Below are 70759 nucleotides of genomic sequence, written 5' to 3'. Positions count from 1 at the left end.
TGACAGGTCTGTGTCCGCTCAGCTAAAGTGATTCTAAAGGGTTAAAGTGGAGCTCCACCCAAAAGGGGAGGTTCTGGCTTAAGGCTTTGTCCCCTGCAGACTGTTAAGGATTGGCACCTTTAGGGAGCGGGTACTTTGAAGTTGACAGGTGCCCACTTCCATTTCTGGTGCGATCGCCTAGGGCAATCAGAAGATGTTGTCTCACCCCGACCCTCTCCCCCTCCCTCTCCGTAGTCTTATGGGACACGTAACAGGTCGCAGAAGACTACGGGATCATTCACAAAGCCCAGCACTACTCATGCATGTACAGTGGGCATCCGGCTGTGAAGCCGCAAGCTGTCACAGCCGTGTGCCCACACTGGAGAAGATGGCCGGTGAAACCAGGCATGGTGAGGACACCGCTGGACCGAGGGACAGGTAAGTCTGTATTTTAAAAGTCAGCAGCTGCAGTTTTTGTAGCTGCTGACTTTTTTTTTTTTTTTTATTCAACTGGAACTCCACTGTTTAAGGTTTTGTTTTTTATTAACTACCAAACATGTTATTCTTACCTGCTCTGTGCATTGGTTTTAAAAAGAGCAGCTGATACCCTAAAGAAGCATAGACAGTCATTTACACCTTGCATTGTCAGGGAAGCCCCACAGCAATGGAGGATTTTTTTTTTTCCTTGAAGTTTAGCTTTAAGCCCTAGGGGGTTGTGGGTGCTAGGTCTTACATTTTATGTCACAAAAAGCCCTCTGAAATATCCAAGCTTAAGCAATATTGGAGCAGCAGAGACACGGCTTCTCCACACTATAGGCAGAGCTTGGTGCCTTAATGCTAGGCCTGAGCACTGTTGTGGGTGTCCCATATCTAATGCCGATTCATTTTTATATCACTATATTTTCAAGATTAACATTCCTGGAAACTATCAGACTTTTCATGTTTAGCTTATTACTGTATGGCCAGCATGAGCCTAGGCGAATACATTCATTCAGAAAGTCAGTAGTTGCAAGCGAGCTTCAGGTGGATTCAGAGGATCCTTTAGGAGGCTTGTTAAAAAAAAAAAGGCAATATTCAGTATTAGTTTGCTATACAAATACCATCATGCTTTAAAGAGAACCTATCCCTGTGCCCATCCAGGGCAAAACAACAGGTTCCCCCTCACACTCTAAAATGGTGTGTTCTTACATGAGCGGGCTAATTGCTGAAAAAATTATTTAATTTGAATAGTGATTGTATTCTGTCACTTTGTTAAATTATTAGCACTACCAGGCCAATGTTTGAGTTAGTTTTGGGACTAATCTGCTTCAGAAAATATAGGAAGCAGCTAACTGTTCTGATAAAGGCTCGGAAGTCCTGAGCTGTTTAAAGCAGATGTAAACTCTGCATAGGATCTCTGCATGCCAGGATGACAGAACGCCTGTGCTTGTGCAGGGGTGACGCCATCCCATCCTGTCATCAGCACCTGGTAGATGTCGGCGAGGGATGTTAGACTGTTGAATGAAAGGCAAGTACTTTGGACTTTAGTTCCGCTTTTCTTTTATTTGCAATAAACAGCATGGATGGAGGAATTCCATGCCAGCCATTGTTTTCAGAGAGCCAGCATCCACTGCTATCTGAAAAGCTGAACCATGACTAAATCTGATTCTTCACAGTGTACAGAGCAGCCCCTATCCTCCTCTTCTCAGGTTCCCTGGTGGCGCACCAGCCCCCCCCCCCCCCCCCCCGAGTTCCCTCACTGAGAGCTGCTTGCTCTTGGGGCACTCGTGCATGCTCACTCCCGAGCCACCTCTGTGTCTGAGATCTGGCCACTCCATCCTCACTGGCTATGATCGACAGCAGCAGAAGCCACCGCCTCCTGCTGCTGTCTCAGCCAATTTTGGAGGGAGAGACCTGGGAGAGCTCTCGTGCAAGCACACTGAAGGTTTTTTTTTAATGGGTAAGTTTTATTGAGTTTTAAAAGGGTATCATACAAAGACACAACAGCACAGCTTTGCTCATATGCGAATCATATGAAGCATTGAGTTACACCAAAAAAAAAGAATCATGGTAGTATATTTGAGCGCAATGCATACAGCACAAAAAATTGAGCCTTTAGAACCACCTATAAGTGGTAGTGAACCCTTACTTTAAATTCGTACCTACAGGTAAGCCTATAATAAGGATTACCTGACGATCTTCTAAACATGCGTTCAGAAGAAAATCACATCGGCTACAGCCAATAATGCCATGGCTGCATGCACAGTAGCTCTGTATTCTGTGCACATTGAGTGTCCTGTGACTGCAGTATGTTGTGCTGTGATCATGACTCTCATGTACATGCATGGGAGTGACATAATCGTGACCCAGCCATTCAAATGTCTGGAGAGTGTGAATCTGGAAGGAAGACCGGGTGAAAATGGAATTGGTGACAGTGTGCCTGTCCCTTTTCTTGCTGTTAAACAATTCAGGTAAAATTCCTCTTCATTGGTTGGTGTCTAGCTCTTCTCAATATGTTGCAGCCAAGTGGTCATAAATACTGCATTTCCTTGCATCCTATTGAGTTGTTCTTTATGCTGCTTTCTTAGGCTATATTTGCAGGGGTGTTTTCCCAGGCTGTGAATCCCAGTGGCAAGAATCTACTTACAGCCACATTCTGTCCTGACAATAACTATCACTTGGATTGGAAGTGAGGGGATCTTTCCCCAACGGCTACATATCAATACAAAACCTGGGAGAATTTTTAATTCTTCACCTTTAATATGACTGTTGTCACCTAATATAAATAAAACTATATAAAAGAGCTACTTAACTAAAAAGACTTTTAATGCTTTTTACTCATCGTGGTGCTGATCTTCTCTGCTGCCTAAAGAGTCTTCTGTATTGGTTACACTTCAGGGTGTGTTGGATGCATGATCCCTTGCTGCATTATGTGTTGCTCTCTGTTTCCCCCATGTTATTATTGTAGTGACATTGAGATCAGTGTATGGGGCAACTGGGCATTCATATTCCAGGCTGTAAATTTTAGGCTATGCTGGACATGTAGGTTTCAACAGCAATGGGGTACATGGGAACATCATGTCACTATACTGGTGGAGGGATAACTATTAAAGAAGAACTGAACTTAAAAAAAAATATTTGCTGTGTTTTGAGTAACATTTAGAATTGTGTTCATTGTGCTTAAATGTGTATATTTTTATTTTGAATTCCTTGCAAAAATAGCAATGCTTTTCTGTGCATACAACCTCATAGCTGTATAAATGCAGTGTGAGATCTAAGGCTCTGCTTCATCTGGCTCCTAGTCTTCGAAGATTTAAGGTGAGACCAGTTCTGTGTTGCTCACTGGTGTCTTTTCTGGAGATTCTGACATAAGAAAGCAAAGCCTTGTCTTTACCAAACTGGCTGCCTCCTCACAGAGATGCAGTGAAGTGGCATGGTACGTCAGTAATAGGGAAAAGACCAGATGCAGCAAAACCACAGGCAATACTGGTTGATAGCACTTTGCCATCTGTCTTCCTTTTTTTGGATACAACTTCCAAAGTTCAGTTCCTCTTTAACCACCTCCCACTGGCCATATGCATATGTGGACTCTCTGCGAGTGTGTCTTAAGGCCAAGCGACCACGTATATGCAGCCCTGTGTACACAACTTACTGCACTAAGAGCTCACTTTCTGCATGCTCCCAGCACAGTAACCGGCAGGGATCGGTAACCTCCCGATGCATACCTGCAATCAGGAGCTTTCCAGCCATGTGACCACAAATCACAGCGGTCACATGACCCAAATACCCACCTCCTGGCTTTTAGGATTCCTAAAGGGCTGGGAGGCGGTCGGCAGGAAGGGGTTAACCATTCTCCATAGTAATTAATGTACTTATAAGGAATCTGTCATAAGATAAATATGGGAGATGCTTTTGTGGTCTTCAAGTGCTAGTTGCTTGGCTATTTAATAAAAGTAGTAATGCACATATAGCTTTTAATGCAAGTTTTTTTTTTTTTTGACAGACTTAAAAAATTTGCCTTTTTTTGTATGCCAACAGGAAAAGTATTTCATGAGGCTAAAGAATGTCAGTAAAGGTCCGATTACAAGGTCTTCCACCACTGGCAGACTCCATTCACGTTCGAAGGTTCTTTAATGGACTGAAGATTCCATCTGGAGGTGTTACTATTATTGGTGGGGTGGAAGGCGAGGCATTTGTTAAATTTAAAAACTTTCAAGATGCTTGCTATGCCCTCAAAAGGTCAGGGAGACCTATACTGAATTCATGTATTCAAGTTTTTCTGGATAGCAAGGCAGAGCAGGCCACTAAAAAACGCCACCATAGATACGTGGGAAAGCCTGGGTATGTACGTATTTCATTGCATCCATTTGATGCTTCATTTTCTGATGTGAAAAGGTTTTTCAAGCATTTTTCTGTCAAAAGTGTCATTTTTTTAACTAAAAACAAAGTAAGGAATGGCCAGGCTCTTGTTAAGTTTGCTAAACGTAGCCATGCATGTAAAGCTCACTCTTGCACTTTATCTAATGGTGAAGGTGCCAGTAAACAACACAAGCATGAAAAGTGTTTTTCTGTCATATCCGTTAAGAAATCTGATGAAGCAGAATGGATCAGATTTGGTGGCAAAGTTGAATGCAATGGAAAAGATTCAACACGTTTGTCTTGCTGCAGATCAGAACCACCCTATGATGCATGGTATATCAATGAGTTTTATGCACACCTAATGAATGTTAGTCGCCATGCAGAGAAACAGCACATAAAGAGGTTTTTGTATGATCTTGTTGATGATTCTCAGATAACTTTTGTGTATGACAAGAATGGCTGTAGGACACGAGACTGTTTTGTAATGTTTGTAACAGACAATGATTACATAAGAGCCCTCAGTTTAGACAAATCAATCCTTAAAGGGCGCTCTGTACGAGTGTCGCCTGTCCCCAAGGCAAAAATGACAGAATTTGTTGAAAGCAAAAAAATGGACATTACAGAAGATTCAGTTTCAGAGGAAGATTCTGTTTCCGAAGAGGACTTCACTGTTCCAAGTAGTTTGGGATCCAAGCTGACGTGCGTCTATTTAAGAAACTTTGCAGCTGATGTGACCAAGCAAGATATATTGACCTTTTTTGCAGGATTTGCTTTAAATGAAAAAGACATCTATCTGTTATATGACGACAATGGGGATGGACTTGGTGAAGCACTGGTTAAATTCTCAAGTGAAGAGGAAGCAACTAGTGCTGAAACACTAAATCATAAACACTTCCAAAGCACTGAAATCCTGCTGAGGTGCATCTCTGAAAAGCAACTAAAAGTATTCGGTGTTAATAATTTTGGATCTCCCTCTTTTGACCGTCTGGAATTTTCTACCAGCAAGGAGGAATGCCAACTAGAGTTGCAGGTGTGTGTCAGCCTTGCAGATGACACTCCTGATGTTGCATGTGATTCCTCATAGGACTTGTGGCTCACCATGTTAATGACTGTATTCAGACTATGTAAATTCATGGGACTACACTGCGACAATCTATTTTTCCTGGATATGTGATGAGGACATGCTTGCTGAGACTGAAACATCCATGAAAATGACAGCAATTCGGTATCATACAATGGCAAAAAACAAAGTATTAGTAACTTTTATTTGTACAGCACATATGCTTATATGTTTATTTTGTACTTTATTTCTGATCAAACAAAGTAAGGTTAAGCAGGGCTCTGTAATTGAGTGCCTAGCTCACTATGTGGATTTTCTTTTTCTAAATGTTTGTGTATATTGTGCCTTTTAGTATCGTTAGATTGCTGAGTGTCCAGTAAAAGTCAATTGCAAACTTGGGGGACTGTTAACTGTAACAAAGTTAACAGGAAAACCATGAGTTGACCAGGCACAAGTTACAAAAACAATTTAGGAAAAAAAAAAAATTTGCTCAATAGGGTAGACAAATACCAAGCCCTGCTGCAAACTTGGGAAATGGGATTCAATTAAAGAACAACTCTTTGCTTTAGATATCCAATCAAGAGCATAGTATTGCTGCAGGTGGCAACAATTTCCAGGCTGAGGAATTCTTCAGCATCTGCATGGCAGATGATAGTATTCCAAGTTAAGTTAATTATGGTTGTGCAATAAGTAAATACACAGTATATTAATCATCTTTATTTTCTGTTTAAAAGACTGAGCTGGCTTTAATTATCATATTCACTTTTATTTGACTTTTGTACTTACAGGAGTTGTTCTAAAGCCTGATCCCAGCTACGTTTTTGAGCAGAGTGGGGAACTGCTGGCACCTCTGTCAGGTTTTGGTTGCTGTCTGTATTACGTGAATAGATATCACCTCACTTCTTGTCACTGTGGGCAGTAAGGAACACAATGCTTTTTTGCAGATTTTAAATTTCTATGCCAAGGTTTTAATGCTTTTTTTTTTTTTTTTTTCCTCCATTCTGTCTGGATGACACACACTTCCATTCCTTTGATGTTGCCAGGACCGAAATTGATGGAAAAGCATAAAGGTGTCCCCACTCTATCCAAAACCAAAAAAGAAAAACAATTGATTTGGGTTTAAATTTGATGGGTACGGTTTTGTATGTTGGAGTGTCCTTTAATATTGTCCACAGAAATAAACATGTCTAATTTTTGGATGGGTATTGACTGTACATTTTAACCTTATCAAAGCATGCAAATAACTGTAAATCAAAAATTCAGACATAATCTTTGAAAGTGATCATCATTCTTCCCATTTACTCAAATCTGGAAGATAACTTTGCATTAAGGTAAACCCTTCAAACCCTAAATACTTACCTGAATCCTACGTCGATCTGGTGCTGTGCCTGCCTACAGGTCTTCTCTCCCATCTGTGCTCTCACAAGCTTGGCTGAGCGCAGCAGAAGCCTTTGGCTCCTGCTGATGTCAATCAAATCCTTTGAGGAGGGGGCGGGGGTCTGTCTGTCGCACACGTGCCACTTTAAGAAGCGGCTTCCTGTGGTGTCACATGGAGAAGAGATAAAGCCGAAAGCATCTGCAGGGGATCCTAGAAGAGGAGGTTCAGGGCTATCCTGTGCAAAACCCTTGCACAGAGCAGGTAAGTATAACCTCTTTTTTTTATTTTAATGGAAAAAATGTTGAACTTTACAACTTATTTTAAGTTAAAAAAAAAAAAACCCTACTGCTATGGCTTGTTGAGGGGACACTTGGAGGAGCGGAGCGCACAAGCAGGGGACCAAAATAGAAGAGGTAAGGGACCCCTTTGTGCAATATCCTTGCACAGAGCAGGTAAGTATAACATCATTTTAATTTTAGGGGGAAAAAAGACTTTAACCAGTTGCTGACTGCTCTATAGCAGTTTTACTATTAATGATAGTTTTATATATACGTGACTCTACACTCCTGGGTAGTGGGTGCGCGTGCGCGCCACTTTTGTTGTGATTAGTCACCGGCAGAAGTCGATCAGTGGGTGCCGGCCAATGGATAACCATCCATTGCCCGGCATGTAATGATAGACGAGCAGACACACTGGACAGAGCTCTGCATATGTAAACAATGCAGAGCTGTGTCCTGTCAGCGGGCATGTTCTGGATTTAACCCTTTGATTGCCCTGATGTTTAACCCCTTCCCAGCCAGTGTCATTAGTACAGTGTATATTTGTAGTACTGATCACTGTATTAGTGTCACTGGTTCCCACAGTGTCAGTTATTATCTGCCGCAATATCGCAGTCCCGCTATAAGTCGCTGATCACCGCCATTACCAGTATTAAAAATTAAAGAAAAATTCCAGGATATATCCCATAGTGTGTAGACTCTATAACTTTTGAGCAAACTAATCAATATACGCTTATCAGATACAGTAGAGCTATAATGCCACCTACAGGAGGATTGGACACTGGCAAAAAAATTGTAGTCTGGCCCAGGATTACCCCTTTTCTACTCAGCAAGTTTTAGGAGGGTGGATGTATTTTTTCAGCTCTGCTGACAATTCTAACCTACCTTTTCTAGCCTTTTTATTGTGTTCATTTGTTATAATTTCTTAAGATTCTTCTGTGACTTCAGTCAAAATTTCATCTCCACTTGACCTGGTCTCTACATAGCAGGTCTCTGTATGAGCCTTTCCTCAGTTGGACTTTGAAGTGCCATACCTGGGCCCCACTGGACTGGATGTTGCAAGCCTAGTCTGTAATGTGCTCTTCGGGCACTGGGTTATGCGTTGTGATGCTTTCCATACATTTGCATACTGGTTAAAGTTAGCCACTGAGTGCTTTTTAGGTCCAGAGCTGTGGCATTGCCTTAGTCCTTGATCGTCTCTGAAGACTTACTTTAAGTGCTGAAGCACCAAGTGCTACCTTACTAATGCACTGTTGGGTGCCTATTAAATTTCCCACCACTGCTTAACACAGAAGGACTGAGCTTTGAAATCCTCCACTGGATTGAGGCTTATGTGTACTTTCCATGCTTTTTTTCCCATCTTTCAGCATAGAAGAAGCACCATCCTGCTGTTTTTTGTTCCTTCTGCTAGCCTACAATGAGCTGGTCAGCTCTGGCAAAGTGTGAGGACTTGCCTCACATTTTGGGCCAAGTTGCCTTAGTGCCAAGCAGGGTGCAGCTTGTCTAAAAATACAAAGAGGGGCATCCACACAAATTGGGGTATGCTCAGATCATTCTCACCTAGTACTTTGGGGGCATCTACTCTCCTTCCTCTCAGGGTACCAATATCCATTATCTGGATTCCAGTAACCCTAAAGTTATAGGGTATACATCATTGAAGTCTTTTAGTTCAGCTTCATTAGTGTGCCAGAGTCCCCTCTCCTATTGTCAGGGGCCTCTACTGCAATTAGGCAGAACCAAGTGGCTTAGTTTCTTCTGCATGCTGCCTGCAGAGGCTCTAAGCACACTCCCCTGCAGAATCTACCCTTTGAATCTGTGTCAGAGATGGTCACAGCACCTGTTGATGCAGCCTGTTCTAAGGACATGGAAAATGTCAAGAGTCCCAATAGTCAAGAGACTGTTTTTGTGGCCCTGCATTTGGAGAACCAGCTTGCTGCCTCCAGCCTTGAGTCTTTCAGAGCTGTAAAGACCTATCTACTACACCTGCTATTTGAGGTATTGCTGTGTATGAACCGGAAGCGCCCTGAAGGGTCCTTGGCCCCACCTGTGAGTGTGTGGAAACTGTTACCCTTTGAGAGGGAATTTTCTCTAACTGTGGTCTATATCTACTGTGAATCCACCAGTGACCCCCATAACAGGAAAGCAACTAAATGTGTAAAGAGCATATGCTTACCTTTCAGGATTCTGCTGACCAGCAGTTGGAATAATTCCAAAAATCCCAGTTTTCTCTGGTAGGTTTTTTCTTTCCTAGTTGTAACCATGGCAGAATGGATTAGATCCTCTAAAAAGGATCTCTCCACTTCCATGGTACATTTTAATTCCGTGGAACATGTGTGGAGCCTTACAATTCAGTTGATGGATTGTTACATGTGCCTAAATGAGTGTCTCGCATGGGTTTGGTGTCTATACAGATGTGCAGAGCACTCTGGTTAAATTACTGGAATGCTGATTCCACTTCCAATGAGCATCTGACTTGGTCTTTGGGAGACTTTGTTTGCAGCTACACTTGATACCATTTTCAAGGATTTCAAAGAAGACCAGAGCATACTCCTTCCTCAACACAGGAGGTCCAGGGGGATCAGGATAACTCTACTGTTGAGGCACGTGAAGCCCTCAGTGCCCCTTTGGCCAGCGGGACCTTTTTGACCTACTAGGTCCACAGTAACCAGCTTTGTCCGTCCCTCACCTAGATAGGTATAGAAATCTCCGGTGTTGCTCATGCTAACCAGATACTTAGAGCATTGACTTATGTTTGGGCTAGGCTCTTTCCTGTTGTCTACATTGTGGGCTACTCAGATGACTTCCAGTGAGCAGGATAGGTTTTCCATAATAATCCTTCAGAATAATTCTTGTGAGATGGCTTTGCCCACTGCATGAAACACAAGCCTGAGACTGAAAGAGTTCCCAGAGCCAGTAGTAGTAACAATTGTGATTTCCTGGAAACGTGATCACCTCCTTCTGTGGGGTGTGTATTTTTGTTTTTGTGTTTTTTTGTTTTTGTTTTTTTCCTTCCTGAGTTTAGCTGCGAGCGGTCAGACCCTCACCAGCCAAATAGAAGTGAGTAGGCCAGTGAGTCCTACATTTATAAGGCAGAGAGAGGGGTCCACGGAGAAGGTATCTGGTGCTGGGTCATGTTGGTCTCTATACCCTTCTCTCCCGTACAATGACCTGCCATGTGTCTTCCATTCTCCCTGATGCTGTTTGAGTTGGGGGTCCTGGTTCTCAGCCTGCCTGCACTCCTCGCTGTCTCTCCCGACATCATTCCCATATGTGTATCCCGGCTTGAGAATCTGGGTCAAGGTGGACTAATACAGAGGATAATAGCTACCCCACTACCAGTCCTGCTGTGCTCTCATAGAAGCTCACTTTTGTGGTATACTTAAATGACCAGTTAAGGGAACAGTCGGCACTGTATCTTTGTATGCCCAGGCAGTGCAATGGTTTGGATAGATGCAAACTGTCAAGAATTGGTACAGACTCATTGACATTTTGAGGTTTGCTGTAGGGCTACCAGTTCATGACATCGCCATTCAGTCTGTCCTCTACACCTCCAGTATTAGCTAAGGTGTTAATTCTAGTACTGACCCTGGTTATGCTTTTATGACATACCTATTGTGGAATATTTGGGTGACTTCCTGTTGAGGGAACAGTCAATGAGGTCTCTGTTGGACAATGTGACATTGTTCATCCAGGTGTCACAGCAATTTGGATGAATTCCGGACCTTTAGGAGACATGGGAACAGACTACCCTTTTGGAGTTGGTGAGGTCTTGTGCTAGGCACTGTTCAGGCCAGTGTGGCAACCAACCTGTAAGAAATTCCTGGCAGATGCTCCTAAAGCTCTTCTGATCCTCAAAACCTTTTGTCCCAGGTGTGTTTTGCAATCCTGATTCACAGTCACTGGCTTTAACAGCACAGCTGTTGAAGCTCAGACTCAAAGGGGCAGGATCATCTTGGAGTCTGATTCCTAAGATGCGCAAGGAAGTCTACTTTTCCCAGAAAGTCCATTAGCTATGGAAGGAATATTAAACTTGGTGTGAGTCTCCAAGGATTCCACTCCACCTGTTTCACTGTGGGATGAAACCTACTTCCTGCAGCTGGGTTTGGACTAGCATTTGGCTCCCAGCGAAGGTGACCTATTTCTGCCCTTCTTGTTCTTTTTGCAGACTGTTCACTTTTCCTTCTTTAAGACCTTTTAGTAGAGGGGGCCCGCCATGTTGATCCTCTCGTCCATTCCCTTCAGACTAAGTGGGATTGGAATCCTGGTTCTCTCTGTACTTCAGAAACTATTTGTATACATTAAGAGACCTTCCTCTCACCCCCAAAGTAGTGTACCTCACAGCCATCTCCTCCACAAGGTACGTATCTGAACTGGCAGCCTTGTCCTGCAGTGAACCTTTTCTGATTTTAGAATCAGGTGTTGTTGAGGCCCAGGACTTCTTTCTTGCCTAAGGTAGTCTCTGCCTTTCCCCTCAACCAGGACAGCATTCTTCCATTCCTCTATCCAGCTCCAGTTCACCAAAAAGTAATTTCCTATTGTTTAAATATTGTACAGGTTATGCAAATCTACCTCTCAGCCACTGCTTCCTTCAGTAAGACTAATGCCTTTTTTCTTCCCAAATATATTTTCAATTTCCACAGGAATTAAGCAGAATTTCTGCCTCTACCGGAACTCTTCTGCTATTGAGGGAGCCATTTTTGCTTCTATTTACATTTGCAGGTTCATAGTGCTGTGCATAAAGAGACTAAGGACTTCAGGACCTAGGAAAGGAATTTTTCAGAATCCATCATCTGTCATTCAGATGGATACATGGGGCTATCAACCTTACTCGAAACACCTTGATAAAATACTATAGTATTAAAGTGTGTTTATGGTCAAAGTCTAAACTTCTATTAATTTCCACACTGGGTTTCCATTATGTCTAGCCTACTCCTATTATTCAGAACAATTTTCAAGTTTTGTAAGCATACTTTTTTGAAGAATCTCACATGTTTTACTTCCTTCAATGCAGTGATGTATATATTCACCATGCCCTGTGAATATGCATTGCTATGAGTCACATTTCACTGAGCTGCTGAAGAGGAATTTTATCAGGTAGTCAGTACAGGAAAAACCCACATCGCTACTTCCAGGAAACAATGTAATATGGGATATGTAGTTCTTAGAAATTGAAAGTGAATCACTGTAAACAGTAGGAGTTCAGGAAGCTGATATAAGATATGCTCAGTGGATAGGCAGCTCTCCGAAGCAACCACACAAAAAAATATATTTTTTTTTTCCCAAGTAAACTTTTATATTGGTTTGTCACAATTCTGATGCTAAAAAGTAAACTGTATGCTGTGAATGTAGATCTAGTTTGACCTCCTCTCCCATCACGATCAGGCAGAGTACAAGTCCTAGATAACATTCTACTTATCATCCTTGTAGTAACCATCCTGCAGGATGATTAGGGGAAAACCTGAAGTAATACCTGCTCACTCCTTTTCTTAGAATTCTTCAGAACAATGATCTTCCTAAGTTTTGTATGTTTTATGCTCTTATTGACTGACGTTATCCTGTGAATTACTGAAGTTACTGGCTCATGGGAACCCTTTTAAACTCTGTCACTTGTGTTTCCTGCAGGTGGGCAGAACCATCTTGTATGAACTATTCTAGAGGTAACAACTCGGGTTATTGTGGATCCTAATAGACAACATCCCCACCAATGGAAATGTGACCTGTAGGCAAGGGTAGCCATTGCAGTTCCTTGTTAGAGGACCACAGCAAGTTTACCTTCAGGTCAAGCATCAACAGAAATAGAGTTGCCCCTATTTCTTCTCTTGCAGGAGTGTCAAGAGTTAAAGGACCTGCACAACGATTTTCCAGCTAATGGACAACAGATCGATGTGCCGTCAGCCTGAGCGATTGTTACTGCTTCAGGTTAATTACGCAATTACCCCTTCACACTGCCACCATCTCCTTTTTTGCACAGAGAGGAAACTCGGCAATAACCGCTATAACACTATAATATTTGAAATAATCATCTGCATAACACAGGCCGGTTATACAGAGGGTTAAACAAACAGTAGTGTCTCTTTGGAGGCAGGAATTCGTAAATTGCAATACCGAGCTATAGAAACAGGTCAACACTTTCAGAGAGAGATTTATTACTAAAAGGTCAAACGGGTGCAATAAAAATATTTACAGACTAAAGACATAACTAGGATATATATATAAATATACAGAGAACCACAGCACAGTAAAGAGATATCAGAGAGGTAAAAGGGTTAAAGTACTTGCCAAAGTCCTGGATTAGTAGATCCAAGTTTCAGAGCAAAAGGGTCTCCCCAGGGGGTATGGATGTTAAAATGGGAGACCTCTTCAACTTCTTTTAGGCCTGACAGCCTGTTTTAAAGTCCCCAGCAGGGGGTGTCTCTGACACCACAGACCAATACCTCGTGGAGGTCTGGGTGTCGACCTAAACTAGAGCCAAAATCTTGTGTAGTTCATGTTTGGGCTCATAACTGTGGCTAGGCACAAGTGACATCCCACCCGCGGGTAGATTATTATGCAGACAAGTTTAAGGATTGAGTAGATATGAATTCTGAAAGTGTATGCTAAACGGTTCACGAGATCTATTTTTCTGCTTTCCTGTGTATGTGAGAAGTCGAGTGACCCATCAAACTGTTCAGCTCCTCCTAGCCAATCTGACGGTATGTCTGGTTTTTATGTAAGTCTCTCATATTCCAAGATATGAGACATAGGGGAAAAACTGATTTGGAGGAGTGTTATCTGATTCTGTCACCTACGCTGAGTTAGGCTCATTAGGTCAGAATCCCTTTCAACTCCTGAGAGAGCTTGCCTTATCTCTCAGCAGATGTTACAATTGGTGGGTTCTGTGGACAGAGAGACTCCAACTCTCTTGGGGGCGCCTGTGACATTCCTAACTCACACACATACTGGCCATATGTCGCTGGGCCTCTCAGGAAGGGAGGGGGAAGGAGAATAAGGGAGAAATGGATACTCTTAATAAAGGGTAGCCTGCGTCCTTCACTGTGTGTTGCGCAATGTTTGCGACAATCCCCAGGTTTTTTTTTCTTTTGAGCCTGATGGTAGTTTGTTGCCCATCTCTCAGTTGGACTGTTTTTTGACTTCTCTTTCCCTTTGTCACTCCATTAAGAGAAGGACTTTCTATAAAATCCTTTTCTTGGAGTTTGTTTAGGAATGCAGGTCCCATCCCTCGCTGTGTATGTTCATGCTGTTGGTACTGCTTGCTAAAGACCAAGACATGCTGGGTAGAGAAGGGGTTATCCTGGGCTGGCCTCCAAGTCTGTGTTTTGCTTTTGTTCAATCCTCCTGTATGTGGCAGCATAACTTGACTGTATCTGAATTGCTCTGTCCCTCACTGAATGTCAGGAAAAACGATGTAACAGTAGATACAAAGTGTGTGTTTTTTTTGGCTGAATTTAATTTTTTTTTTTTTTCTTCTTATGGGCTGAAGGTTCACTGCCATAGCATAGTGCAGTGAGCTGTCAGCCAGTACAAAAAAGGAGCAAGCCAGTCAGGTAAGAAGGGTGTTATTTTATCCTAGTAGACTTCTAGAGGTTTTTGTTTTACTGAAGGAAAAGCAAGGGTGCATTTCAGGGCCATTTTAACATGCAACACACATGCATTATAGCACACATTACTATGTAGCATTAAGCCAGCACATCTATCTATATGTATGTGTATTTACACACCATGATGGAATGGATGACTTTTTTTTTTGTAACAACAAAATGCACCATAATGCATGGTATGTACATTGTGCTGTATCATACATCTGGAATTCTTTCGCAGTGAATGGTAATACACCACACATAAAGCAGGTATGTTGTGGCCATGCACATTCCCCATAATTATTTGATTCCCTGCAGATTTTTTTTAAATAAGTATATGATCCCCTACCAACCAACAATAATTCTGGCTCCCACAGCCTGGCTAGGTGCTCATGTGGTACACAGATTAGTCCTGTCAATTTAAGAAGGTGCTCCTAACGACAGCTCGTTATGTGTATAAAAGACTCCTCTCCACAGAATCTTTCTTCTATTCAATCCTCACCATCATTGGGCAAGACCAAAGAGCTGTCAAAGGACATCAGGGACAAAATTGTACACCTGTACAAGGCTGGAATTGACTAAAAGACTATCAGCAAGAAGCTTGGTGCGAAGGAGACAACTGTTGGAGCGATTATTTGCAAATGGAAGAATTACAAAATAACTATCAATTGCCCTTGGTCTGGAGTTCCATGCATGATTTTGCCTCATGAGGTAAGGATAATTATGAGAAAAGTGAGGGTTCAGCCCAGAACTACATGAGGAGCTTGTGAATGATCTTAAGGCAGTTGGGACCAAATAAACAAACCACTGGTACCACAATACCCCGCCATGGATTGAAATGCCCGCAAGGTCCCCCTCCTCAAGAAGGCACATGTACAGGCCTGTCTGAAGTTTGCCATTGAACATCTAAATGATTAAGAGAAGGATTGGGAAAATGTGTTGTGGTCAGATCAGACCAAAATTGAGCTCTTTAACATTAACTCAACTTGCCGTGTTTGGAGGAAGAAAAATGCTGAGTATGACCCTAAGAACATCATCCCTACACTCAAGCATGGATGTGTAAACATTATGCTTTGGGGCTGTTTCTCTGCTAAAGGTACAGGCTGACTTTGCTGCATTGAGGGGCCATTGGATGGGGCCATGTATTGTAAAATCTTAGATGAGAACCTTCTTCCCTCGGCCAGAACACTGAAGATGAGTCATGGATGGGTCTTCCAGCATGATAATGACCAAAAATATACTGCCAAGGTAACAAAGGAGTGGCTCAAGAAGAAGCACATTAAGGTCATGGAGTGGCCTAGTCAGTCTCCAGACCTTAATCCTATAGAAAATGTTTGGATGGAGCTCAAACTTTGAGTTGCCAAGCAACAGCCAAGAACCTACTTTGTTCATTTTTACTTGCAGGTAATCTTGTAATAAAGCTTAAATAAAAAATAGAACACACCAGGATTCCCAAAGCTCAGGGTCAGAAATTACCAAATAAAGATAGTGACCCAGTTATAAATAGAGCTGACTCATAGATATATGTATGTGGTGTCCTCGGGACCCTAATGGGAAAATAAAGGAAAAAACAGACCAGGCGGTAAAGGACCCAGAGGCCCAAGGAGGTCCAAATGAGGACAAACTGCAGCCTTGAAAATGATAGACAAAAATAATTTAATTTGCAGTTAAAGTACAAATATCACAAAGACATGTATGGCATGGTAAGCCAAAATATACAAAAATTACACAAGAAATTACCTCACCACCACTCGGGGAAAGAAAGTCAAGCGCAAAATGGCAAGATCAACCTGGACAGCACTAGGCATGCAAAAAGTCCCATAAGGATGTACTGAATAGTAGACCTGTGATGAATAGAATAGTCTCAACATTTGAACAAGACAAGCAGATGGTGATATAGATAGCTCAAGAAGGTATGGTGAGTACCAAGGACAGGATTCGTGTATAAATCACATAACCATGTAAACATACATGTAAAGTGCATAATAATAGATCTAGATAAACATGATCCTTGATGCAACCATCAAAAATAATTGGTATAATCCCTAGTATTGGTAAAAAACAAAGTCATTCCTCAGATATCAAGTGATGGATGAAATTATTACAGATCTCTCATCAAGAATATGGGGTTAGGCTTATAATGCAAAATTATGTAGAATACATCTCAATATTACATGTGACATAGTGGGCGAAACATGTCAACGTCACCTCCTGGACACGCTGGCACATGCGCAGTCCCGCGGAGCTGCTCAGTCAGATTGCAGGACCTGACACACATTTTCTTTGTGAATCCACAGCTTTCCTTGCAGCATGCACGGCCACCATTTTTAGCCACTATATTGCACCACTATATGCGGTATGTCATATATCAATCTTTGCCTATCATGGTATGTTTTGGACTGTCAACAGGAGTCTGACCCAGCAGTGGCTGATAAGCTTTCCCTACATTGGGAGGATCCTCACTTGCTAACACACAGGGTTCAACTTCATTGACTTCAGCAACTATCCCTGCATGGACTATAGGTCTGTGGATGATTATCAGCTGCTACAGGTTTGACACAAGCTTTCCACTTTATTATACCTGTATCTTCTGTGGGCCTTTACTGAACTGGGTCTCTACCTGACAATCCGCTGTGCTTCATTATTTAAGGCATTTATATATTATGCATATCACCGGCTCCACCAAACAATTATGCTATCTGCATGATACATGTTTACATGACAATCATTGACTGGCCAAAAGATTTTTGGGATATTGGGCATATCATGTCATATTTCCATTTTTCCTGCCATCATCTAACCACTCTTGATATATTTTAGAGATGTATGCTACATAATTTTACATTACAAGCCTATCATCACGGCACGTTTGGGGCTGGTAACCGGTATCTAACCCAGCAGTGGCTGATAGCTTTCCCTATATTGGGAGGATCTTCACCTGTTAACACAGGATTCAACTCTACTGACCTCAGAAACTATCCCTGCATGGGCTACAGGTCGGTGGATGACTATTAGCTGTTACAGGTTTGACACAAGCTTTTCACTCTACCATATCTGCATTTTTTGTGGACTTTTACTGAACTGGGTCTTCACCTGACAACCCCGTGTGCTTCAAGTATTCAAGACATCTATATATTATGGGCTCCACCAAGCTATTATGTCATCTGTATGATACATGACAATCATTGACTGTCTAAATGACCTTTGGGATATTGGGCATATTATGTCATATATTGCCAATTTTCCTTCCATCATTAAACCACTCTTGCAATATTGAGGAGATGTATTCTGCATAATTTTGCATTATAAGCCTAACCCCATATTCTTGATGAGAGATCTAATAATTTCATACATCACTTGATATCTGAGGAATGACTTTCAGCTTTTTACCCTGACACTAGGGATTATACCAATTATTTTTGATAGTTGCATCAAGGATCATGTTTATCTAGATCTATTATGCACTTTTTGTGTATGTTTACATGGTTATGTGATTTATACATGAATCCTGTCCTTGGTACTCCTCATACCTTCTTGAGCTATCTATATCACCATCTGCTTGTCATTTTCATTGTCTTGTTCAAATGTTGAGACTATTCTATTCATCACAGGTCTACTATTCATTACATCCTGATGGGACTTTTTGCATGCCTAGTGCTGTCCAGGTTGATCTTGCCATTTTGCTCTGGACTTTCTTTCCCCCTGGGTGGTGGTGAGATAATTTTTTGTCTAATTTGTGTATATTTTAGCTTACCATGCCATACATGTCTTTGTGATATTTGTACTTTAACTGCAAATTAAATTATTTTTGTCTATCATTTTCAAGGATGCAGTTTGTACTCATTTGGACCCCCTTTGGCCTCTGGGTCCTTTACCCCTGGTCTGTTTTTTTTCTTTATTTTCCCTTGTAATAAAGCTTACCTGTAGGTAAAATGAATAGCTCCTAAATGTGCACCCTTTACAAAATATTTGGGTTTTTTAGTATTAGTCGCTCTGAAGGAATGGCATATACGTGTTGTTCCTTCAGGGCAGTGTGCCATGGCCTGTGACTCCTGTGCGTGGGAGTGATGTCAGCGGTGATGCATACTAGCACATTATGCCTTTGCCTTGCAGGGAGTTTGTTTTTTGCTTTTTTTATGTAGTTTACTACTGCTTTAAGGATTTAGAGAAGATCTGTAAAGAGTGGACCATAATCTCACCTGAGATGTGTGCAAACCTGGTAACTAACTACAAGAAACGTCTTACCTCTGTGCTTACCAACAAGGGTTTCTCCACCAAGTACTAAGTCACAAAATCTGCAGGGGATCAAAACATTTTTCCCCACTGTACTCTACATGACACATTAAACTACCTAAAACAAGAAAAATTTTTTAAAATACTATATAGAATGTATGAATAAAATATTCACTTTCAAACTATTCTGTAGCTCAGTTTACAAACAGAGTCCATAATATTTATTCTTAACCACTTGCCCTCCTGAGGATTTATCCCCCCTTCATGACGAGGCCATTTTTTTGCGTTACGGCGCTGCGTTACTTTGACAATTATGCGGTCATGCAATGCTGCACCCAAATGAAGTTTATGTAATTTTTTTTCCCCACAAATTGAGCTTTCTTTTGGTAGTATTTGATCGCATGTGCGGTTTTTTTTTTTCGTTTTGTTTTTTTGCCCTATAAGCAAAAAAAGACCGACAATTTTGAGAAAAAAAACAATATTTTGGAGTTTTTGCTATTAATCACTAGCCTACAGGGCACTTATACCCCTTTCCTGCCCAGGCCAGCTTTCAGCACTGTCACACTTTGAATGACAATTGTGCAGTCATGCAACACTACCCATATGACATTTTTATCATTTTTTGGAGACAGAGCTTTCTTTTGGTGGTATTCACCTCTGGGTTTTTTATTTTTTGCTAAATAAACCAAAAACAACTGAAAATTTTGAAAACTTTTTCTTTAGTTTTTGTTATAAAATTTTGTAAATAAGTGATTTTTCTCCTTCACTGATGTGCGCTAATGAGGCTGCAGTGATGGGCACTGATAGGCTGCACTGATGAGGAGGCACTAGTATGTGCCACTGATGGGCATCGACAGGCATCACTCATATATGGCACTGATAGGTGGCACTGACTGGCACTATTAGGCACAGATGGGCACTGTTAGGTGGCACTGATGGGTGACAAAGAAAGGAAGCTTAGATGGGCACTGATATGTGGCATTGATGTGCACTGGTAGGCACTGATATGTGGCATTGATGGGCACTGGCAGGTGGCATTGATGAGCACTGACAGCTGGCACTTCTGGGGCCACGCTGATGATCAGTGCCCATGTCCCCTCCTAGGAATGCTGATTACCGGCTCTCCTCTCGAGCTGTCAACATGACAGCTCGTGAGGAGAGAAATGCGGATAACCGGCATTTCCCTATTACATGTGATCAGCTGTGATTGGATACAGCTGATCACATGACTGACGATTGCCGCGCTTCTGGACCCGCGCACGCGAGGACATCCTCCCAGAATGAGAGAGCCACCTTGTGCCCATCATTACCTTATATGGCAGGCGGGAGGCGGTTCAACATGTCCATTAAAAATCAAATTTTGTCATAAATTTAGGCCAAAATGTATTCTCCATGTCTTTGCTAAAAAAAAAAAAGTCCCAATACGTGTAAATTTAATTGGTTTACGTGAAAGTTATAGCGTTTACAAATAGCGGTATAGATAATGGGATTTTTTTTTTTCTACTAGTAATAGTGGCGATCAGCGACTTCTAGCGGGACTGTGGCAGACACTCTGACACTGGGGTAGAACTAACTTGATGTCACTGACACCAACGCAGTAATCAGTGCTAAGAAAAAAAAAAAGCAGTGACACTACTAATAGCACTGGGCAGGAAGGGGTTAACGTGAGGTGTGATCAAAGGGTTAACTGTGTGCAGGGAGTGTTTTACTAGGGGGCGGGTTTTCTTCACTGTAAGCACCCTGATCGGGATGGCTGTACTGTGCACAGCCATCCAGAGCAGCGTGTTTGAGCTTACAGGGAGGAAGATTGTAAACAAAACGAATCTTCCTCCCTGTCCGAGATGCTCGGTAATCACTGGGTGCCAGCAGGTAATTACTCGGCTGGGACCCAGTGATTGACATCTAAGAACGGGGGCATGGGTAGGGCATTTCACTGAAGATTTGTATCAATTGATTGTGGGCCAAGGCAATTTATATGCACAACAATACATGGCCGCCCACCCAAATTCAGCTCTTTCCAGACAATTCGCATGGAAACCAATCACGGTTTCTATATTTAAAACTCTGTTGAGCCTAACCCTCAACATGGGCATTACAGAAAAGAATGAATTGCGGTCATGTTGATCCACAGACCCGATTCATTGTATGCCCGCGTTCTCTACTGTTACATATATGCCCAACACGGACAAGCAATGTACTGGTACGCCGCTGGACTGTGAGTGGTTATACCAGTATGATGTCTGAAACTACAGGTATCATCCTTGTATCATTTTTTTCAGCCGGTGGCTGGCTTTCATGTAAAAACAATCCTAGTGGCCAATTAGCTGCTGAATTGTTTTTACAAGCAGCGGGAAGGGGCTCCCCCCCCCCCCCCCCCCCCCTGCTGCTTTCCAGTTTTCTTGGGCTCTCCTGTCCCACAGGGGAATCGGAGAATGCAATCAGCAGTAGCGCTGGCTGACTATAGAGCTGGTCAGAGACCAGAATGGCTTCAATCATCTCTATAGTCTAAGAAATCGGAAGCTATGAGTATTTCATCACTTCAGTTTCGCAGGATATAAAAAGTGCCATTTGTGAATTGGGAAAGCATCTGATCACACCAATCTTGGTGAGATTAGGTAATGTAAGGGCAGAGGAGATATCCAGAGTCTGATAGACCCCAGATTTCTCAAAAAAGAATATATGACAATGCCCATTGAAGTTTTAGGGGGATATTTGCATTCCCCATGATAGCATTAAAAGTGATAAGAAAATAAATAAAAATAACTAAGAAAAAAAAAACACCCTTGCCCCCCAAATGTTGATTCCGTGCCAGTATGTAAACATTGGTTGCACCATGCATGTGAGATATTGCCATGAACGTCAGATTGGGGGCAGTTTTTCTAGCATTAGACCTGTGTAAATATAAATTGGTGACCTGTAAAGGCTTTTAAAGTGTCACCTATCGATAATAAAAATATGTTCTTTGTTGCCATTGCATGGGCATGTGCAATTTTAAAGCATGCCATGTTTGGTATCTATTTATTCAGCGTAGCATTACCTGTTATATTTTATCAAACAATTAGGAAATACTGTATTTTTCGCTCCATAAGACGCACCTGACCATAAGACGCACCTAGGTTTTAGAGGCAGAAAACAGGCAAAAAAATATTCTAAACCAATGGACTGCAGACATTATACAGGAGATGACCAGAGACTGTGGACATAGTACAGGAGATGACCAGGGACTGCGGACATAGTACAGGAGATGACCAGGGACTGCGGACATAGTACAGGAGATGACCAGGGACTGCGGACATAGTACAGGAGATGACCAGGGACTGCGGACATAGTACAGGAGATGACCAGGGACTGCGGACATAGTACAGGAGATGACCAGGGACTGCGGACATAGTACAGGAGATGACCAGGGACTGCGGACACAGTACAGGAGATGACCAGGGACTGCGGACACAGTACAGGAGATGACCAGAGACTGCGGACACAGTACAGGAGATGACTGCTGACCTTTGGGGAGGGGGGGGAGCGGGTACCTGAATTTGACAGGTACCCGCTCTTACTTCCGTGGAGTTGTTCTTTAGTTAGTGTCCGCTCTGCAGCGGGACCTTACCTGCTCCTCTATCCAGCCGCACGCTGTCTTCCCGGCTTCTGTAGTGTGGGCGCTCGGCTTGACAGCCGGGTGCCGAGCGAGAAGCGCTGCGCTTTGTGATTGGTCCGGCGGCTTCTGGGACCTGTCATGTGTCCCAGGTGCCACCTTACCATTCACAAACAGCACCGTTTCTTGCACATGCGCACTTGGCACCCGGCTGTCAAGCCGAGTGCCCACACTACAGAACCTGGGAAGACAGCGCGCCGTTGGATAGAGGAACAGGTAAGGTCCCGCTGCAGAGCTGAGGCCCGGTATTCTGACACGGCGGCGGTGGAAATATCGGACCGGCCGCTCCATATTCGCTTCATAAGACGCACTGACATTTCCCCCCCTTTTGTGGGGGGAAAAAAGTGCGTCTTATGGAGCGAAAAATACAGTATATTGTGATTTTGTACATTAAAATTCTAAAAAGTGTATTTCTCCCAAACGATTTGCTTTTGAAAAATTGCACAAATACTGTGTGACAAAATATTTCAATACCCACCATTTATTCTCTATGGCCTCTGCTTTAAAAACATATATAATGTTTGGGGGTTCATAGTAATTTTTTTAGCAAAAAAACTGTTTTTTAAAGTGAACAAAAAGTGTCAGAAAATGTTTGGTCTTCAAGAGTGGGTGATGTGTGGCATAAGCTTCTAATGTTGGCCCTGAAATACCAGAAGAGTAGAAATGACCCATTTTTGGAGAGTAGACACTCCAAGGTGATTGCTAAGAGGCATGGTGAGTGTTTTGCAGATCTCATTTGCTGTCACGTTTTTGGAAAATGAAGAAACCATGTGACAAAAATATCTGTAAAATACTCACCATGCCTCTTATCAAATTCCTTGGGGTGTCCAGTTTCCAAAAAGGGGTCATTTGGGGGGGGGGGGGGGTGTTTTGTACTATCCTGGTATTTTACAACCTCCGAAACTGTGATAGGTAGTGGGGAAGAGATATGAGGAAATATGCCCTTTGCAAGACTGGAGGTGGTCATTGGATATTGGGGGCTTGTATGTAGCTAGGCTACCAAAAAGTCTGTCACATGTGGTATCCCCAAACTCGGGAGCAGTAGAAGAATGTGTTTTGGGGTGTTTTTCCACATATACCCATAGCCTGCATGAGCAATATATCATTAAAGTGACAACTTACTGTAAAAATAAAAAAAATTGTCATATTCATAATATTTGTGGCAAAAAATGATATGTTCCGTGGACTTAACATGCCTCTCTGCAAAATCCTTGGGGTGTCTACTTTCCAAAAACGGTAATTTGGGGGGGAGGGGTTGTGCTGCCCTGGCATTTTAGCACCTCAAGAAATGTGATCGGCAGTCAGAAAGTAAAAGCTGTGGTTTTTTTTTTACCATGACATGTAGCAGAATAAATTTTAGCCTAAATGTATGACTAACTTTGAGTTTATTGGATACACAGTATTTGATAACCAAAATTGAAAAATATTGTTTTTCAAAATTTTGAAAACTGCAGAAGTGATCAAATACTACCAAAAGAGAGCTCTATTTGTGTGAAAAAAAGGACATAAATTTAGTTTGGGTTCAGCATTGCATGACTGCGCAATTACCAGTTGAAATAGCGCAGAGCTGAACAGCAAAAAATGGCCTGATCAGAAAGGGGGATAAATCCTCAGGAGGGCAAGTGGTTAAATCCAAATAAATAAATAAAAAGTCCTTAACTGCTTCCTGACCACCCTATAGCAGATATACTCCTACAGGGCGGCACGGGTGCGCAAAATCACATATATACACGTGATTTTGCATTTCCGGGTATGGGGCGCATGTGCCCTACATGTTCTGCCATTTGCGGCTGTCAATCATCGGGTCCCAGCTGATGATTACTCACCGACACCCAGTGATTGCCGAGCATCTCTGACGGGGAGAACTATGTAAATACAGTTCTCCCTGTCAGCTCAAGCACACTGCTTTGGATGGCTGTGCGCAATACAGCCATCCAACGCAATGCGATTACAGTGAAACAGCACAGTTACCCCTTTGATCGCCCTTCATGTTGACCTGTTCCTGCCCAGTGCCATTAGTACAGTGTCTGCTTTTTGTTTTTAGTGACTTGGTGTCACTGACACCAAGTCAGTTCCCCCCAGTGTCAGAGTGCCTGCCGCAGTCCCGCTATAAGTTACTGATCGCAGCCATTACTAGTAAAAATAAATAAAAACATTCCAGTATACACCGCCATTTGTAAACACTAGAACTTTGTAAACCAATTAATTTTCATGTATTGGAATTTTGTTTAGCAAAGACATGTAGCAAAATACATTTTGGCCTAAATTTATGATGAAATTTGATTTTTTTACTGGATGTTTTATAGCAAAAAGTCAAAAATATATTTAAAAAAAAAAAAAAAATTTAAATAGCACAAAAAATAAAAAACGCAGAGGCTATCAAATACCACTGAAAGAAAGCTCAATTTTTTGGGGAAAAAATTACAAATTTAATGGTGTTGCATGACCGCACGATTGTCAAGTAAAGTAACGCAGCACTGTACCACAAAATATGGCCTGGTCAGGAGGGGGGTAAATCCTCTGGGGGTCAAGTGGTTAACTTTGGTCTGAGCTGCAGTTTGTTGTCATCTCCAGCCTTCCTTTGGGCTCGTTCACACTTGACTGTTTTACCAACGCTTGCCAAATGCCCCTATAGCATTTGACAACCATTGGTCTGGCGTTTGCCGAGTGTTTTTTAACGCTCGGCAAACGCCGCATGCGCGGTTTAGCGGTGGTTGCTAGGCATTTGCCGAGCGTTAAAAACGCCCCACAAACACCTATAATGAAATTTAAATAGTGTTACCGCTCTGCAAACGCCCCGCAAATGCCGGCCGGGCGTTTGCGGAGCGGCACCATAGAATAGAATAGGAGGCTTCAACGCCTCCTGACTGGACCAGAGGTGTCCGTTTTGCCGCGACATTAACGCTCCCCTTAGAACAGCACCATGTGCTGCAATGTGCAGAATTGTCCGAGGCATTTGGGAAGCGGTAAAAATGCTTCCCAAATGCCTCTCTGCCACCTGCACACAACGCTAGTGTGAACGTAGCCTTTGTCTTCAGAGGCAGCTTTTCTGGGGTAGAAGAATCTCATAGTAGTGCTTTTTTTGGTATATCCATGAAAGTAGAGAGAACTGAGAACATATTCGTATCTCTACCACCTGTCCTCATACATAGGGTTGCTTTGTACACCCATTTAGAGATGTCAGCACTGCCCCTTTTTTCATATTTCCGCCCTGAGCCGGGCGACCCGGATGTGATGTTAGCTGCATTTCCGCCCACTTGGGTACGGGAGCCGTGTGCGATCAATATTGGTGTGTCTCTGTAGACGTCATACGCCCGGACTCCAGAGTGTGTGTGTTCTCGGGCCGGCTGTGTGTTGTGTGTAGACTTTGGTAGCTGCGAGGGAGGTGGCCGAGGAGGAGCCGGCTGCGCGTGCGCGGTGACCCCGCCTCCTACGGAGCATTGTGAGCGCCATTCGTTGGTGTGATCGGAGAGGTCCGGTTATTCCGAGGTAATTGTCTTCATGTCCAGCGGCGCCTTCATAGTCCGTCCTATGCATGTGATGTTTCTATGTGGCCAGGAGGGGAAAACACGTGACCCCGAGGTGATGGTGGCTCCGCACTCAGCCTTAACGGCCGGTATTGCCTATGGTCATTCTTCTGTCAGCAGTGACCCTTACAATAACGATCGTTATAACGCATGCGTTAAAGATGAGTAAATGCATTATTTTTCTTGCGTGTGTCTGATGGCGGGGTCACAGCACATGTTGGGGTTAATCAATACCGGGAAAAATACCACGTTTGTGGCCTGGTCACACTGGAGCTCTGGAAAATCACATATCCTGTTTATCAGGCCTGGTTCACACTTGGCTGCAGGGCTGCTGTATCTGTGGTGTCTGCGCTGCAATCTCATAGACTTTTATTAGGCCGCATGTTCTGCTGCATTTTCTGAAATTGCACTACAGATGCAGCACTTTCAGAAATCACGCAGATGTCTCTAGGACCGCTAATGCTGCACACTGTTGTAGCGGGGACCTGCTCGCCATTTTGTATATGATTTTGAATGTCACATATGGTGCAGCCTACTCACTTCATGGGCTTCCCTATGCGCCTTTGTCGTGCTCCATTTTTAATGGCAAGCATGGCACGTTTTTAAAATTCTTGTTTTGCCGCAATTGCGTTGAAGACAGACTCAAGTGGCACCCAAAAACGTGTCGCAAGTTCAGCCACGATTAGGGATCGGGAGATTTGAACGGGGCTTAAAACTGAGGTTAAACCACATGGAAACCGCGGATACTCCTGCTCTGTGGCCAGATCCAGAGCCCCCTTTAATATTAATTGGTCCCCCGATGCAGATTTGCTCTCCACCTGCTCTGAGACATACAATAAATGGCTAGAATCCAAATCAGTTTACTGCAGCAGATCAGGCAGTGATTGTGATTGGTTGCTGGAGGTTACAGCATATCATTACCGCTCACTGACTGGTTGCTGGAGGTTACAGCTCACTGATAAGTTTCTGGAGGTTACAGCACATGATTTCTGCTCGCTGATTGGTTGCTAGAGGTTGCTGCACATCCTTACTGCTCATTGGTTGCTAGATTTTACTGCACATCATTACTGTTCACTGATTGGTTTCTCATGGTTACTGCACATCCTTACCACTTGCTGATTGGCTTCTAGAGGTTACTGCACATCATTACTGGTTTCTAGAGGTTACTGCATATCATTACCGCTCACTGATTGGCAACTAGATGTTACTGCACATCATTCTTGCTCATGGATTGGTTGACAGAAATGACAGCAGATCACTACTATTCACTGGTTGCTAGAGGTTACTGCACGTCATTACCGCTCACTGATTGGTTGCTAGAGGTTACTGCATGTCATTACCGCTCACTGATTGGTTTCTGAAGGTTACAGAACATTATCTTCTCCCTGCCTGCACACCATGTACTGAGAAGGTGAGGGGACCCACCAATAGACAGAAAAATCCTAGGGATCCTGGGATCAGTGGCAGTGCTGGGGGGAGGGTGGGATCAGTGGCAGTGCTGGGGGGATGGGATGAGTGACAGTGCTGGTGGGGGGGATTTGATCAGTGGGCGTGCCTAGGGGGGATGGGATGAGTGACAGTGCTGGTGGGGGGATTTGATCAGTGGGAGTGCTTAGGGGGGATGGGATGAATGACCGTGCTGGTGGGGGGATTTGATCAGTAGGAGTGCTTAGGGGGGATGGGATTAGTGGCAGTGCTGGATGGGAGGTGACATTTCTACACTGACCGCCAACATTAGGGGGCAATATAAATGGGGATTTACACTGATGAGCAATATAAAGGGGGATTTACACAGACCACCAGTGTAAGGGCAATTCTGCACTTATAACCAATGTAAAGAGAAATTTACACTGATCACCATTGTAATGTGGAATTTGCACTGACCACCAATGTGATAAAGAATTTACACTCCGATGTACAAGAATTTACACTGACCACCAATATAATGAGGAATTTTACACCAACAACCAATAAATTCCTATACTAGCCAGCCATGTGAGGGGGAATTTACACTGACAACTAGTTTAAGGGGGGCTTCTACATGGATCACCATTGTAAGGGAGTTAGGATTTTTTTTACCGACTACCAGTATAAAGAGGAGTTTCTACACTGGCCACCAATGTAAAGGGATTTACACTGACTACTAATGTAATAGGAGCATTCACAGTGACCACAATGTAAGGGAAACATTTACACTGACAACTAGTGTGAAAGAGAGGATTCTACACCCTGCCCCAATGTAGTGAGAATATATACACTGACCACTATGTAATTGAGACATTTTGCCTATGTTCACATTTGTGCATGTTGGGAACAGTGCAAAATCACTTTCTTGACACCACAGAAATGTGTTGCCCTTTAGCGGATACACAGCAGTGCCATTAACCACTTTCCCTCCAGAGGATTTACCTGCCTTCCTGACCAGGCCATTTTTTACGATACAGCGCTGCTTTACTTTAACTGACAATTGCATGGTCATGCAACGCTGCAACCAAATGAAATTTATGTCCTTTTTTGCCCCACAAATAGAGCTTTCTTTCAGTGGTATTTGATCACTTCTGCGTTTTTTGGGGGGTTTTTTTGCGCTAAAAACAAAAGACTTCTTTGAAAAAAAAAACTATTTTTGCTATAAAACAAAAAAAATAGAAAAAAAACAAATTTCTTCATAAATTTAAAAATCACAATACGTGTATATTAATTGTTTTACTTGAAGGTTATAGAGTCTGCAAATGGCGGTATATATACTGGAATTTATATATAGATATATATATATATATATATATATATATATATATATATAGTAATGGTGGCGATCAGCGACTTATAGCAGGACTGTGGCGGGCATTCTGACACTGGGTGGGAACTAACAGCCACTGACATCCCCAGTGACACTAATACAGTGATCAGTGCTAATAAAAAGCATTGGCACTGTACTAATGGCACTGGGCAGGAAGGGGTTAACATCTGGGTCGATCAAAGGGTAAACTGTGCTGTTTCACTTTGTGTGCTGTGTTGTGTTTTACTAGGGAGAAATGCTGCTTTGTATCTGCTGTACAGAGAGATACAAAGCAGCATGTCCATGCTGACAGGAAAGAGACCTGTGTTCTCCCCTCTCAGCCCTGCCGACGATCAGAAGAGTCCCAGTTAGGACTCGGTGATTGATATCCCCAGCCACCAATAGCGGCACGGGTAGGACGTGCACGCTCACCTCCTACCCTGAAATGCAAATCACGTGTGTATATGTGTGTGTGTATATATATAGATATATATATATATATATATCTATATATATATATAGATATGGAGATATATATGATTTTGCACAGCTGTGACGCCCTGTAGCAGTACTTCTGCTATAGGGCGGAGGGCAACTGATTGTTAATGACACCCTCACACATATGCTGATGTGGATGTTTTCACACGCACCACAATTCACTGTGCTGTAGCACTGTGTGGCTCGGTGACATTTTTAAAAAGGGTCAGGGACTTTTTTTTCTCATTTCTAGCACATAGAGCAGCCCATTGAAATGAATGGCCTGCCCTACATGTGACCTACATCTTTATTCACCCTGTCAGTACACCTTTGCATCCTAAACATCCCTGCAAACTTCTGCATCATTTACAGCATACCTACAACATTGTACATTGCCATCCTTCACAGCGTACCTAGAGCATCGTATGTCGCCATAATTCACATCATACCTAGAATGTTGTACATAACCATCCTTCATAGCGTACCTAGAGTGTCATACGTCGCCATCCTTCATAGCGTACCTAGAGCATGGGACAGCGCCATCCTTCATAGCATACCTAGAGCATGGGACATCGCCATCCTTCATAGCATACCTAGAGCATGGGACATCGCTATCCTTCATAGCATACCTAGAGCGCTGTACATCACCATCCTTCATAGCGTACCTAGAGCATCGTACATGACAATCCTTCATAGCATACCTAGAACATTGTACATCACTGTACTTCATAGCGTGGTACATCGCTGTCCATCATAGCGTACCTAGAGCATTGTACAGGACAATCCTTCATAGCATACCTAGAGCATTGCACATCGCTATCCTTCCTAGGGTACCTAGGACATGGTACATCACTGTCCTTCCTAGTGTACCTAGAACATGGTACATCACTGTCCTTCCTAGTGTACCTAGAATGTGGTACATCACTGTCCTTCCTAGTGCACCTAGAATGTGGTACATCACTGTCCTTCCTAGTGTACCTAGAACGTGGTACATCACTGTCCTTCCTAGTGTACCTAGAACGTGGTACATCACCGTCCTTCCTAGTGTACTTAGAGCATGGCAGGGATAAGAACCTGACCGATTTCTCCCTCTGTACAGAACTCTATGTTGCTTACCAACCCAAAGTTCTGGGTTGTGATTGTATGATCCTGGCCGTGAATCTTTTCCCGGGACTTGCTGACAAGCTCCCGCTGTGTACAATCACAGCACCTCCTAAACCCGGAAGTAGGCAGTACCCATACATTGCAGGCAGGTGCTAAGTGGTTAAAGTTGCCTTTTGTTTTAAAGCGACCTTCTGATGGCAAGGTAATTTTACCTCTTCCTGCTGCCTTAACATATATGCAGGGCAGGTGGGCCTTGATTCAGCCTGTTGTCAAGTGCTCCATGACATAGGGAAGCCGGAGCTTCTGCATCAGGTGAACACACTGGAGCAGGTTGAAAAAAGTTCTTTCCACACATCTTTTTACCAGCAGTATACAGCATAGATAGGAGGAGGGGGGAAGCAGTGTTTTTAAGCAGACTTGTATGCAGTGTTTAATTCTCTAAATGGTTTGTCTCAATCCTTTAATTATCACTTTTCCTGAATAACTTGGTCTGTTAAATATGTTGAAAAATAAGACTTCCTTGCAGGATGACCAGGTGAAAATAAAGCAAAAGGCCTAAAGAAAAAAAAAAAAAAGCAGCTCATGGAGCCTAAGCCAATTCTGACACTTCTCGCACACATGCAAAAAGCTGCATTTTTTTTTTAATTTGGTTTTTATAACTAGGTAATTGCGTAGAACACCCAAACATTATATAATTTCTGAAAGCAAAGGCCCCGGAGAAAAAAATAGTGGTTGTTGCAATTTTTTTTGTTGATTTTTTTACAAGCTGGTAATGCGTTGTAAACAACAAATTGAAACCAGAAGTGACAAAACCCTCTTTGCTTCTGGTTTTGTACACCAACGAGATGATCACAGATTGGAAGTTTCTCCTTCATCGTTATGGTGCGCTGTCTTGACCACCCACTTCAGTCCCCAGTGGAACAAAAGAGCCCTGGAAAGTTCCATACACACTGGGCGTTTTAATAACGCTGGTAACATTAGCTATGTTAAGTCATGTTAAAAACATGAGATTTTTTTAGCACTTTTGTTTTAGTGTTTAGTAGCATTTTGCCGCGTTTGCATTTTAAGTTTTTTTTTTTGTAAAAAAAAACCCTCAAAAAACACTAGTTTGCTGCAATTGGCCGCATTTTTACAGCTATAAAAACTCCCCTAGCAACCCACTAGTTCTGGGGTTTTTTTCATGCCAAAAAACGATTATAGTCTGCGTGCATGGACACATAAGATAACATGCTGGGGAGTTTACTGGCTCTAGAAATAAAAGTCAAAAGCCAAAAACAGCAGCTGTAAAAATGTCCAGTGTGCATGAGGACGAAAAGTGACTGTTGGTGATGGAAGATGCAGAAGAGCCCCTTCCATCCCCTGTAAATGTGATCGGGCAGTTGTATAGCCATTCAGATCACTTTTACACAACCCTATATGCCTGTCAGCTGTAAATGTACACTGAGCTCCGCATGCGCAGCGCAATGTACAAAAATGCCCAAGTGTTGACAGCAAAAGAGTGCTGACAACAGCTGCAATACCGGAGTGCTGATGTCATCCATAGACTTAATAAGGGGCATCCACTGTCTCTCCTCTCCCCTGAAGCCATCACTGAAAGCTGGTCATGAGATTGGACCTAAGCAGCCTTAGAATTGGGTAAGTATACAGATCTTTTCTTTACAGGGGAATTAATATAGCATTTACAGTGGCTTGAAAAGTATTCATACCCCTTGAAATTGTATACATTTTGTCATGTTACAACCAAATACGTAAATGTATTTTATTGGGATTTTATGTGATAGACCAACACAAAGTGGCACATAATTGTGAAGTGGAAGGAACATGATAAATGGTTTTCAAAATTTTTTACAAATATCTTAAAAGTGTGACATGCATTTGTATTCAGCCCCCATTATTTTGATACCCCTAACTAAAATCTAGTGGGATCAATTGCCTTCGGAAGTCACTTAATTAGTAAATAGTACACCTGTGTGTAATTTTAATCTCGGTATAAATACAGCTGTTCTGTGAAGCACTCAGAGGTTTGTTAGAGAACATTAGTGAACAAACATCATCATGAAGGCCAAGGAACACACCAGACAGGTCAGGGATAAAGAGCGGTAAAGCAGGGTTAGTTTATAAAAAAGAAATCCCAAGCTTTGAACATCTTACAGAGCACTGTTCTATCCATCATCCAAAAATGGAAAGAGTATGGCACAACTGCAAACCTACCAAGACATGGCCATCCACCTAAACAGATAGGCTGGGCAAGGAGAGCATTAATCAGAGAAGCAGCCAAGAGGCCCATGGTAACTCTGGAGGAGCTGAAGAGATCCACAGCTCAGGTTGGAGAATCTGTCCACAGGACAACTATTAGTCGTGCACTCCACAAATCTGGCCTTTATGGAAGTGTGGCAAGAAGAAAGCCATTGTTGAAAAAAGCCAATAAAAGTCCCGTTTGCAGTTTGCGAGAAGCCATGTGGGGGTCACAGCAAACCTGTGGAAGAAGTTGCTTTGGTTAAATGAGACCAAAATTGAACTTTTTGGGCTAAAAGGAAAATGCTGTGTGTGGCGGAAAACTAACACTGCACATCACCCTGAACACACCATCCCCACCGTGAAACATGGTGGTGGAAGCATCATGTTGTGGGGATGCTTTTCTTCAGCAGGGACAGGGAAGCTGGTCAGAGTTGATGGGAATATGGGTGGAGCCACATACAGGGCAATCTTAGAAGAAGACCTGTTAGAGTCTGCAAAAGATTTGAGACTGGGTCCAGCAGGACAACAACCCTAAACGTACAGCCAGAGCTACAATGGAATGATTTAGATCAAAGCATATTAATGTGTCAGAATGGCCCAGTATAAGTCCAGACCTAAATCCAATTGAGAATCTGTGACTAGACTTGAAAATTGCTGTGCACAGACTCTCCATCCAGCCTGACAGAGCTTGAGCTATTTTGCAAAGAATAATGAGCAAAAATGTCCCTCTCTAAATGTGCAAAGCTGGTAGAGACATCCCCAAAAAGACTTGCAGCTGTAATTGCAGCAAAAGGTGGCTCTACAAAGTATTGACTCAGGGGGCTGAATACAAATGTACGCCACACTTTTCAGATATTTATTTGTAAAAATTTTGAAAAGTATTTTATCATTTTCCTATCATTTCACAATTATGTGCCACTTGGTGTTGGTCTATCATATAAAATACATTTACATTTTTGGTTGTAACATGACAAAATGTCAAGGGGTATAAATAATTTTTCAAGGCACTGTAGAATGTGGGTGGGAGCAGGTTTAAGCTTAGATCGGTTTAGACTGGAATTCTATTTTAAGACCTTTGTTTAGGGTCCCATGTAGCTCCTTGACTCAATGGGGTCTGAGTATGGTTTTCTCAGAGCTTCACAAACCACTGTGTAAAACTATTAGAGCCATCTTCTTCTCTCTACTCTTACCCACAAGGTGGTTTTTCTTGTATCTATCACATCTGAGAGCCAGATATCTGAGCTGGGGCCCTTAATCTGCAAAGAAACTTTTCTAGTTTGCACAAGGACAAGGTGGTGTTGAGGACCAGCACTTCCTATCTACATTAATCTCAGCCCCTCACCTCAACCAGGACATTTATCTCCTATCCAGCTCCAGTTAGTCAAATGGAGATTTCCTGCCATTGCATGGATGTGGTTCAGGCTGTGAGTCCCATCTTCCAGCTACTGCTTTCTTCAGAAAGACTGATTCCCTTTTTGTCATCCTAGATGGTGCTCAGAAGGGTACACAGCTTCTTGCGCCACCTTAGGAAGGTCAGGCTTATTCATATTTATGGTCTTGAGACTTCAGGTCCCCCTCCCCTTTCCTGTCAAGTTGCCCTCTACTCTGTCTACAAGTACCCCATGGGCTTCTCAGCATCAGGCCTTCTGTTCACACATACTCTTTAAGTTATACCGGCTGGATTTTCAGACCTCATCCGATGCCAGCTTTGGGCATAAGATCCTTCATATGGCTTTTTGAGCTGTAGGCAATCCTTACTTTTTTTTTTTGTTGGGTTGGGTTTTTTTTTCATGCCCTGTTTGCATTGGTTGGCCATGCTACTCACACTCCAGTTACATTGGATTTTTTGCATCCTGGTGGTTTTAGGACTCCGCTAGTTTTTGTTTTGTTTTTTTGGCTGCTGTGGTGGCCAGAGGAAGTGTACATGTGGCTTCTATAATTTGTGTTTAGTTGGTGGATATAGGGACTGCTCTAGATGTGAGAATTGAGTACATCAGAAGAAAGCCATCTTGTTACTGGCTCGTAGACTTTGGGTATATTTGTCTTTGGTTAATCTGTTTTTCCATAAGGCGTAATCAGTTTATTTCTATGAGCTTGATGGCAAACCATTAGGCTCCATTCACACTAGTGCAATTTCAAATGTGACTTGAGTAGCAAAGAATCGCATGACAATGGAAAGCACAGAGTACGGAGACATTAGGGGGGGATTTTTTTTTTCTAAAAAAAGGTGATCTTAGCCTTTTAAATAGTTTCTGAGCTGTATCGCCTAACCTGGTGACAACTAAGAGGGGATTCTCACCTTTGTTTAGGGTCCCATGTAGCTAGTAGATGACTGATCGCAGTCATCTACCGGGCCCAGTTTCACGCTTTCTCGATGACTTTTCATCATGGCTACCGTACTTTCTCTCCTCTAAAGTGCCTGCCATCATCCTCGGCGACTTTAACATCCCAGTCAGTGCTCACACCCCTGCCACCTCTCAACTACTCAACTTAACTTCCTCTTTTAACCTAACAAAATGGTCACAATCCACCACCCACTGCAATGGCAACACCCTTGACCTTGTATTCACCCACCTATGCACTCCCTGTAACCTCTCTAACACCCCTTTTCCTCTCTCTGATCACAACTTGATCAGCTTCACACTCTCCCTGCCTCCTACCTCCCATGCCTCCAACCAGCAAACAGTCACCTGTAGAAACCTCCACCTCAGCCCTGACCTTCTTCACTCCGCTACTGAGCGCTTCTATGATGAAATTGCACCCCCGTCCTGCCCAGAGCTGGCCGCATCTGTCTACAACAACTACCTATAATCCTCCCTGGATGCTCTTGCTCCTCTTTCTACACGCAGAACCAGGCCTCGCCTGTCTCAACCCTGGCAAACAGATGACACCAGAAGTCTCAAGAGACGCAGCCGCACTCTTGAGCGAGCATGGCGTAAAACTAAATCCCTGAAAGACTTTACCCTCTACAAATCCGCTCTTCTTAAATACAACTCCAGCCTCCACACTGCTATGCAAACCTACTATAACACTCTCATCAAAACCCTCTCATCCAATCCTCGTCAGCTCTTCTCTACCCTTAATTCCTTACTCCACCCCCCACTGCCTCCACCCTCCAACTTAGTTACTGCACAGGAGATTGCCAGTCACTTCAAGAAGAAGATCGACACAATTCGTGATGAGATCTCCAGTGTCAAGCTTCCTCCCCCTAACCAACATACCAGGCCCAACACCAAACTCAACACTCTCCTCCTTTGACCCTGTTACCACCAAGGAAGTTACCGAACTCCTTTCCAAGGCCCACTTCACCACCTGTCCCCTGGATCCTGTCCCCTTACAACTGTTGCAGCCTCTTTCCTGCTCTATCCTAAACTCTCTAACCCACATCTTTAACCTCTCACTCTCCATGGGCACCTTTCACTCCTCGCTCAAACATGCACTGGTTACCCCCATTCTCAAAAAACCCTCGCTGGACCCCACCTGTTTGAATAACTTAGGACCCATTTCCCTGCTCCTGTTTACCTCCAAGCTTCTTGAGCGCCTTGTTTACAACCGTATGAACTGCTACCTCACCGACAATAACCTTCTTGATGCCCTACAGTCTGGCTTCCGCCCACAACATTCCACAGAAACTGCCCTACTAAACTCACTAATGACCTACTAACTGCCAAAACCAACGGCCATTACTTCATACTCATACTCCTTGGCCTTTGACACAGTCGACCACCCGCTCCTCCTCAGTAAACTCCACTCCATCGGCCTCCGTGACTCTGCTCTTTCCTGGTTCTCCTCTTACCTTTCTCAGTGCACTTTCAGTGTCACATACAACTCCTCCTCCTCCGTTCCTCTTCCCCTTTCTGTTGGGGTACCCCAAGGTTCTGTTCTTGGGCCCCTCCTTTTCTCTCTCTATACCTCCTCCCTGGGCCAACTGATAACCTCCCATGGCTTCCAATACCACCTCTATGCTGATGACACCCAGATCTATCTCTCCACTCCCCAGCTCACCCCCTCAATCTCCTCACGTATCACAAATCTACTAAGCGACATATCAGCATGGATGTCACATCACTACCTCAAACTCAATCTTTCAAAAACTGAGCTTGTAATATTTCCTTCTCCCCGATCCCCATTCACGACTTTGCCATTAAGATCAACCGCACAACCATTGGTCCTTCCCCTCATGCCAGGGTGCTAGGCGTAATCCTAGACTCTGACCTCTCCTTTGGGCCCCACATCCACTCACTGGCTAAATCCTGCTGCCTCAAAATCCGCCCTTTCCTGACCAGTGACACCACAAAACCACTTATCCACGCCTTGGTTATATCCCGCCTCGATTACTGCAACTCCCTCACTGGTCTACCGTTACACAGGCTATCCCCCCTTCAGTCTATTATGAATGCTGCTGCTAGACTCATACACCTTACCAACCGATCAGCGACTGCTGCCCCTCTCTGCCAATCCCTTCACTGGCTTCCACTAACCCAACGTATAAAATTCAAAATACTAACCACAGCTTACAAAGCCATCCACAACACTGCCCCTAGCTACATCGCCGACCTCATCGACAAGAAAAAAAACAATATTTTGACGTTTTGCTATAAAACATATCCAGTAAAAAAAAGTAATCAAATTTCGTCATAAATTTAGACCAAAATGTATTGTTACATATCTTTGCTAAAAAAAAAAATCCCAATGTGTGTAAATTAATTGGTTTACGTGAAAGTTACAAATGGCAGTATACATACTGGAATTTTTTTTGTATATACAGTACTAGTAATGGTGCTGATCAACGACTTATTGCAGGACTGCGGTGGGCATTCTGACACTGGGGGGGGAACTGCCACTGACATCCCCATTGACACTAATACAGTGATCAGTGCTAATAAAAAGCACTGACACTGTACTAAGGACACTGGGCAGGAAGGGGTTAACATCTGGGACGATCAAAGGGTTAACTGTGTGCGGTTTTACTATGTGTGCTGTTTTACTAGGGAAACAAGTTCCTGATGACAGGGGAGAGATCTGTGTTTACACACAGACCTCTCCCCTTTCACTGTTCCTCGGTGATCGCCGGGTACCAGCGGGGAATCTCCGGCCTGGACCTTGTGATCGACAGCTGTACCTGCCAATGGCGGCTCAGTTAGGGCGGTGCACGCGCCCCCTGCTCAGAAATACAAAATCACGTATATATACATGATTTTGTGCAGCCCTGCCATCCTGTAGCAGTAGTTCTTCTATAGGGTGGTTGGGAAGCGGTTGAGTTATAATTTGCAAATTGTACCTAAAGTCTGGTGATAAGTCTGCCCATCCTCATTGTAATCAGACCTGCTTGACTTTTCTACCCCACTAGGGTTTTTTTTTCTGGTTGTGGCTTATGCAGGGAAGAAATTGTGTTTTCTGTGAAGAGGAAACAAACACTAATTTGGCTGCAGTATGTTGAACCTCTGTAACTGGTAAGAAGAACTTACAACATGTGATTGCTCACTGTGTAATGGCTGTTAAGCTCTGCATTGCCTAAATACCTCAGGCTATGCTTAGATAATTAATTAGATAATTATAGGAATCACAGGAGTGCAGTTCGTTCTGCACTACTGTGACCCATTTTCAGCTGACGGGGCTGAAGCCCCTTAGGCTGGCCATACACTATACAATTTTCTTTAGAAAATTGCTTTAGATTTACCAAAAACCATATAATATGAGGTCAAACCTAAACAACACCTTCAGTTGTATCCAATTAGGCAGGCCCTTGCACTACATAGTTGAGGGTAAATCTAAAGAAAACTGGGCAGAAATTGGACAGAAAATTGTATAGTGTATGGCCAACCTTACTCAGCCGGTCCAGGCTGTGGAAAGATCCCGACTTTAAAGTCAGGATCCACCCCAGAGTCTGGGGCGGCACCTGGCTCAGCCTCTCAGCGAGTTGCTGAGAGCCTGAGCTACTGCTCCCTGCCCCTCCACAACCCAGCGCTCCAGTGAGCACAGGGGGTGGCAGAGCAGACAGCGGTGACGGAGTTCTCACTGCCACTGTAAGCAGTCACTTCTCTCTGCTCACAGCAGCGGTGAGAACTCAGCGGTCATGTGTTCACTGAATTCTCACACTTAGAGCCAGCGGGGGGGGGGGGACTGATGCAGCATCAGAACGAGATTGCATCCACCTAAGTATAATTTGGGGGGAAAAATACCCAAACTTCTCTTTTAATATTGTTTGGCATTGTTGGGCAGCCTTTGTGATGTGAGCTAAATATGATCTTAAAGTACACCAGTTTTGAAAGATGTTTGGAGGGTGCCATTAACTTCTCCTGAAAATGCTTGCTCTTGATAGTGACTATCCTTCTCTAAGGGGCTACATATTTTCCATAAAGTGTATGTTTCTTTTATGGTTCTTTATTTTATCAGTTTACTGGAGTAGGAATGAGTACAAGGACATAACCTGTACTCAAAAGCTATGGTAAAAACTCCCTTTCACCGTGACCATTCAAGGCAAAGTGATGGGGTCTTTTTAAAGTCCAACCCTCACCACTTTTTACTCATCCCCACGGCGATCACCCTGCTGCTGTTTTATTTTATTTTCTGTTTTTGTTGCTGCATAATACCCAATTGTTTAAGGTATGGGCCAGAATGTGATCTCAGCATCAACTACATACAGTATTCAGTGCTGTGTTCTGGCAAAAGTATGGGGACTTCCGGTCTGTTGCCAAAGCAAAATAGGCTGAGCACTACTCATCCATTCACAGAAAGCTTTGTATTTTTATCAGTGAGGACAAGGCTTTCTTTGATTGACTTACCGTATTTTTCGCTCCATGAGACGCACCTGACTATAAGACCCACCTAGGTTTTAGAGGCGGAAAACAAGAAAATAAATATTCTGAACCAATGTACTGCGGACACAGTGCTGGAGATGACCAGAGACTGTGGACACAGTGCTGGAGATGACCAGAGGCTGCGGACACAGTGCTGGAGATGACCAGAGGCTGCGGACACAGTGCTGGAGATGACCAGAGGCTGCGGACACAGTGCTGGAGAAGGCCAGAGGCTGCGGACACAGTGCTGGAGAAGGCCAGAGGCTGCGGACACAGTGCTGGAGAAGGCCAGAGGCTGCGGACACAGTGCTGGAGAAGGCCAGAGGCTGCGGACACAGTGCTGGAGAAGGCCAGAGGCTGCGGACACAGTGCTGGAGAAGGCCAGAGGCTGCGGACACAGTGCTGGAGAAGGCCAGAGGCTGCGGACACAGTGCTGGAGAAGGCCAGAGGCTGCGGACACAGTGCTGGAGAAGGCCAGAGGCTGCGGACACAGTGCTGGAGAAGGCCAGAGGCTGCGGACCTTTTGGGGGAGGGAGGGGGAGCGGGTACCTGAAGTTGTACTCCCCTTTAGTGTAGGCACTGGGCTGTGACAGCCGGGTGCCCACTGCGCATGTGCGAGAAGTGCTGAGCTTTGTGAATGGTCCGGCGTCTTCTGGGACCTGTCATGTGTCCCAGAAAACCGGCACCGGAAGACTGTACAGCGCTGGACCGAGGAACAGGTTAGGGTCTGCTGCAGAGAAGAGCCGAGTGGCCGACCAGGTATTCTGCGCGGCGGTTGCGGTGGCAGGAATATCAGACCGGTTGCGGCGGCAGGAATATCGGACCAGCCGCTCCATATTCACTCCTTTTTTGGTAAAGATTGGTAATAAACCTGTCTCTTGGCTTGACAGAAATGCACACTCACAAAACTGTAAACCTGTCATCGAGAGTTTGCTGAACATGAGGCAGTCTTATTTGTCATTAATTGTGTCACTAATTTGCTTAATGTCCCCCTTTTTGTTTTTTGGTTCTGGATAACGTAGGGGAGCGATTGCAATTGTGTCATGTTTTTATTGCTGCTTGTTCTTACGTTGGTGCACCATGATTTCTTGTAGTGTGAATGTTACCCCAATGCATCTTCACAACGCACCTTTATATGGGGCTACCTTAAAGCAATGGACAACGTTAGAAAACACTGCAATGAACTTCTCTGATGTGAATGGGCCCTTAATGTTGTAGCTGTTTTATTATTTATTTTGTTCTTAAAGTGTTGTAGTCCACATTTACTTTGAATTGCATTAACTTTTCCTCTTCGCTTTCTTACATAGTCTTCCCTAAAGTGACGGCAATATAGTCATAGCCGAGGACCGTTTTTGGGGAGAAAAGTAAATTAACCAAAGGTGAGTAGACATGACTGAGACCCGTGGTTTTCCAGGGTGATGATTTGTCTTATTAGTATATGGTCATTGTTTTAGCACTATATCCAACCAGACCTTTATATATTTTTATATGCACAAAACTGTTCGCAATATGAATCTACAAAAAAGCCATACTTTTGAATTTGATATTGTAACCTTGTTACTGCTTTTTTTTTTTTTTTTTTTTTAATATTTAATAGTAAAAAAATACATTTCTCTCTACAGGTAACTAAGAATGAGTGTTACTCTTCGGTTACAAGGACTTTCCAAAAGAGCCAATTGTAATGATATTCGAAAATTCTTTGTTGGACTTGACGTTCCCCAGGGAGGGGTTCATATAACTGGTGGGCCAGATGGTGAAGCTTTTGTTGATGTTGCAACATGGGACAATGCTTATCAAGCACTTCAAATGTCAGGCCTACAAATAAAGGATTCCATAATAAAAATGTCAGTTGTCTCCTCAGAAGAAAAGCAGCAAGCTTTGGAAAACTGTGACAAAGCCAAAGATTCTGCTCATGGTAGAAATGGTACTGATGAGAAAAAAAGTAAAGGCAGAGAAGCTCGTTCCCGCTCAAAAGCGCTTTATTTACGAGTAGACATTGGTGATTGTGATCCAACTCCGGCAGATATCAGACATTTCTTTGATGGTGTTTTTATAAGGGACATAGTGTTCTCTAAAGATGAAGATTCACCTAGTAGGGTAGTTGTATTAGTCAGGTTTGGCAACAAAAATGGTGCATGTGAAGGCTATAATAGATACAAGGATAGCAAGATCATACGCATAATGTGGTCAGATGAAAAAGAGTGGGTAAAATATGGTGGTAGACTTGATTATGATGAAGATGACTGCATATCAAGCACATCAGGAAATAGCAGAAGAAAAACACACTCTAGATCTCCAAGAAGGCGGTCTAGATCTCCAAGAAGGCGGTCTAGGTCACCGAGAAGACGATCTAGATCGCCTAGAAGGAATATTAGATCTCCACGAAGGTATACTAGGTCTCCGCTAAGTTCCTCTAGAACTCCACTAAGCTGTTCTAGATCACCTGCAAGTCAAGCTGAAAAACAGAATTCAAGAAATCCTGGGGAATATCATGTGCGAATGATGAACGTGAGCTACCGTGCTAAAAGAGATGACATAAAAAGGCTTTTTTCTAATCATGTACGTGATAATCACATTGTCTTTTTGTATGATGAAAGAGGTCACAGAACAAGAGAAGGTTTTGCCACATTCACAAGTAAGGAGCACTTTAAGAAGGCTCTTGCATTAAACAGAGTAATGTTTAAAGGACATAAGATATACATATCCTTTATCTCTAAATCAGAAATGCAAAAACTACTTTCATGCAAAGGGAAAAGTAGTAGTCACTTTAAAGCATACCTTTATCTTCGAAACCTTTCTCCTGATGTCACCAAAAGTGATGTTAAAGAATTCTTTGTGGGTTTTTCTTTGAATGAAGATGATATTTTTCTGCTATTTGACAAAAATAATACTTGCCTTGGGGATGTGTTGGTAAAACTACCTTCGACTGAAGAAACATCCAGGGCTGAAAAACTAGACCGTACAACATTCAAGGACAGGCAAATACCACTTAAGGTGATCTATGAGGATGAGCTAAAGGCTTTTCTCCACTCAAATGGTTTGCACATGATGTCGGCAGATCCAAATGAATGCGTAACTCAAGAAGATGATCCCTCTGAAGATGAGATTACCCAGGAAAATAATACTTGTGATGATGAACCAATTACACAAGACGTGGATATGCCAGAAGATGACTATGTTGTCCAGAAAGATAGCCCGCCAGAGTGTGTTTCTCAAGCAGATGATTAACTTTTGTCAATGTGTTAAAGGGACTAAAGATAAAGTGCTCCCTGAAAAGTGAGCAAGCAATATTTACCAACCCCGCTGTCAGCACTGCTGACCTCTGCTGTATTGAAGAGAGATGCTTGCTCAAAGAACTTCTGCATCTGTCACACTTCTTGGTGTGTTGGATGCTTGGTCCCCTGCTATGCATTGTGGTTCCTTTCACCCACTACTAGATCCTATAATGACATAGAAGACAGTGGAGGAAACCACATAGTACAGTGGGGAACGCCAGCATCTAACCGTCCCAGAATGGTCAAATGCAGAAGTCTTTCAAAGCAAGCATTTCTCAACATAGCAGCAGGGGCCAGGTAAGTATTGTTTACTTTGCAGTTGTAGTTTTTTTTATCTTTTGAAAATAGCGACAGTGTCGCTTTAACCTGACTGGTTGAAACAGAACAGAAACTGGATTGGATTGCAAATTATTGCAATGCTTCCACAGATAGCATATTGTATTAGTCCTTGAGATGTTACTTTTGTGAAATGTATATATGTTTTCTTTAACATATTTTGAAAATGTATGAGAGCAACAATGTTAGAACAAGAGCACTTTCATGCACTGTTCTTTAACATGACAGAAAATTCTTACTTTCCCTCGGCTGTGCCATTATTGTACAATTCAGGAGACTATCACTCCCTAATGGGGTTTACATATGTTCCTTGTATTTTTAAAGCAGTTACAGCGCATTCACAAAGTATTCAGACCACCTTTTGTTATGTTGCAGCCTAATACTTCAGTTGTTTAATTTCTTATTTTTCTAATTAATCTACACTCAGTACTCCATAATGTCCAATGTCCAATCAATTTACTTTACCATAGGTGGACTCCAATCAAGGTGTGGAGACATCTTAGCAACGATGAAGAGAAATGACAGGCACCTGAGCGAAATTTCAAGTGTTGCTAAGGATCTGAATACTTATGCTAATGTGATCTTTCAGATTTTTATTTTTAATAAATTCAGACATTTCTAAAATTCTGTTTTTGCTTCGTCATTATGGGGTACTGAATGTAGATTTTTGAGGAAAAAAAATAATATAAACAACTGTAGTGTCAGACTGCAACATAAAATTGAAAAAAAGTGAAGGGGGTCTGACTACTTTCTGAATGCATTGTAAGATGGCGTCATTGTTTGCATTTAATACTTGTAAACAGTTATATTTTCGACTGTAGTTTTATGTTTCTTAAGGTGACCCTAAACCATGCTCTTTTTCTCCAAAAATAATCTATATGCATCCACCACTTAATGGCCCTGTACTCTATTTTTCATGAAATCATTTAACACACATACACACACTTCCTTTTGTTTGAAAAGAGCAGTGCACATTAGTTGTCCTCACTACTCTATGTCCAATACAACTTATTCCTTGGTCCATGTTAGGAGCAAGCAAGAGAGGGTGGCTATGTTCTTGCATACAGTGGGACCAAGGAGACCAAACATAGCCACCCTCTAACAGGAAGTCAGATCACAGCAGAAAAACAAAATTTGGATGAGGTGGAGAGCAATAGATGGTACTTTTGTGAGTTAAGAATTCATAGAATTTTTTTATATAGATTTTTTTTTTTTTTAATTTAGTGTCACATTTACTCTTTTAAAGCTTTGCTATCTCTTAAATGTTATTTGTTGTGGTGTTCCACTCTGATTTTGTCAGTTCTGCAGCACATTTTGCTTTTTATGCAGCATCCATTTCAGCTCCTTTTGCTAGATAAAGTCAGGAGTCCACATACTTTTCTTGTATTTCCAAAGTCATTACAGCTAAATCTTGGAAACCTTTATTTTTTTATGGCCATAGCTGTGTTTCTTAACTCTTAAAAGTTTTCATATCTTGGATTTAATTTTCTGTGTTTCTCCACCCTGGTTCTGTCAGCTTTGCAGTATTTTTTACTTTTCATACTACAGCCATTCCAACTCCCTTAGCTACACAAAGTGAGTGGTCTTATTACCAACGTTGATGGACCTGTGTAAATCTCCAGGGAAGTTGGCTCAGTACAAAAGTACAATGCAGGAAATATGTTCTGGCCTTCCATTGTACTGAAATGTTGAACTTACATTCAGATCTAACTGAAGACTGTGGGTATACCAGCTGCCTGGTATTTAGTTAAAACAGATGAACTCATCCTTTAATAATAGCAGTTACAGATTCAAAATGTATTGCTCCATGCTGATCAATCAGATTAAAAATTGCACTTGTTCAAAAAATGCTATTTCTGTGGCGTTCTTTTAGGAACACAGGAATTCTACTGCAGCCAATAGGAGGATTTGGACATTGGCAAACAAACCCATAACCAGCTTGGGATAACCCCTCCTATTATGCCAGAATGCTTCATTTTTTTTCTAGTGTCCTAGAAGAACATTTTCTTTTTGATAGTTATTTTTTATCTTCAATCAACATTTCTATTCAGTCAAGATTTCTCGATAGGCTGGTGAGCTGGTCTTAAAGCAATACTAAATGTTCAATTTTTTTTTGTAAAATAACAAATATGTCTATACTTACCTGCTCTGTGGAGTGGTTTTGCACAGAGCAGACTGGATCCTCCTCCTTCTCGGGTGCCCTGCTGTCGTCCTGGCTCCTCCTTTCCATTGGGTGCCCCCATAGCAAGCAACTTGGTATGGAGGCAACCGAGCAGGCATGTTCTCAAGCTGCTGCTCCATGTGCCATTCATACACAGGGCCATGGCTTGGCCCCACCCTCTCTCTCCTCATTGGCTGACTGGCTGTGATTGACAGCAGTGGGAGCCGATGAGGAGGCAGAGACCCAGGACAGCGGAGGCTGTTGTGCACATCGATGAATCGGGATGGGGCTCAGGTCACTATTGAGGGGACGGCTGCACACAATGTTTTTTACCGTCGGCATAGTATGCCTGAAGGTAAAAAGCCTTGAGCCTTTACAACCACATTAATCGCAGATATCCAGATTGACAGCTCCTTAGCACTAGCGTTGAGTGTCATACTCTGACCGGAGTAGGCCAACCTGCAACATTACTTTCTGACACTGGGCTCTGCGCTTGGCACTTCTAGACCTGGATGTACTGATTAGTTAGGCAAGAAGTACATTCAGAGTCCAGAGCCATGGCACAGGCCAGGTGTGACCCTGTCTCTGAAGGCTCACTTTGTAAGTAGGCTGTGTGGGCTGAGCACTGAGATCTCCTGTTATTAGGACAGTTGGGTGCCATTTACTATTCCCGCTTTCCACTGGTTCACCACAGCATGGGTTAACGTTCGTATTTCTTTGCAGCTGACCTGGACACCCTCAAGATTGCCACTGGTTGCAAGAGCATCCATCTGTTCTAACAAAAGAATCCTAGGATTTTGCCTAGGAAGCCCCATTCCTCCTCGGAGACCAAGAAGGGTTCCTTTCATTACTTTCAGGCTAGCAATAAGTTCCTGCATGTCCAAGACCACCAAGTTTTCAGACAAGTCTTCCTCTGCATGAAGGGGTGCCCATACTTTCTAAAGTACGGGGGACGTCTGTTAACCTTTATAGAAAATTGGTCAGCCAGCTCATTGAATGCTTGGGTGAGGAGGTGGTTTCCAGGGTCTGTTTGCTTCTCATTCCTTGGTTAAGACCTTCATACGGGGTACCTCTTATGTGGTTCCCCCATTAATTCAGAGGGATCTGACTCGCCTCCTTAAAAACTACTCTTTGAACCTATTGGGGTTATTACTCTTTCTATTGTCACTCACAAGTTGGCCTTTCTTTTGTTTCTTCTCTGTGAGGTAAGTGAGCTGACAGCCTTATCCTGTAGAGGGCACTGCCTGGTATTACACAGTGGCTAGGTAGTTTTGAAACCCTTCCTCAACAAAACACTTTGGGCCTTTCATCTCAACCAGGCTATTGTTCTTCCTTCTGTCTGGCCCCAGTACATCAAAAGTAGATCTTCTATTGCCCGAATGTATTTTTCACTGTGCATATCTGCTTTCCAGCCACTGCTTGAATTTGAAAGTCTTACTCTGTGTGGGCATTTTGGCTTCAGGATACTATTTTCCAGATCTGCAAACCTTCCACCTGCTCTGTTCACACAAGATTTTACAAGATGGATGTTCATGTCTACTTTGATCCCAGCATCTGGCATAAAGTCCTGCAGGTGGTCCTCCAGTTATGTTTTATCATGGGCCTGTTAGTGGTTTTTCCATCCCTATGTTGGACTAGCTTTGGATGTCTTGACCATTAATACATTTCTGTGTCCTTCAAGAAATGCTAAAGAAAATGCAATTTTTGTACTTGCTGTAAGATCTTCACATGACTGGTTACATGTGGCTGTCCGATTCCTGTGGCAAGAATTGGCGGATTGATACTGCTGGAATACCGCTGGAATGACCGGGCAATGTGATCAGCAGCTGCAGCAGCCACCGTTTGGCCACATGTAGCCGCACACTGAGTGGTTATCTGCAGTTAGGAGCAGATCTCCTAGGCTGGACGTGGTTGACTGTGTCCAGGCATATACATCGTACAACTAATTGCTCTGTGTGCGGCTACATGACAACAGTAGTGGCTGCTGTTAGTCCACCATTAGTCTAATAGGCTGAGAGGATGATTGCGTGGTCATTCCAGCATCAGGTGGCAGCATGTAACCGGCCTATAATTAATTTCTTATAGTTCATTGGGAGACACAAGTCCCACCCCTGTGTGCTATGATTCATGCACTTGGTACTGCTTTTGCATTAAACTAGGCATGCCAGGAGTATTACCAGGCTGGTCACTTTGCTTAGCAGTGCCTAAAGCCTCCTGAAGGTGTCAGTATAATTGAGCAATTAATTGAAGTCCTGTGTCCCCAGATGAACAATAAAATGGATTTTATGCCTCTCTCACATTTATATTGCATCTTAGCATTCCTTGGATGTAAGGACTGCAATTATTGTTTTCACCTGATGATTCAATCTGTAACAAATGTCCTGTTTTGGGGTGAGACGCTCAGTTGGTGTACTGTATCTATATGGAGGCGCAATGTCCTCACCCTAGGACAGGAAGGGTTTAGGACTACATAATGCTTTCCTTATCACCACAATGTAGCAGGACAGATAATAGTGCTTGAAATATAATTGCAGTGTACACAGGACAGCCCTGGATTTCTGACAGGATCAACCGGTATTTTTACACTATTTGAACAGATATAAAATATCACTTTCAATGGTAAATTTCACAAACCTAAAGGGAGCAAATAAGAGAAGTTCACTGTTAGAGTTCACATTTATGGCTATTTCACATCAAATGCATGCACCAGAAAAATGGAGCTCTGTGCAAGACACATGGAAAACTATTTTTTTTTCTATGCGCTTTGTTCATGCCAGAACACTAGTGTGATGTGCAGAATTGTTCAGCATGTCTACAATTTTTCAGACATGAGGTGAGGGAAGCTCACAGAACGCTATGCACATAGGAAAAAATAAACCCAGGTGATAGGCATTGAGTGAGGTGAGAAGAGAACGGCAGCGTGCAGAGATCTGCTCCACCTACGTCCCATCTCCATCCAGTTTGTGCTAAGGGTGGACTGTGATAGGATAATGATGATGGGGAGTTCTGATGGTGGGGAGCTCAGTTGAGGGGGAAGATCTAATGAGGGCACTGATGGCAGGAAGATCTAATGAGACGGATGCTGAGAGAGCTTGGATATGGGGGAGGTTTCACTGAGGAAGACTAGCAAGTAAAGGGGTGCTCTGATGTAAAGGGGGTCTCTGATGGGGGGGGGGGGACTAAAAGAGCCTTTTAATTAGCTCTGAATAAGCAAAGGAAACCTTGTATTTAAGAAACCGTTCTGTGATTCTTGTTCACACACATTTTCAGGGGAGAAAATGGTTTTAACTTTTTCACAACTGATTTGGCGCAAGAATGGAGGCATGGCTACCTCTATTAGAGTCTATACAGGTGTGTTTTGCTTCCTCACATAAACAGTAATATGCTGTAACATAGACCTTACATGAAAATGCAAGGTCTGCTTTTATCCAAACCCCTGAACAAAATATACTTGTAAATAAATTGTAAAGTCCACTTTTCCACTTGTAATAAGGCATATTTGTAGGTACAATGAATATCTTCTAAACATGCACCATTTAATAGATATTCACAGTTGCAGCGGCTGGTGCTGTCACCAGGGCACTGCGCTTTGGATGGCATACTTGGCTGCCATCCATTTGGAGTGCAATGCTTTGATCGTGACTCCCGTGCGCATGCTTGGGAGTGACGTCATGAAGTGCATATTAGCTCATTATGACATTAACCTGCAGGGGGACCCCCCTCCTTTTTTTTTTTTTTTCCCTACTATCCGTTTAGGGCAGTGGTGGGCAACTGTGGCCCTCCAGCTGTTGTAGAACTACAAGTCCCATGAGGCATTGCAAAACTGACAGTTACAAGCATGACTCCCAAAGGTAGAGGCATGATTGGACTTGTAGTTAACCAACAGCTGGAGGGCCACAGTTGTCCACCCCTGATTTAGGGTAAACTTTTAGGCAGTCCAAAGTCCCGCCTTTTTAAATGCAAGGACCGCTTAAAAAGAAAAGTTACATGTGGTTTACACCTACTTTCCAGTCACGGGCAGGTGTATTATGTATTAACTATTTTTTATTCATTTGACTCGTGTTTTCTGAGAGGTATTAATCCCAAAAGTAAACATTTATTATATTGCTGCTTACTGATTCTTGAAAGTGATGGCTGCATTAGTTATCTTTCTTAGGCAATCTTCTATTTTCATCTGGTAATCTAGCCAGTAAGTCTGTTGTTTTCAAAAGAATAAACTCCCGCAGAAGTATCAGTTATGGAGATGAGACAAACCATTTAATACTGACACGGCTGTTTACAATTATCAGCTTTTATTTATATAAATCTTTCATTCCAAAAGAAAAAAATGTTTGCTGTATCTGCTTATAAATTGTGAGCTGGAGTTTGGCTTTAAATTGTTTTGTGTATTTAATTTTATTTATTGTGCTAGTATATCTAATACTCCTCTCAGATTGACAAAGCAGCTGCTGTCCAAATGTACCCCCTGTGCTCTTTCATCCAGAGTGGAGGCACTCTAATACAGGAGGTGTTACTGGCCAGAAAAAAAAAAAACCTATTGCATGTAATGATCGGTAAGCTGCAATATATTACATTTTTGATTTTGGGTTTTATACCCCTTTAAGATGTGGTTAACAGAGCTAAAGTAGCCTGCATTGCAGCCCATGGCTAGGCATCCTAGCCTTTCCATTTTATTGTTCTTTTTAAAGGTATTTGCGTTTTGTTCACTCTTTAATTCCAGTGTTACACTTATTGGGCTCAATGCTATAAACAAATGCTGAGGAGGTTATTAATAGTATCCAAGTCAGTCCTGTTCAAAGTGTTTCAAGTGCACGTGATTTGTAGCTTTCGCAAAACCCTTCCACATTCTAGCAAGTGCACCGTGAACGTGCAGTATGGATTATGTGCAAAAATACTTAAAAGATAGACAGCATACATAAAAGCTTTTCATTTATTATTGTTGGCACAAATGTAAATGGACATCAAACGTACACAGTTTGGGGCCTGGTACATCATTAATCTGCTGTACATAATGGTAGCAATAGGAGATCTTCCATTCATCTCTGCAGGTTTTCATGTTCATATAGTGCAGGTCACACTTCAGAAAGTGTAAGGTAAGGGCAGAACAGTGCTAAATATTGTGTGACAGCCTGCTCTGGTCACAGAAAATGGCACTTGTCACACTGTGATGAATAGTATGACCGCTTGTGTGTGGGTGATCATCTGGATGCACCAATCAGTCATAGCATTATGACCACTGACAGAAAACATGAAAAATATTGATTATCTTGTTGCAATGGCACCTAAGAGTGAGCAAGTGAACATGTTCTCCCAGAAGTTAATGTGTTGAAAGCAGAAAAGAATGGGCATGTATAAGGATTTGAATGACTTTGAAAAGGGCCAAGTTGTAATGGCTAGACGACTGGGTCAGAGCATCTCCCAAACTTCAACTCTTGTGGGTTGTTCCCAGTCCGCAGTGGTCAGGACCAACCAAAAGTTGTCCAAGAAAAGAAAACCGTCGACGGGGTTATGGGTGGCTAGGGCTCATTTATGCATTTGAGGAAGCCAATAGAAGAGCTGCACTAGCTTAAATTGATGAAAAAAATAAAATTGGATCTGATAGATGTCAGAACACACAATGCATTGCAGGTTGGGGCTGTGTATCCACAGATCAATCATGGTAGCCATGCTGATCTGTGGCCACAGCCAAAAGCACCTACAATAGATACATGAGCATTAGAAGTGGGCCACAGAGCAATGAAAGAAGGTGGCCTGGTCTGATGAATCATATTCTTTTACATCATGGGGATGAAAATTGCATGTGTGTCACTTTGGGAAGAGATGGCACCAGGATGCACTATGGGAAAAAGGCAAGCTAGGGGAGGCAGTGATCTGCTACATACAGCTTGGTGCCAGATACCACAGCATACCTTCAGAGGTCTAGTGGTGTCCATGCCTCAACGGGTTAGGACTGTTTTTGTGGCAAAGGGGGAGCTACTTAATATTAGGTGGGTTATGGCTGATCCGTGCAAATATGCCCCGAGAAGTTATATTATAATGGTCTTTGAGTCCTGTTGTACAGAGATGCAAAGTGTCAAGCATCTCCAAAGCTCACTGTAATATTTAATGTATTTGTGTGTTTTTTTAAATATAAAATATTGAATCTAGCAGATTTTTAAATTCATTTTGATATATTTTTATTTCATTCTCCAAATTTTCATAATGATAATTCATAATTTTCAGATGATACCTTGTTCAATTCTCACAGCTGCTGTAAAGCCATTTTAAGGCGCTAGCATATAACTTAACATTGTAGAAGTCAACATTGTACAGCCCTGGCCAAAAGATTCAGAATTGTTTCAGAATGACACAAATATTAATTTTAACAAAGTCTGCTGCCTCAGTTTTTATGATGCAATTTGCATATACTCCAGAATGTTATGAAGAGCAATCAAATGAATTCCATCTTTGCCCTGAATATGAAGTTAATCCCCAAAAAAAATCATTTCCACTGCATTTCAGCCCTGCCACAAAAGGACCAGCTGATATCATGTCAGTGATTCTCATGTTAACACAGGTGTCAGTGTGGACAAGAACAAAGCTGGAGATACAGAGTTATCTGTCATGCAGAGTTAGAACAACTGACTGGAAGCTTTAAAAGGAGGGTGGTGCTTGAAATCATTGTTCCTCCTTTGTTAACCATAGTTACCTGCAAAGAAACACATGCAGTCATCCTTGCTTTGCACAAAAAGGGATTCACAGCCAAGGATATTGCTGCTGCTACTAAGGTTGCACCTAAACCATTTATCGGATCATCAAGAATTTCAAAGAGAGTGATGCAGTTGTGAAGAAGGCTTCAGTGTGCCGAAGAAAGACCAGCAAGCGCCAGGAACATCTCCTAAAGTTGATTTGGCTGTGGGATCAGGGCATTACCAATGCAGCGCTTGCTCAGGAAAGGCAGCAGGCAGGTGTACTTTTGCACACACAGTGAGGCAAATATTTTTGGAGGATGACCTGTTGTCAAGAAGGGCAGCAAAGAAGCCAGTTTTCTCCAGGAAAACATCAGGCACAGACTGATATTCTACTAAAGGTATAATGCTTGGACTGCTGAAGACTGGTGTAAAGTAATTTTCTCTGGTTAATCCTTTTTCTAATTGTTTGGGACATCCGTAAAAACCTTGTCTGGAGAAGAAAAGGTCAGGGTTACCATCAGTCCTGTGTCATACCAACAGTACAGCATCCTGAGACCATTCATGTGTGGGGTTGCTTCTCATCCAAGGGAGTGGTTCACTCACAATTTTGCCTAAGAACACACCCATGAATAAAGAATGGTACAACAACATCCTGTGAAAGCAACTTCTCCCAACCATCCAAGAACAGTTTGGCGCCGAACAATACCTTTTCCAGCATGATGGAGCACCTTGCCATAAGGCAAAAGTGATAACTAAGTGGCTTGGGGAACAAAACATCACAATTTTGGGTCCATGGCCAGGAAACTCCCCAGACCTTAATCCCAATAAGAACTTGTGGTTCGTCCTCAGGTGCGGGTAAACAAACACACTCCACCACCACAAATTCTGACAAACTCCAAGCATTGATTATGCAAGAATGGGTTGCCATCAGTTGGGTTGTGGCCCAGAAGATGATTGACAGCATGCCAGGGTGAACTGCAGAAAAAGAGTCAACACTGCAAATATGGACTCTTTGCATAAACTAAATATAATTGTCAAAAAAGCCTTGGACAATCATGAAATGCTTGTAATTATACTTCAGTATACCATAGTAACATCTAGCAAAAAGATCTAAAAACACTGAAGCAGCAGACTTTGTGAAAATTAATATTTGTGTAATTCTCAAAACTTTTGGCCAGGGCTGTATTAAAGTAGAATTCCAGGAGTTCAGCAATTTTGCAAAAAGTGCAAGCACACTATGAGTTAAGTCCCATTAGGTGAATGTATCCTCTGGGACTTAAATCTATTACTTATAGATGACAGAGGATAAACTCTGGCTGTGAGAGGAGAGAAGCACACAAAGCAGCTATACCCACCCCTCCCCTCTGATGCCCATTGACAGAAGCCTAGTATTGTGTGAATCCCCTCCCTCTTAGATTGTAAGCTTCAAGCAGCAGGGCCCTTCTAACCCTCTTGTATTGAACTCTATCGTTGCTGTATTCTCCCTTTATATTGTAAAGCAAGCAAACTGTTAGCACTATAAAAATCCTGTATAATAATAATGAGCTCATATAATGCAAAGGCTTCTGTGAATGGGCAGAAAGATGGGAATGGTGGGCATAGCAGTTCCAGCAACTCCGCTCTCGATGGAACTGTGGCCCACAGTGAACAGTATCCAGCTCAGAAAGTTTTCTTCCTGTTAGAGGTGAATAATAGAGATAATTCTACAAGACAGCAGGCATCTTGTTAGACTTAATTCATGGTATGCCTGCAGTTTTTACAAAGTAGCTGAATTGGAATTCAGCTTTAAAGTGCATGTTACCCTTACAATATTATAGTTTAAATGTGTCTAGTAGGTTATGTTGATGTCAGAAAACAGCAGCCTGTTGTGTCTCAGTTTATGCCTTTGGACATAAATACCTGGTGTTCCCGCCAGTCCCTCCTATTTAATTTTCTAAACTGACAATAGATTCCACAAGCAGTTTGCATCTAACATATTTCCTGATAGAGGTACTCTATCTCTAGTCAGTTGTTACAGACACACCGTCATCTATCCCCACCATTGATTAAAAAAACACTCCTGCAGCACAACCTAAACAGTGGGCAAAATACTTCCGTGGTGTGTTAGAGGCCACCAAAGTTCACCCCTTCCAACTCTGACACCCCTTACTGCCCAATGATGGAATATAGATGAAGTTATAGGTTCATATATGTGTATATATATTTATATCTCACACATATCAAATGCTTTACAAAAAGGTGCTTTAGGTGCAGATGTTCACATACCTTAAAGCATAACTCCAGCTTTGCTATCAATCTAAATAAAGTATTTCCTTTGCTAATACTTGCAGCTGCTGTCAGTGCTGTATAAAGTGTATGCAGAATCAGCTGCATACAGTATACAGCGCTATATTCCTGAAGTGGTAGAGGAACTTTCCATCCCTCTCGAACAAAATCGAGCAGGGCTGAGCACCGCTCAGCTATTCACAGAAGGCTTTGTATTTTTACGAATGAACACAAGGCTTTCTCTGACTGGTTGATGTGGATGACATCATGATCTCCACTTCAGCCAATCAAAAGAAGCCTATTTGTTGATAAAATACAAGACTTCCTGTGAATGGGCAAGCAGCACTCATTTGAACTTAATTTTGTTCCTGAAGCAGACAAGAAGTCCCTAAACCTCTGCTGGAGTTCAGTGCACAGTGGGTGCATATGTTATTAAAGAAACTAGTACGTTTCCACCATCTTGGCCTGAACAAACTATTTAAAAGGGATAGCAAAGCTGGAGTTGGGCTTTAAGCCTGTATGTGAAAATTGATTAAAACCAGGTAAAGCAGATATACTCTGATTCATAAAGTGCAATAATAGATCCTGGAGTACCAATTTTCATGAAAAGAAAATCTAAACTTCATAAATACATATAAGAAACACTTAAATGGGAGCTGTTTCATCTGTATACTTATATTTGTCTATCCAGTGCTGTGATTTATACGGTGCTGCCGTTCCCTAACACACTACTCACTGGCAGCCTATAAATAAACTATCTACAGACGGACAAGCTCCTTTCTCTACTTTAGTTATCCTTTCAGCATATTCCTTGGTAGTGCATGAGCTTTTCAACACAATTTTTTAGCTCCTTGTGCCCCCCCTCCAAAATTGAGGTACAGGGACTACAACAAGCTGATATCGAGTCTAATTCTGCTACTTACACAGCATTTAAAAAATAAATTGTTTAATAAAAATACAGGCACCATTTTTAAATTACACAGGGACAGTGGCTTTGTCCCAGCGCTGCATTAAAACGATACCCAGACTCCACAGTCAGCCAGGGTCCACAGCTGACTCCATAGAAGCTTGCTGTAGAAGAGAATGTAATTCTTCAACTCTTTGAAAAATCGCTGCTCAACCCAATCTAGTCTATGTGGTTAACATGTGTAAGATGGCCTCAGCCTTCCACCACTCCACAAGTCATGCCCTCTGACATGTCCGACTCACAGGAACTTGGTCATAGAGGTAAAGGCCAGAGGCAGGACAGAAGACATTTTGCATCACTGGCTGTGAAGATGAGAAGCCAGCACCACATTCCTAAGTATCAGTGGAAATATACACATTCGTTCTTTGCTACAAGTAAAGACAAGTATTAGCAGGTCAGTGAGTAACTCTTGCACTGTTTTTACATCAGGAGTTTGTAGTGATATTGCAACACTTTGGGTCAGTATGGAGGCTTACCAGGATAGTCATCTATTGCTGACTGATTGCAGTTAGTAGTAGATCACTATTAGAAGGGATCTGGTCTACACTGATAAGATCTAGACCCCTATGAAGAAAAAAGTGTTTAATAAAGTGTATTAAACAGAAAAATAAATATATATGAGAAAAAATTTATATCTAAAATTAATCCAATGGAGTCAACAATGATGTTGGCTGATTTGGATGACATTTGTGTTTACTGTACAAGCATCAATGCTCAAGTAAATCAAAGCCATTGTCAGTGACCGCAAACCTAGGAAAAATTATTATTGTACAAATTAGGGAAGAATAAAAGGGCCCAGGTTCAGTTTACAGGAAGATCCAATAAAAACCCTGAACATTGCAACGATTCCCATTAAAGTCTAGGAGAGGCGAAGGTTTTCTTGAATGCAAGCTTTTGTTAAAAAAAAGAAGGCGGGGAACTGGGCATTGCCATAGGGACCATGTACCAATGCAAACATTTTTTTTTTTCAATACCATTCAGAAGGGGAGGGTCTTTTTTTGCAGCTTGAAGGGCAACATTGAAATTGCACAAACGTTTTAAATAACATGCTTGGGGGATGCTCATCAATGTCTGGGCAGCTATACGCAGCAACTGGACTTCCCAGGAAGGGAAATAAACTGGAATTTATGTTGCATGGGCTGGATGTCATTCTTCTGAAAGGATAAATATCTGTGGGCCACACATAATCTCTGAGCTATAATACGCCATAGTAGGGGGAGGGGGGCTGACTTCAAATAACCAAACCCACAAGGGCTTCCAGACATGTTCTAAGTCCCAAAAGTGTTTGCAGCAGCGTTGCAGTGAGCCCTCCAGCAATGGTTTCTCCCTACCTTACAGGTGCTAAAGCACATCCAAGTGCACAATTCTTTGTCATCAAATTGATTACAGAATGGAAAAGTCCAGAAGGCAAAATTATGCCTCTAGGGACAACTGCGGTTCTAAGCAACATAATCAAGGTTGTCAAGCGTAGGGACCAGGTCACCAATTAACCCAGACTATGATCTATTATCTTTTGTGAATTCCTCCTGAATGGGGAAATGCTCTGGCACAGACTCAGATAGAGCCCAGGATCCTTCAGTATGTTTCCAATCTGCATAGAGGAAATCCTCAAACAGCAGGTGTTTACAAACAAAGGTGTTTACAGGTGTAAGATCACTAAAAAAACTATAACAAAAGGCTACAAACAAGGCGATACACACTGCATCAATGGGGTCTGAAACAACCCTTTGTATAGCTGAGTCAACTGCAGGAGACTACAGTGGCTCAAAAACAACCTGTTCCAACTGTTGGGATTCTGGATCAGAAAAAATAATTGGGGCTGCAGTCACTCTGTCAGGAAAGTTAGGGAGAGACATTGTCATGGATAGTGCTACAGTGAGCTTAGTACCCCTATGGACAGAATAACCCAGGAGCTGTGCACAAACAACTAGGTACTCCATAGTGAACAGGGGGAAGACCTCAGTACAGCCTAACTAAGCTGAAATAGATTCTGCAGATGAAGACCCTATAATGATAGCACATTAGTTCCATCTGAGGACACCAAGCAACCCCCTGTCCCCCCAAGATATATAAGGAGAAAATGGGCCAAGGTTACCCGTACAAATGGGAATGTCATCTCTGTGTATTCTGGGTTGTGGTAAGCAACCAAACCTTGTCTGAGGCAGGGCCTCAAATGCTCACTTGCCCAGGCAGCCGATGAGGGTTTCAGGCAACTGAAGTTGACAGTGTCTCTACAGTTGGACAGTGGAACTGAGCCCGGGACCACTTGGTGCTTCAGAAGCAGGAATAGCAGAGGATGGAGCTTCTTACAGGCTGAATGGCAGAAAAAACTGTGTGCGCAGCACTCCATCAACAGAAGATATAAGAGGGCAAACCTTCAATCTTGCCCCTTACTGCAATAAAAGAAACTGCAAAGGTGGGAAATTTGAAAATGGCACCACGACAGCCAACTTTGAGGTAGCTGCTGGTGCTTCAGTGCAATCAGCCTTGCTTGCTTGAGCATTCAGAGACAAGGTCGCACCAGAGGGTATGCCATGGCTCTGGACCCAGGAACATGTTCTGCTGCTAACACAGTACACAAAAGCTAGGAAATAGAGAATCAGAGCTCAGTTTCCAAAGGTCAAATTTCAGACTAACTCATCCAGCCCAATGGGATCTGGGTGTGAAAGGAAAAATACTTAGGGTACGCCAAGTATCTTGATTGAAGCAAAAAAAACAAAAAAGTCTAAAAAAAAACCAAAAAACAGACTCTTTTCCTCAGCAGAGCCAAGGAAAAGGCATCCAACCTTCTAAGACATTAGCATAAAACTGGGGCATGTTGGTTGGAGGCGCAGTTGTACATGGTTTCCAGTATCCAAGATGCCTGTAAGTGGCAGTATAATATTTGACTGCCTTCTATAGTATAATATCTGAATTCACGTGTCCCCCAATGGACAATAGAGAAAAAAGTACCAGGAAGGACTACAAGAAGGAACAGACCACAGAGAAGATACAAGAGAAGAAAGATGGTCAGCAGCTGGACAATTTTAATTACAGATTTTAGGCTTAAAGTTACCACAGACACATAAGAATTTTACTACAAGAATGAAGCAGCTGCAGCAGTATAAAACTGCCCAGGTATAATAAGTATTTTATTTTAGCAGTAGCGATGGGGGAAGGGAGTTGCATCGAATGTCAGTGCTATAATTTGAGGTGTTTTAGGTGCACACTGATCTATCAACTTAAAGTAAAAATATAGAAACCCCACAACAGAAATAAAAAAAATACCAAAAATTAAAAGCACCCTTTCTTAAAGGCAAACCTTGGAGGAAAAAAAAGCAATTTAACCTAAAAAGGTCCCATTAGAATAAAATAACCATATATCCCCCACATAAATGAAAACCCCAAAATAAATACCCCTGAAACAAAAGCCCATTTTTTTTTTTTAAAGGAGAGCTTTCCTGCACAATAAAAACAGTTTAACTATAATTAAAATAAAACTAATATACAGGTGTGTTCAAAATAATAGCAGTCAGACATCACTAACCTGATCAATCACTGTTTTTGGTAGAAATGATATTTCTACATGGCAAATAATTTACTAGCAGGTGTAGTAGAGTAATAGAAATCCAACAGACCCCAACAGTCATGACATGCATGCTGCTGATTCTGTGTAATTGAATCACTAATTGAAAGGGGCATGTTCAAAATAATAGCAGTGTGGAGTTCTGTTAGTGAGGTCATTCATTCTTTGAAACACACGTGGCAATTATTGCCCTTATTTAAGGAAGGAAGGCAGCAAATGTTGTACATGCTGGTTACAGTGCATTTCTCTCTGAAATTCTGAGGAAAATGGGTCGTTCCAGACATTGTTCAGAAGAACAGCATACCTTGATTAAAAAGTTGATTGGAGAGGGGAAAACATATAAAGAAGTGCAGAAAATGATAGGCTGCTCAGCTAAAATGATCGCAAATGCTTTAAAATGACAACCAAAACCTGAAAGACGTGGAAGAAAGCAAAAAACTACCATTCGAATGGATAGAAGAATAACCAAAATGGCAAGGACTCAGCCAACAATCAGCTCCAGGAAGATCAATGAAGGTCTAAAGTTACCTGTGAGTACTGTTACAATTAGAAGACGCCTATGTAGAGCCAAGCTATCTGCAAGAAGCCCCGCAAAGTCCCACTGTTGAAAAAAAGACGTGCTGAAGAGGTTACAATTGGCCAAAGAGCACATTGACTGGCCTAAAGAGAAATGGCGCAACATTTTGTGGACTGATGAAAGTAAGATTGTTCTTTTTGGGTCTAGTGGCCGGAGACAGTTTTTCAGACGACAAACAAGAGATCCCTGTGCTCAAATCCCAACAGCTAGTGCATGCATTTATTCATCAGGTGCTTGACGCAGTTGGCCAGCTTAAGCATGTATTGCAATATGTGTGAACTAAATATCCCTATTTATTGCATAGTCTGCTTAAAAGGGTATATACCAGTGTGCAGAGGGTCCTTCAGAATTTCTAGTTTTTCAGACGACCCCCAAACACTGAATTCAAGCCACAGTACACTGTGAAGACAGTGAAGCATGGTTGAGCAAGCATCATGATATGGGGATGTTTCTCAAACTACGGTGTTGGGCCTATTTATCGCATACCAGGGATCATGGATCAGTTTGAATACATCAGAATACTTGAAGAGGTCATTCTGCCTTAAGCTGAAGAGGAAATGCCCTTGAAATGGGTGTTCCAACAAGACAACGACCCCAAACACACCAGTAAACGTGCAACTATTTGGTTCCAGACCAACAAGATTGACGTTATGGAGTGGCCAGCCCAATCCCCGGATCTTAATCCAAACTTCTGGGGTGACATCAAAAATGCAGTTTCTGAGGCAAAACCAAGAAAGAAAGAAAGAACTGTGGAATGTAGTCCAATCATCCTGGGCTGGAATACCTGTTCACAGGTGCCAGAAGTTGGTTGACTCCATGCAACACAGATGTACAGCAGTTCTCAGAAACAGTGCTTATACAACTAAATATGAATTAAGTGATTCAAAGGAAAGCAAAATCTTCAAACATTTTTCAGTTTATATAGTGAATGTTTGAGTTTGTAAAGAAGAATACAAACACTGCTATTTTTTTGAACAGTCTAATATTCACTTTTCTTCAATTTTTTTAGAGGAACAACACAAATTTGATATATTTTTCTTCATGTTTTGATTTGAAATAGAATGTGTAGTATTCCCAATGCATTTGTGTGTATGGAAATAAAAGCTATTAGAAGGATTTTTATTCACTTTTTTTCAACACACTGCTATTATTTTGAAAACAACTGTACATTGGTGGCAGCAAGAAGTTTTAAACACACTCCTGGCTGCTACAGCATGCAGGTGTCATAGGGTGTCACTGGCTGGGAGGGTGGGCATGATGTCTGTTTGATCCCCCTAGCTAGTAAGCGATCAGGATGTTGTCACTCCCTATTTCTGCTGTTACTTTTCTGGATCATTGTGGCACAATCTGCACTCCACTAGCTTCAGTAGAGCACAGGAATGACATCAGGGGATAACAGACTCCTGACTTCTCATTAGAGAGAACCTCTTATAATACAAATGTTGTTATATAGGGGGCTATTAGTCCCCTATGTGAGAGCAAAGAGGCTAAAGTGGTTGTAAATGCTGAAGGCTTTTTACCTTCATGCATTCTATGCAGGCCCGGACTGGTACAAAAAATAGGCCCAGGCATTTTAGACTGAGCAGTCCGCAAGCCCACGGACCCCTTCCTCGGAGCCCGGTGGTGGAACGCCAGTTGCAAGAGTGACCTTTTGTGACCCTGGAAGTTCTATCACTAGTGTCAGTAGGTTTTTATTTTTTTCAATGTTATATTTTATTTAACATTTGGGGGCTTTGGTGAGAGAGAAAGACAGGAAGGAAGGAAGGGGAGACAGGGAGAAGGAAGGAAAGGGAGAAGGAAAGGAAAGGGAGAAGGAAGGAAGGAAAGGGAGAAGGAATGAAGGAAATAAGGAAATGGAGAAGGAAGGAAGGAAAGGGAGAAGGAAGGAAGGAAAGGGAGAAGGAAGGAAGGAAAGGGAGAAAGAAAGAGAGAAGGAAAGGACAATGCAAGAGAAGAGAGTGAGAAAGAGAATTAAAGGAAGAAAAGAAAGAAAGAAAGAGACGACAGAGAGAGAGAGAAAGAAGGTAGGAGAGACAGGACAGAGAGAGAGAAAGAAGGACAAAGAGAGAAAGTAGGAGAGAAAAGGGTAAGGGAAGACAGAGAAAGAAGGAAGGAAAGAGGGAGAAGGAGAGAAAAGGGGAAGGGGAGACAGAGAGAGAAAGAAGGGAGGAAAGAGAGAGAGAAAGAAGGGAGGAAAGAGAGAGAGAAAGAAGGGAGGAAAGAGAGAGAGAAAGAAGAAAGGAGAGAGAAAGATGAAAGGAGAGAGAAAGAAGAAAGGAAAGAGAGAGAAAGAAGAAAGGAAAGAGAAGGAAGGAAGGAAAGGGAGAAGGAAGGAAGGAAAGGGAGAAGGAAGGTGGAAAGGGAGAAGGAAGGAAGGGGAGAAGAAAGGAAGAAGGAAGGAAGGAAAGGGAAAAGGAAGGAAAGGGAGAAGGACGGAAAGGGAGAAAGAAAGAGAGAAGGAAAGGACAAAGCAAGAGAACAGAGTGAGAAAGAGAATTAAAGGAAGAAAAGAAAGAGACGAGAGAGAGAAAGAAGGAAGGAAAGAGAGACAAGACAGAGAGAGAGAAAGAAGGAGAAAGAGAGAAAGTAAGAGAGAAAAAGGGAAGGGGAGACAGAGAAAGAAGGAAGAAAACAGAGAGAGAAAAAGGAGAAAGAATGAAAAAGGGAGGGGGAGACAGAGAGAGAAAGAAGGGAGGAAAGAGAGAGAGAAAGAAGAAAGGAGAGAGAAAGGAAAGAGAGAGAAAGAAGGAAAGAAAGAGAGAGAGAGAGAGAAAAGAAAGGAGAGAGAGAGAGAGAAGGAAGGAAAGACAGAGAGAGAAAGAAGGAAAGACAGAGAGAGAAGGAAGGAAAGATAGAGAAAGAAGGAAGGAAAGAGAGAGAAGGAAGGAAGGAAAGAGAAAGAAGGAAGGAAAGAGAGAGCGAAGGAAAGAGAGAGAGAGAGAAGGAAGGAAAGAGAGAGAGAAAGAAGGAGAGAGAAAGAAGAAAGGAGAGGGAAGGAAGGAGAGAAAGAGAGAAAGAAGGAAGGAAAGAGAGAGAAGGAAAGAAAAAAAGAAATACAGAAAGGGAAAAGAGAGAAGGAAAGAAAAAAAGGAGGAGAGAAGACACAAGGCTGGCGGGTATTGTGGGTGGGGCAGACACAGGAGGAGGGGCAGAACCAGCTTTCTCTCCTCTCTCATCTGTGGTGGTGAGGGAACTGACAGCACTGGGCACAGTCTATCCTGACAGATCCCTGCAGCAGCAGGAGGAGGGAACCCGGTGGCAGTGCTGCAGAAGATGAGGGGGGGGTTGCTGGTCACGGAGAAAACATACAGGAGCCCAGGGCAGCAGGAGATGATAGCAGGCACATAGAGGAACCAGACCATGCATTTCTCTCCCACCTCCAGCAGCCGAGAAGCAGGCATTCAGTAGTCACAGGCGCAAAATGCATGGTCCGGTTCCTCTATGTACCTCCCCTTCTATCCAGACGACCCCAGCCCACCAGGCAAATGCCCAGTGTGCCCTATGGCCAGTCCGGGCCTGCTTCTATGCATGAAGGTAAAAAAACCTGTGTGTAGCAGTGCCCCCTGAGCCTCATCACAATAGAGCGATGTGAATGACAGCCTCTGCTGCACCAGGTCTCTGCCTACTCATTGGCCGAGACAGCAAGCAGCAGCCATTGGATCCCACTGCTGTCAATCACAGCCAGTCAGCCAATGAGGAGAGAGAGGGGGTGGGGCCAAGCTACGGCTCTGTGTGTGAATAGACACATGGAGCAGCAGGTGCCCACATAGCAAACGTCTGTGGGGGTACTTGACAGCCTGGGGAGCCTGCAGGGGGACCCGAGGAGGATCCAGGCTGCTCTGTGCAAAACCACTTCACTCAGAAGGTAAGCATAGACATGTTTGTTATGTTACAAATAAAATGTACCTTTAGAATCACTTTAGGTGGAAAAAAGTGTAAAGAAATTACACCCATGCACCACTGATCTGAACTCCATTGGCTTCAGTGGAATGCTATCAGGTTTGCCCTGCATCCACTTTCAACCCACACTTTAAGCTTATTCCCAGTGATAATTTGCGGCTTTTGTCAATCTCATTTATTCTTTCTTAAAAACATATTTTTTTCATGCGTGCATCAGTATGTAATGTTTAAAGGGTAATAAAGCTCCTCTAAATTAAAATGCACACATTCACTTACAAATTTACCATTCTACTACATTACATAAAAATAATAATTTATGCTGGCAATATTTGGTGGTTTAGCACCTATTAAAAGTGAGTGTGTTTTTGCATTTGTAAAAAGGAAAACATTTTCTAAGGATAAAGCACAATTGTAGCAATTTGTTTCCTTTGTGGTGCTGTGCAGAAGGGAGAGTTGGAGAGTGCCTGAAATAGAGTATATAACTGGGAAAAGAAGGGGAAAGTGAAGCAAGATCCAAAGCCTAAAGTGGGAACCTACCACCTCTGAAGAGTACCTGTTACACCAATTATTCAACTAAGGGGGACACAAGCGTTTTATGACCCTGCATATCATGTGAGGTCATGGGCATTAGGTGGAAGCACATCCAGTGGTGGTTGCACATAGAGGTTCAATTTAAGAGCACAGATTGGTGATTAATCACAAAGAAGTCCTATACAAGATTCAAGATATTGTCTGAGAGACTTTTTAAGGGCATCATATATACAGTGTATTTTGTTATATTGTTTTCATTGGTGAAATTATTATGCATATGGAGTTTTGAGATTGGTTGTATATTTGGGAAGCATGGTACTGTAGCAATTGTGCTCACAGATATGAACGCGGTCATCCATCTTGCTCAAGATTCTCCATCTTGTATCAGTCTCTCTCCCTCCAATCCCCCTCCCTCAGGAATGTGGTCTGTGTGTATGCTGAGGTCACAAGGCATCAGGCACAGCTGGATAGCTTCATGGTTATAAACTCCAATTAGCCTGGGCTCAGTATGTCTGTGAGACTCTTTCTTGGAGATGATTGTAAAGCTATAAACTAGTCTTTCACTGGACATGAAAAACATTTTGAGATAGCCGTAAAACATACATCCCATTTAAAAACCACTTTTCATAACTTAAAATAGGGAATACATACAATCGAAAAAAGCATATATTCGGATAGCTCAGTTTAATGTGAGTCGCCTGATATCTTACACCCCTAGTTAAAGTCTACAGGAGAGTAGAAAGCCATATAGTTCTAGCTGAAATAGTAAGATATGGTATATTTGATGTCTGGACGTTCAGGATATCATTCTGCATATTAATCTACTAGTGGCTAGGCTGCTACATGTACCTAGGGAAGGTTATTGACCATGATCAGGGGTGGACTGACCATTTGGAAACTCGGGCACTGCCCGAGGGCCCGGGGTCAGTAGGGGGCCCCATGAGATGCCCCTGGTACCTTTTTCATAGGCTTTTTTGAGTTTGGGCAAGGACACAGGGGCCCCATGATCCCCTATTGCCCGGGGGCCCCATGAGTTGTCAGTCCGCCCCTGACCATGATATAAACTGCAAGGGATTTGGTCATAGCCTGAGTTCCCTGCCTAAAACACCCCTCCCCAAATGAGGCGATTGGTTCTCTGCTTTAAGGAGACACCCTGCTGGGTTCCTAGAAAAAGGCTGTCAGGCCTGAGAGAGATAAGTTGAAGAATTCTTCCCTTTTAACATCAGAAACCAACTTTGGGAGGAAAGGCACCCTTTTGCTCTGACACGTGGATTCTGCTTAAACCAAGGCTGATGGCAAGTATTCTACCTCTCTTAACTTCTTTCCGTTATCTCTCTGTTGTGGCATTGCTCTCTGTATTAATATATATATATATATATATATATATTGGCTACATCTTTTTCTGTAAATATTTTTATTGCACCATTTTGACCTTTTTAGTAATAAATCTTATTTTCTGAAAAGTTTTGATCTGTTTCTAAAACTCTTTAACCACTTGCCGACCGCGCATAGCCGAATGACGGCTTCACCGCGGCCGGCCAGTTCTGAGTGGACGTCATATGACGTCCTCCCAGAACGCGCTCTCCTGCGCGCCCCAGGGGGCGCGCACCCGGCGATCTCCGTGATCGCTGTGTCCTACGGACACAGCTGATCACGAGATGTGGTGAAAGGCCGATCCCACCGGCCTTTTACCACGTGATCAGCGGTGTCCAATGACACGCTGATCACAGGAAAATGCAAGTGCCGGTTCTCGGCTGCACTTTCCTCACGCTGTCAGATCGTGAGGAAAGTACTGCCGAGAACCGGCAGTTGTCAGAGCGGGGATCGGCACCGATCATCAGGGCACTGATGATCAGTGCCCTGATGATCGGTGCCCAGCAGTGACCCCCGCAAGTTCCGATCAGCTGTGCGCCCACTAGCCCCGCCCACCCATTCCCAGCGGTGCCCCCACCTGTGCCCAGCAGTGCCCCCACCTGTGCCCAGCAGTGCCCCCACCTGTGCCACTCTGCAGTGCCACCTACCTGTGCCCAGCAGTGCCACCTACATGTGCCCAGCAGTGCCACCCACCTGTGCCCACCCACCTGTGCCCACCAGCGCCACCCACCTGTGCCCACCAGTGCCACCCACCTGTGCCCACCCACCAGTGCTGTCCATCAGTGCCACCCACCAGTGCTACCAGTCAGTGCCACCAGTCAGTGCCCAGGGGTTGTGCCAGTCAGTGCCCAGAAGTGATGCCAGTCAGTGCCGTCTATCAGTACCCATCATCAGTGTCACCTATCAGTGCCGCCTATCAGTGCTGCATATCAGTGCCGCCTATCCGTGACCCCTAATTAGTGCTGTCTATCAGTGCCGCCTATCCGTGCCACCTCATTAGTACTGCCTATCAGTGCCCTTTAGTGCTGCCTATCAGTGCCCATCAGTGCCGCCTATCAGTGCCCATCAGTGCCGCCTCATCAACGCAAATCAGTGAAGGAGAAAAAATACCTGTTTGAAAAATTTTATGAAAGAAACAAATAAACTTTTTTTTTTTTTTCAAATTTTTTGCACTTTTTTTAATTTATAGCGCAAAAAGTAAAGCGCCCAGTGGCGATTAAATACCACCAAAAGAAAGCTCTATTTGTGAGAAAAAAATGATCAAAATTTCATATGGGTACAATGTTGCATGACCGCGCAATTGTCAATCAAAGTGCGGCAGCGCTGAAAGCTGAAAATTGGCCTGGTAAGGAAGGGGGTATAAGTGCCTGGTAGGCAAGTGGTTAATGCAAACTAAGAATCCCTGTCTCTGAAGAGTGCTACTGTGTGTTTTAAACTTTTGCATACATCTGCCTGCAGTGACGGTGTGTATACAGACAATTATTCAAACATCATAGTGTTACTGCTAAGATTGTGGAGTTTCCTCCTTCTCCATACAAAAAGGCAGTGATGGCAGTGTGAAGGGTTAATTGCGTAATTAAACCTGACCCAGTAACATTCGCTCTCAGGCTGTGGTACATAGGTTGTGGTCCATTAGCTGGAAAATCTTTGTGCAGGGTGCAGCTGAGCATGGTATTGTTACGCACGTGACAGTGTGGTTTTAGATTGGCTAGTCTTTCGTTCACGAGTTGGTGAGAAGGGCTGGGGGTCTGACACCGCATCTGTCACAGGTACTAATTATGGTAAATTTGTAAAGTTGTCAGAGAATTGCCAAAAATAGTAAACAGTCACATGTAAATATGTATTGTATTTGATATATAAATAGTAGACCCCTCAGGTCAGCCATAGATGTAGTGGGGCTCCCCCTGCACTGAAAAGAATACTCATTTATGCTTCAGGTACTATTCCCTTGCACTTGCAGGGTCCCTCCACGCTATGCGACAACCCCCCGCAGCCATCTCTGTAAGGTGCTCCAGTGGTCACAGGCACTCTGACATCATCAAGTAGAATGTAGGGGCAATAGCCCTGCATTGTATGCAAAGACACCAAGGGACCTCCCAGGAGGCGCATCAGGGAAAAGAGGGTGTCAGCCCTTGTTACTGGTATCCTAGGCATAAACATTTAACCCTTGCAGAGCAGCGAGAGCCCCACTGCAAGGGACAATTTTTTTTTTTTGCCTGGAGCTTTAAGCAGATAGTGATGTACTGATGTAGTTCAGCTTGGGATTTCAGGACAAGATTGTTGGCAGCCATTCCAATAGAGGAACTTAGAAGTACATTTCTGGCAGGATCATCAATATTTTTCAGTACTTGTAGCATTTTTAGAAACATGAGACATGGGAAAAAATATGCATTAAGTTTGCTTAATGTTTTTTTTTTTCATACATTTTTATTCAGAGTAGTAATAAAAACAGGTACATAATACAATCATATCAAGCCAAGAAGTTACACGAGACAGATATTTTCATGTCGTTATGTCATTATCATCTACATTTTTCTTTAAAGCAAGTCTCAAGATAAAAAATTACTTAGATTTTTGTGAATTAAGGCACATGGGTTGATTATATGGTCCCAATATATCATCTATTATTATCAGGAAGTGAGCGGTATCCAAATGCTCAGTTTCTGAGTTAAGAGATTATACAGTATCTTGAGATATGTACTTTATGTAAACCACTATTTACAGTACATATGATGGCAGTCAGCAATGGTTTGAGGTTTGGTTAGTGTGGGGAGGTTGGGGTGGAGGTAGGGTTGGAGTGAGATTTTATTTGAAATAAGAAGAGGTAAGCTGGGGGTTAGGGAGGGAGAGGGAAACTATGATTAAATAATTTGGAAGGACTAAAAATACAGATCATAGTATGTTCTTCCATTACGCCTTTAACTCCCTATGGTTTGGGTCGTTTCATCACAAAAGAAAATTTCAATTACTGGTCTCTTTTGGTTTGGCCAAGAGTGAAGAAAATTGGCCAATAAGCCTGGAGGAAAATAGGGGTTATCCTTAATAGGATTCATTCAGCCCATCTGTGAGGATTGAGTTCCTTTAGGCCACGGGTGTCAAACTGGCGGCCCTCCAGCTGTTGCCAAACTACAAGTCCCATGAGGCATGGCGAGATTGACAATTACAAGCATGACTTCCAAAGGCAGAGGCATGATGAGACTTGTAGTTTTGCAACACCTGGAGGGTCGCCAGTTTGAAACCCCTGCTTTAGGCTGTGAGAAAATGTTTTCGAATGGGACAGTTCAGTGGGTGAAGTCGAATGTCAGGAGCCAACAGCAAATGATGGGAATCTGCCAGTCAACAATAAAGTTGAATAATGAGGCCCAGCAATACTTAGAAGTGTTAAACATCCTTTAAATGTTGCGGTTGTAAGTTATTCACAATGTATTCAGAGTCTTTTATTGTTCCAAAGAAATGACAGAGTGGTGAAAAAATATTTATGTCTATGGGTATGGTTTGACTGATGTACACAATCCTAGGGAGAATGTTAATTTTTATTCGTGAGTAGTAAGCCTAGGTGCTGAAAGACTGCATCCATGTAGCCCCAGGCCACTCTACCAAATGCCTTCTTGACATCAACAGAGGGTGAGAATCCTGTTGTATTTGTGTTAATGGCACATTGACTTCAAGTGGTTATAAACCTCAGACATTAAATATGAACAAAGCATATCCCTCTATAGCAAGGGTCTCCTAACTATGGCCATCCAGTTGTTGAGTTACTACAAGTCCCATCATGCCTCTGCCAGTCTTACCTGTGGCTCATGGGACTTACAGTTCCTCAACACCTGGAGGGCCATAGTTTGGAGACTATTCTATACATTACAAGCCCTGGTTCACAGTGGATGCGACTTGGCATGCGATCTGCATGCCCTGCAAATTGCATGCCAAGCCGTACCCTATTGTCCGAACTTGGAGCGGTCAAATTGGTGCAGTTCCGACTTGGTCAGAGCCGCACCGATCTCAAAAGTAGTACATGCACTACTTTTGGTGCAATTTGCATAGACATCTTATGTCTTGCAAATCGCACCTGAAATCGGCAGGTCCTCCGACTTTGAAATCGTGCAACTTCACTGCAAGTCGAACGATTTCAAAGTCATGCTTGATGTGAACAGAGGTTAAGGGTTCATTTACACTTGCTTTGACTTCAACACCCATTGAAGCACCTATTGCTTCAACATGCTTTTTTGATGTGTTTTCAATGCTTCTGTGATACTTTGATGGTGCTTTTTTGAAGCCTGACAGATGCCCTGTGTGTGATGATATCTCATACCTGCAAAAAAGCAAAGCTGAATATCTCTCAAAAACTGCAGGAGCTGTAAGCGAGCTTGGTCACAGACTTCAGTGAAGGCTTTGAAGATGCTTTGAAGCACCACTAAAGCGGCAGGGTAACATTTTTGAAGCAAAACAAATGCAACCAGGACTGTAAGCTAACCATTTTATTTAGCAATAGTGGTGTGACCCTCCTGCGCTCCAAATATAGTGTTTTAAATAATACAAATTAAATATATGAACCCCAAACAGCTGCTAGCATTAAATCATATACCAGTGATCAAGTGAATATAAACCATATAAATGCTGCGCTACATTCAAAATTAAAGTGAATGTGGAATCCGATAATATAAATCAATATAGTGACAATATTATGTAAATAAATATATAAGTGCTTAATGATAACAAAAATTATCACATCAAACACCCCAAAAATTATAAAAACACAAACTTAAATCTATACGCATGTGCATAAATTACACATACATATAGTTATATCACACGTGCAAATGTGAAGTGAAATAATGGCTTATTAAACGCACAGAAAAACAAATCTATAAATGTTGAAGGTGAAAAAAAAATGTGAAGTGAAATAATTGCTTATTAAACGCACAGAAAGTCCAATTAAATGTTGAAGGTGAACAAAAATGATAACGGTGTTTCCAATAATACTGCAAAGTGACCACAGGTGAACCAAATCGTGCAGGTATCTGAGTGTAGATAGAGCTTGTGAATCCAACCACCTTCTGGATTAGCCTCTCACCTCATCCCTTCGACCCTTGCGGATCAAAGAGCAATAATGGATCCCTCTCACAGATCCTCCAGGCACCACAGCCTTCCAGAAACGCTTTTCAAATTTCAATAATCCCACTCAAGCTCTTCTCCAGGTATAGGTGAAACATCAATCCCTCAGAACAAAAAGAGGAATCCTCCCATAGTGTAGTATATTTATTTATTTATACCATAGGAACATAGGAACATAAACTTGTAGGTAGAAAATTCCACTTACATAGCAGCCAGTCCACATGAGACCCTCATGCTCTCAGATGAGGATAAATCTGTGTTGTTGGGTGTACAGCTGAATAACAGGTGTACCAAGATGGCCGCCACGCCGGAAATACGTCACCGCGCTTACGCCGACGCGTTACGTCACAATATCACGTGACTTCATCAGCCAGGCTGATGAAGTCACGTGATATTGTGACGTAACGCGTCGGCGTAACGCGTCGGCGTAAGCGCGGTGACGTATTTCCGGCGTGGCGGCCATCTTGGTACACCTGTTATTCAGCTGTACACCCAACAACACAGATTTATCCTCATCTGAGAGCATGAGGGTCTCATGTGGACTGGCTGCTATGTAAGTGGAATTTTCTACCTACAAGTTTATGTTCCTATGGTATAAATAAATAAAT

At 42.7% G+C, this 70759-nt stretch overlaps 2 protein-coding genes across 5 annotated transcripts in view; both read left to right on the top strand.

Annotated features, from left to right (window-relative positions):
- LOC149460409 (RNA-binding protein 12B-like) overlaps nt 1-6574 on the top strand; it is a 7393-nt gene extending 819 nt beyond the window's left edge. The window contains exons 1-2 of one of the 3 annotated variants that reach the window (XM_089679664.1): nt 1-2429; nt 3997-6574. The exon at nt 1-2429 is cut by the window's left edge and continues 811 nt beyond it. In XM_089679664.1, the coding sequence (XP_089535790.1) occupies nt 4022-5401 (1380 nt within the window). In that variant the 5' untranslated portion in view covers nt 1-2429; nt 3997-4021 and the 3' untranslated portion in view covers nt 5402-6574. Of the gene's footprint in view, nt 2430-3961 lie in introns of all 3 variants that reach the window. The other 2 variants (XM_089679665.1, XM_089679666.1) reach the window with 2 other exon arrangements.
- A 19206-nt stretch (nt 6575-25780) lies between these two features.
- Nucleotides 25781-51335, top strand: LOC149460408 (RNA-binding protein 12B-B-like). Of its 2 annotated transcripts, XM_089679663.1 has the most exons (4): nt 25781-25984; nt 37968-38070; nt 40725-40796; nt 41040-51335. In XM_089679663.1, the coding sequence occupies exon 4, from the start codon at nt 41050-41052 to the stop codon at nt 42643-42645; it is 1596 nt and encodes a 531-aa protein (XP_089535789.1). In that variant the 5' UTR covers nt 25781-25984; nt 37968-38070; nt 40725-40796; nt 41040-41049; the 3' UTR covers nt 42646-51335. The 2 variants fall into 2 exon arrangements, with proteins under 2 accessions (XP_089535789.1, XP_089535788.1); XM_089679662.1 differs by lacking the exon at nt 37968-38070.
- Nucleotides 51336-70759: the final 19424 nt, after the last annotated feature.

This window comes from Staurois parvus, unplaced genomic scaffold, assembly GCF_062004578.1.
Source record: "Staurois parvus isolate SC_StPar_1 unplaced genomic scaffold, SC_StPar_1.0 ptg000230l, whole genome shotgun sequence".
NCBI lineage: Eukaryota > Metazoa > Chordata > Amphibia > Anura > Ranidae > Staurois > Staurois parvus.
Note: the sequence above shows the minus strand (reverse complement) of the source record. Positions and strands in the feature narration are given on the sequence as shown.

Bases quoted from the DNA above. Each gene is read 5' to 3' on its own strand.
- LOC149460408 (XM_089679662.1), top strand. From the start codon at position 41,050: ATGAGTGTTACTCTTCGGTTACAAGGACTTTCCAAAAGAGCCAATTGT.